At 35.2% G+C, this 60,948-nt stretch overlaps 2 protein-coding genes across 2 annotated transcripts; one reads left to right on the plus strand and one right to left on the minus strand.

The window, feature by feature from the left end:
- Positions 1-41,839: 41,839 nt before the first annotated feature.
- LOC125664657 (palmitoyltransferase ZDHHC6-like) lies at positions 41,840-55,936 on the minus strand. The gene is made up of 10 exons (XM_048897499.2): positions 55,852-55,936; positions 55,248-55,505; positions 54,804-54,895; positions 53,857-54,013; positions 51,949-52,077; positions 51,428-51,481; positions 49,924-50,085; positions 47,783-47,970; positions 46,449-46,495; positions 41,840-45,868 (listed from the first exon to the last, which is right to left on the minus strand). Exons 2-10 carry the CDS (start codon positions 55,473-55,475, stop codon positions 45,753-45,755), a joined length of 1,173 nt encoding a protein of 390 aa, XP_048753456.1. The 5' UTR covers positions 55,476-55,505; positions 55,852-55,936; the 3' UTR covers positions 41,840-45,752.
- Positions 55,937-56,162: 226 nt separating this feature from the next.
- On the plus strand, positions 56,163-59,440 carry LOC125664681 (anaphase-promoting complex subunit 16-like). Its single transcript, XM_048897541.2, has 3 exons — positions 56,163-56,260; positions 56,597-56,677; positions 58,670-59,440. The coding sequence occupies exons 1-3, from the start codon at positions 56,188-56,190 to the stop codon at positions 58,771-58,773; spliced, it is 258 nt and encodes an 85-aa protein (XP_048753498.1). The 5' UTR covers positions 56,163-56,187; the 3' UTR covers positions 58,774-59,440.
- The last annotated feature ends 1,508 nt before the right edge of the window (positions 59,441-60,948 follow it).

The raw sequence follows: 60,948 nt of genomic DNA on the forward strand, positions 1-60,948 counted from the left end.
AGACTTGTAATCTTTAGGTTTATAGTACGTGACAGATTTCTTCTTGCAGATACACGATCAAAGTAATTTACATTTACAAGATAATGTTTACAATCACTGAATCTTTTCCCTTATATTTCTATTGAAATTGGCATTGCTTTCATCAAGGACAACAAGAAGTACTGTGGGCAATGCTCACTAAGAATACCCTCCGCTTACCCCAATCTCCCAAAGGGTGTTGGTAATAGGTATAAACTACCTCTTTTCTGAGTGTAAAAAACAAATGGCATGACAAACCGAACCATATTGCTACTTCGATGTCCAGTGCGCTTGACCTTTGACCTTTTCACCCCAAAATCGATAGGGAACATCTTCATCCCATGGGTAGTCCATATATATGATATGGTGATGGTAGGTGGAAAGGATAATGCTTTAGAGCCCGGAAACCATTGCGTCTACAGACGGGCGGACAGACGGACAAACAGACAGACAGACGGACAACCCGATTCCAGTATACCCCCCACAACTTGTTGCGGGGGGGGGGGGGTATAATGAATGCACGTTTGCAAACTAGTTCGATCCGGTTTTTTATTACCACCTGTCTGTGCAATCATTACAAAATGTGGAGCGTCATTAAGGTCAAAGGGTACATTGGCTGTTCTGTTTAGCGTAACGAATGGGTCAACCATATGATAGTTTATATTTTAAAACAATACATAAAAATATAAACAATAAAATGTCTTTCTTTGTTGTTTCATCAGGTGATGAAAGTAGCCATCATTGCAGAAAAAATTCACATAGCCCGTATACGCGAGTTATGAATTTTTTCTGCAATGCTTACGCGGGTTATGAGCTTTTTCTGCTATGCTAGCTACCTTCTTCACCGGATGAAACAACAAAGAAAGCATTTTATTGTTTAAATCATAGCGATGTGCATTCTTATATGTTCCAATGCTTACTATTTGTTTCAACGTGAAATGACTTTTAAGAAAACATTTGATATAATATCCATGAATGGCACAAGCTTTTACACGTAACAAATATATAAACCTTTTCAATATGAAGCATGTTTATTCCACAAAGTAAATGTTATGCCTTTACATCAGAGAAATTTAGAACTTTATCACTTTGTATAGTTGAATATAGCGTCTTGCTAATTAACACCTCAGATTCATAAGCAACAGAGTGATTTCAGTATGACGTAAGCAACAGAGCGATTTCAGTATGACGTAAGCAACAGAGTGATTTCAGTATGACGTAAGCAACAGAGCGATTTCAGTATGACGTAAGGAATCACTGTCTAGTTTGTTGGGTATGTGTGATAATCGTGATAAATTGCACAACGGCGAATTAGAATGGAAATCCGATATACCTAAATTATCATGTTTTCATTGTAGTTAATCGACCCCACATAGCCAGCAAACCAGACAGAGATTCCATATGTTTATATTTGAAATAAAAATGAAAATATTAAATCGACATAAAAAAAATACTGCCTAACAGAAAATGCAATCCATGTTCCTGTCCACTGAGCTCACACCCATTTGTGGGGAAATTAACACATATATTGGAGCTTTAAAAGGGTATCATAGAGAAAACTGTTGGGAACGTAAATTAGATGTACATGTATTTTCATCAGGGGTATTGAAAGGAGAAAACAAGTCTCGTGAAGAAAATTTCCCTCGTTGTTACTCAATTTTTTGTTTCCATTCAATAGATCTACAACAATTTCTTACACGTAGTCACCTTTATACTCTGCAGCCATTCTGATCTAAATGTGCTCAAATTCTGTGCATGTTAGTCAAACATTATACCAACAGATATTCTATCTTCTTGCATGGATGTTTTTACAAATGCACCAGTTATGAACTTCAGAATAAAGTGAGAACAAGTGAATTATGTCTTACGCCAAGTTTGGAATCTAACTAAACGTCACATATCGATCACAGATAGTGTAGTGTACTTGCTGTGAAGTGGTTTGGGATAGGAGATTTTCCAATTTACTCCCTCATATTTCAAAAGTTTTTAAACGGTCATAATTCATATAGAGCTATCGTAATTGCTTTGATTTGCTGACGTAATTTTAAAAACTCCTGATGATGACATTGTTTTACATTACCTTAATCGAGATCAATTGATATCTAGAAGTTTTTGAAGGAATGACGCCTTGACGTCACAATACCACGTGATTCCAAAACTTATTAAAGAAGACATCAATCACTGGTTGACATAGATGCATGATATAAAAAACAAAACCTGCACGATGCTTTATTTTTAAGTTGTTGTCTTTTCGTTTACGCAAGACTTTACATTTATTACACCTCTATCATTGTTGTGAAAGGTGAAGATAACGAACATTGATCAATCTCATAACTCCTACAGGCAATACAAAATAGAGTGTTATGCAAACACGGACCCCTGGATATACCAGAGGTGGGATCAGGTGCCTAGGAGGAGTAAACATCCCCTGTTGAACAATCACACCCGCCGGTAGCCCTATATCTTGATCAGGTAAACAGAGCTATCCGTAGTCAAAATCAGTGTACCACGAACGGCCTAACAATCGGTTTGAAACATAGAATTCATTGAGCGTTTGCTAACATACATAGTTATTAATATATTTTTTTAAAAACCGCTTCAGAATATACAGAACTTACATTTACCATCAAGAAAAAGGATCAAGTCGACCTGATAGCCTGAAAAGAATTCTTTAAAACCTCAGATATTATCAAGATTTCGTAATACTAGTATATTATGCAGCAAACGTTGTTTTGATGATCTTTCATATCTCATTTAGAAGCATACATGTATACCGCTATCCATTTATATACCTTTCTACCCATTCTAAATATTTTTTGTACATTTCAGTTCATTTAGGTGTTTTACATGTAGTAAGTTTCTATTGCTTTTTGTTTGTTGTGCCCCCTAAATTGTCATTTTATTTTATTTTTGCACTAAAGCGGGTTTTTTCTTCTAAATCTTTACAGCGCTTATATTTGACATGACGCTTAGTGATAATGCTGGGTCTCCCATTGTTTTCTTTTATTCCGTTATGTATTACATAACACATCGTCTTCTTTAAAAATAAATGGTATTCATTTGGGAATTCAATATTCTAAGTTAGTCGGCAAATAACAAGCTCAATGTAGTCAGGAAAGCGTTGATGTCCCTGTAATGAAAAGTTTAAAGTGTTTATAATTGTAAAAAGTATGACATTTCTGGGGTAAGGGGAGCAGTAGTTCCAAAAGTCAAAAATTATGTGCCTGATATCGCAAAAATATTCTTAAATTAACTTTTCAAATGTTCATACATTCTAGAAATACAAAACACCATACATCGCAGTTTGTCTCATTTACTGCATGAAATACGCATATCTCATTTTTAGAAATGTTGAGATTAAAGTATGTACCTGAAAAGTGAAGATAACGAACAGTGATCAATCTCATAAATCCCACAAGGAATACCAAATAAAGAGTTGGGCAAACACAGACCCCTGGACACACCAGAGATGGGATCAGGTACCTAGGAGGAGAAGCATCCCCTGTCGACCGGTCACACCCACCGTGAGCCCTATGTCTTGATCAGGTAAACAGGTTAATCCGTAGTCAAAATCAGTGTGCCAAGAACGGCCTAACAATCGGTATGAAACACGTCAAACAGCATTTGACCCAATGATATGTTATATGGGCAAACTAGATCATTATAACGACCATAGAATTTGCGAAATGCTGCCTTCAAATGAGGCTGTTGAAACCCCTGTAACATCAACCTGTTTCTCAGTAGCCTGCCTTGATTTAAAAACTGATCATACGAAGAACAAAATTTTGCGTATCGAATCAGTTGAGAGATATAGACATCATATGCAGGTGATAATGAAATATTGCTACATGAATATTGGAACTTGATGATGGAGAAGCTGAAATCATCTCGTTTGTCATAAAGCTGAGTTGTTCGTTTGCCGTTAACATACATATTCAATCAAATATCTAAGTACGAAGCATATGTGGAGGACTCCCTGGTGTCTTTTATCTAAAGTTCACAGATATATATCGAATCAACATACGAATGAAAATGGTTACATGTATTGTTAAAATAAAATATCTTAATGTCGAGTTAAAGGCTACAGCAAAAGTTTTTTTCTTTCTCAGGCAGAATCTTTTGAATAAACTCTGCTTCATAAGAATATAACAAACAGGTCAGCTAACAAAGGGACACAATTCGTGCCCATGGGAATTCCAACAGCCTGTTGGAAGATCTGATCACCAAAGACTACGAAGATATTGTCAATGAGGAACTCCAGACTATTGTTTTTATTTGAACTTCAGAGTACTTGTGCGTGGAATCAGAGTGGTGATTAACAAACTAATTTTTTGGATGACTGATCACTGGATACGAATATTTTCTTTCTCCATTTTTGTTGAAGAGGCAACTGTATGATGTCAAAAAAATCTAGTCTTTAATTTATCGTAAGGAATGGTAATGTAAAGTGTTGAAAAATAATACGTTTTGATGTTGTTGATTTGAGAAAGGTTTTGCGACTTCAAATTCACTAAAAGCTCTTTAGAATTGTTTAAAATCCACATTTGATTTACACTACTTCTGACATACATGTATACTGTGGCACAGTACGTTTGAAGTTTCTCCTTCACAGCTGTTAATATTTTCGTGAGGAGCAAAGATAGGGGTTTGGTAGAACATTTACTCAATCCAGCAATGTATCTTTCTTTGTAAGGGGTTTTGTGAAGTTTGGAAATCTACTATAGGTACGGTAATTCATATTCATCCATCCCATTGACTGGGATATTAAATGTGTTTAAAAGTGAAGCATGATTTTGAAGAATTTCATCTTTTGAAAGGGCTCTTGGAGTATAAGTACGATTATCAAATGTGGAATCAATGCCAAGTTCGTTTAAAATATAGTTGTATTAATGAGCCTTACAATAAAAACAATGTTGTTACAAGCTTTGTCAGCTGGAATCAAAACATATTCCTCATGTAACCTATCCAATTCTTTGATCACTTATGGTTTACTAAATACAGAAGGATAGATGGTATGTACTTTTGTTTTGATGTGTCTAATACTTGATTTTAATATTCCTCTTATATTTTTAATCTATTCTGACAAGGTATAAGTTATATTTTGTTCATATTTGGCCCATCGTCTTGCATAATCCTCGACATAATTCATAATAGAAATGACATTTGAAGGACCGAAGTTCTCTGAATTCAGGACCTTTTAAAACTAAGTGATTTGAGGTCCTCATTTTCAACTATATCAATATCACCAGTAATGACGTGTCCAGCTGGATTATAGTTCAAAGAAGACGAAGAACAAGAACACGTAGGGAGATTAAGTATAAGATATGGTCTATATCTAGGGACTGCAAAGTTTGTAATTAAAAAGTTTGGTTGCAATAGTAAAAGTATATTTGTAGGAAATACAGGGTGTAGACTTGAACTTGAAATATGTTGGAATACAAGACTGAACATTTTTATGACGAAGAATGTTGCTGATGTTGACGGTATCTACACAATTGTTAGTAAATTTGAGCTGGGGGCATGATTCGGAAAGAATATCATCCATAACCCGCGGTGGTTTAAAGACCCTGTGATGGACAGCATCCATAATGATAGTGTTCAGTCTATATTCTGGTGTTAATCTTATTCTGTTATAATGTTATTCTGGTGGTAATATAAGATATTTAACATCATGACAATTTGAAAGCATGGGAATATATCGATAAATTGTAGCTGGTGTAGTTGTGTGTAAGTTAACGTGTAATTGTAATGTCAAGAAATCCGACACATAGTTAACAGCAACGATTAGAGGATTTTAAATCAAGTTCATGATTTCCTTCGCGGACCTTTTCACACGAAGAACCCTCTCAACATATAAGCCTAAGTCCCCGACCCAAGATCACAATTAAAGACGACGTCCTCCAATAGACATTACACTCAGGGGATGCTTACTCTTCCTAGGCACCGAATAGCACATCTAGTGTATCCAAGAGTCCGTATTTGTCCTGTTCTCGATTTTGCATAATTCATAGGATTTATGATTGTTAGTTATCTTCACCTTTTCCACTCAAACACAGGGTTCATGGAATTTTTTAAGGGAGCGTGTCAAATGTCTTTAAAATCATATTTATGTATATTGTTTTAGTTTGTTTACTATGAATTTTAACAGAAAATGTCCGTGTACAACAGTTTGACTCAAATTTTGAAAAAGATATCTTAATCATATATCAGGATAACGTTCATTAGTCGATTGTTGTCACGTGATTCTGTTATAAAACCCTTATAACCTAACCAAATTAAAAGTAGAATTATAAACCTAGACGGTAAAGGAATATATTTTAAAGATGGGGATCTATAAATGTTCTATATTTAGTAAATCAAGGTTTATAAACATCTGTTCTATAACTGCTTCAACATTTCCATTAATTATAACATATTTCCAAAGCAGTGAGTTAGTCTTTTTCATGAACATTGATGGATTTTGTCATATTGTTGGTGTTAAACAAACACTTGTAATACCTTGTTGTTGAAACCAATAAATGTTATTTGCTATCATAATCTACTGTTAGAAAGTTATTAAATTATATTATAATAAAAATATATAGTCTCTTTCTTCTCAGTCGATGTACACTCATCAGGTCCATAAAAACATATATTAACCTCATCAAAAGGTTAAAACTGCATAGTATCAAAAAGAAAAAATAACATGGCTCGGCCTTTGTATAATTTTTTTGCGGGTCCGTTGCGAAATATATTTTACATTACTGAGTACACATGTATATAGAAATCATAGTCATGCAACACTAGATGTTTTCTGAAATAGTATACTATTTAGAAGGACACGCTGGCCGAGATCTAGAACGGTTACACATAACGAGTAACACTCAATACGTTTGATAAGAATACTCATTTGTAATGAAATATTACAATCTTATCTGATGAAATGAAATAAGAAATGCTTATTGAAACTAATCAGCCAGAATCAATGCAGATTCAAGCAAAGTTCCAGCTAAATATACGAGCGTATATTCATTTCAACTCAAATGTTTCTGGACGCTTATAATGAACGTCAATATAAGCATTTGAGCATTACAATGGAAAGCCAATTAAACGAAGACCCCCTTGATTACAGGAGGTAATCCGGAGATAGCTACAATGAAAATAGCGTCTTCAGTAGATTGATCAATTCACCCAGTGATTGTTTACACTTAAATACAAGGTCTACTACTGAAATAAACATTACTGATAAAAAAGTATTTGATGAAAGGTGAAGATAACAAACACTGATCAATCTCATAACTCCTATAAGGAATACAAAATTAAGAAAATGGGCAAATACGGATCCCTGGACACACCAGATGTGGGATCAGGTGCCTGGGGGGAGTATTGATTGATTGAATATTGTTTAACGTCCCTCTCGAGAATATTTCACTCACATGGAAACGTCACCAATACCGGTGAAAGGCTGCAAAATTTAGGCCCATGATCGGCGCTTATGGCCTTTGAGTAGGGAGGGATCTTTATCGTGCCACACCTGCTGTGACACGGTGCCTCGGTTTTTGCAGTCTCATCCGAAGGATCGCCCCATTTAGTCGCCTCTTACGACAAGCAAGGGGTACTGAGGACCTGTTCTAACCCGGATCCCCACGAGATCCTGGGAGGAGTAAGCATCCTCTGTCGACCGGTCACACCAGCCGTGAGGCCTATACCGTATCTTGATCAGGTAAACGAAGTAATTCGTAGTCAAACACAGCCTAACAATGGGTATGAAACGTTATACAGCATTTGAGCCAATGACCTTTTCATTAAGTCTACTTATGAAAAGTCTCCAAAAAGCTAATATGTGGAGGATGTTTGAAAGTCTATACATTATACTACTGGTCATTGAAGCAATTACTAGTAATATTAGATATGGTGATTCAAAATGGATAATGTGGAAATTCTGTGGTCGTTATAACGATCTAGTTTGCCAAAACAACCTGTCATTGGGTTAAATGCTGTCTGACGTGTTTCATACCAATCAATTGTTATGCCGTTCTTTGCATATTGATTTTGACCACTGGCTACTCCGTTTACTTGATCAGGATGTGGGACTCATGGCAGGTGTGGTCGGTCAACGGGGGATGATTGCTCCTCCTGGGCACCTGATTCCACCTCTGGTGTATCCAAGGATCCATGTTAGCCCAGCTCTTGATTTTGTATTCCTTGTGGGACTTATGAGAATAATCATTATTCGTTATCTTCGCCTTTTCATAATGCTGACGTACAAGTTGATGTGGTAATATTGTTAAATCTACATGCACATGGCACATTTTGAAGCCCTTGAAATAGACTCAAGTACAATTTTTGTCGAAGGAGATAACAATATGAATATATCTAAATGTAAATTCAATTTCCTATTAGTTCTTAAAAATCAAGGGAATCAGAACCACGCAGTAATTATCATGCAACTCGCTAAGCTCAGTCTGGTAGCAACTGGTTAATGCCGTCCCAACGACCTCCTCAAATTTTCTTGCTTGCTTTGCAGTAGCTTATTGCATCACATAAATAGCAAAGGTCATGCATGGATGCTAAGAAAAATATTTCTTTAGCTTTAAGAAATATCTTTCAAAGTTAAAGAGATCTATCTTTCAGAAAATCTGCAAGAAATCTCCTTTTTAATTTGAGCGATATCGTTTTTATATCGAAAAAAGATACCTTTTTATGATAAAGCTATATTTCTAAAGGTTAAGAGATATATAAGTTAAAGAATTTCTCTGGCTTATAGAGATATCTCAACGCTTGAAGGGAAATATCTTTTCGTTAAAATACCTCTGTAAGTTAAAGTTGTCATACGCATTGCATACATGTACATGAATTACATGTATATGTTTGAATTTGTCCCACTTAGTATACTAAATGAAATATTGTTTAAATCTAATAAGAGTGAAATTCATGTGCAAAGTACTATCTAAGAACAATTTTGCTATCTATGTTTATCTAAGATATGTCTTTGTAAATCTGGTATGGTTGATTATTATTTAAAGTCAAGGAATTATATGTTTGAATTTGAATAGGTTATGTCCACAGCCTGATATCCCACTTAGTATACTAAATGAAATATTGTTTAAATGTATTAAAGAGCAAACACGGACCCCTGGACACACCAGAGGAGGGATCAGGTACCTAGGAGGAATAAGCATCCCCTGTCGACCGGTCACTCCCGCCACGAGCCCTCTATCATGATTGTAAACTGAGTAAACTGTAGTCAAAATCAGTATGTAAAGAATGGTCTACCAATTTTAATTGGTATGAAACACGTCAGACAGTATTGGACATAACGACAGGTTGTATTTTCAAAAAAAATAATTACAACGACCATTGACTTTGCAAAATGCTGACTTCAAATGAGACTATTGAAATCCCTTAAAAATCAACTTATTTATCAGTAGCCTGTCTGGATTTAACAAATCATACTCAGAACATGCTCTCGCGTATCGAATCAGTTGAGAGACATAAACACCATATGCAGGTGATAATGGAATATTGCTACATAAATATGGGAAGTTGACGATGGAGATGCTGAACTCATCCCGTTTGTCATAAAGTTGAGTTGTCAGTTTTCCGTTAACATTTACGTTTTAAAAAATTCCATATATACTGTCGTGTCTTTTATTTCGAGTTCACTGGGGTATATCGAATCGACATATGAATGTATAATTGTATATGTATTAAAATCTGAACTAATGATCTCACGGAGATTACGTAAGATTAAAAAGCGAGGATGTGGATTACTGAAGATATTTCAGAATATATTTAAATATGTTTATATTCAAAAATTTATATTTTCTGCTCTTTAAAAGAAAATTAATCAAGAATATGCAGCACTATACAAACGATTAATATAAGAAAGTAATACTGTATATAAGAAAGCTTTCATATTAATTTGATTATCATAGATTTACTTTTTTGAGATTTTCAAAGATATTTCCTAATATAAATTTCCCCCGTGGTAAATATTTGATTTTGCCCAATCCTGATCTAGGAGGGTCACCATATGAACAAAAATCAACCTGCATGAATACACACTCGTCACATAAAAGATTGATTTGTCTATTGATTAAAAAAAATTGACATTTACAAATTGTTCTAATCATTATGATAAACCATGACAATGTGACGTCCTGTATGTCATTTTATTACAAATTTCTTCGGGCAATGTCAGGTACTGCATGTTGCAATCTAATTAAAATCAGACTTCTTAGATTCGCACCGTAAACTCTTCAGTCTGATTTTAATTAGAATATTCCCGCCCTGGCCCTGCGCATTATGGTTTTAAAAAAGTTTTGACTCTATACTTCGTGAGGACCTTCAGATATTGAATTGAAAATTAATTGAATCCATGTAAAACTTATACGGTACCAATTTTGATGCACCAGATGCGCTTTTCGACAAATAATGTCCATGCAATTCTAGCATTTCTTAGAAGTTTCCTATATATTCTAAGTAAACTCTAAATCTCTGATATGATGCCTCCCATTTTGCACTTTCGCAAGTTTTGGATTTTATATTGCAGAGATTCTTGAGAAGATTTATCAAAATACTCCATCCTTTACTAATCATTCTCCATTGGAAGAGGGCGGTTTCTTTCACACAAAGGACGGTTTGTGTCTAAAAAGAAGGTAGGGAAATTGCCATTATATGACCCCCATATTTAAGGAATCATCTTGGACAAAACTGTACATCATTATTTAATAACCTGTTTATCCCAAAAGAAGGAGCAAGTTTCACATATGACACATTCCAAATACACAGGGATGTTACAAAGATAATGAAAATTCCAAAGTTCCTCATTTTTGGCCCAAACTGTCAAATTTGAATCATATATTACTTCAGCAAACACAGAGTGCACAGTTGACTACCTTACCTGTTTGTACATCTGTATCAGCTGCAACTTTGTTATGAAATTGGGACATAAGCAAACGTAAGCGCCATGTTTACAAAGCAAAATACATGTTAAATTTCAAGAAAAAAAATATGCCATTTTCTTTTGAAACCTTAGATTTCCTGTGACAATTCATGATCGTTATTATATGTTTATTAGGTTCAAAATAAGTTTTTGCTAGATTTCACGGTTTTAATTTTGAAATTTAAACGAAAATAAGTCCCTTATCTTACCCATTCTATCGGCTAAAATCGGTCCAGTGGCTTCTACGAAAAAGTCGACATTTAAAAAAAAAACCCATTACAACAACGACGACGACAGAGCCACGACGTACAATCACCTGAATCACGAGAGGTAAGTTGCTGTAAAGACGTGTGGTGATGGTAAATAGTGCAACGACTTGTCAGAGGATTGGGCTTAACAATTCTATTGTAGTCCAAAATTACATGCATTCAAAAGGTAATAATATGGTACAAAATTGACGGGTTTTTTGTTGTTGTTTCTTAACACATGATGGGGGATTTGTTTTCTCTTTCTCTCGTTTTATTATTATTTTAGGAGCTTTGACTTGTTGAAGAATGATACTGCTGAAAGCTGTTTACTTACAATTTCTCGTCCTTTTTATCTACATAACGTGTCATATTCGTAAATGCAAACTAATATTCTCATAATAGAACTTAATAGATCTGGCTGATTATCGTAAGTGGCTATCAGCGACAGAAATTCTATTTACGCATTCAACTGTCATTTGTGTGTTGATTTTGAGAATTGTGTACACCAATAAGGTTACCATTCATGGGAAATCTAAGAGGCTGTGCTATCACCTCCATTTTGAGCAGCAAATTGACCAAATTACCAACCAAAACTCACCCAGTCAAACGGAAAATAGCGCAAAGCAAATAGATGCTTAGCGCTGGATTCCGAGAAAGACTCAATCACTTGAAAATTGAAATATGGTAATGACGAAAATTAGCTGTTCTGTTTTCAATGAGAGGCAAAGGTGAGGGGAGTCTAGAAAGGACTCCAAAGACACGATTGGAACAAAAGAGTGCCCGGCCTGCAGACAAACTCAGTAACGGCGTTACTACTTCATTGAGCAAATGAGATTATTGTCGCTAAGCGAAGCCAAATTGAAAAATGCCATTTTAGTTGGAAACCTACTTCAAGTTGTAAATTGACCAAATTAGACGTCAAGGGGTGTAAAATAGCGTTTAAAGCTGAAAATTAATTTTCCGATTTCGATGTGATTCTGCATTCGATTTCAAAGATTGCACGAACCGTAATCTGAAAGCGAAGATTGGCGTCCTTTCCACGACACATCCAATATCTCTCTCTCTCTCTCTCTCTCTCAGAAACTAAAAACACTGCGACGATGAATTGTTCATACATGAGTTGTTCATACATGCACCAACTTTTTGTGAGAACATATTAGGTGCGACAGTGAATCATTCAAACAAGGATACATTTATATACCTTTACTTATCCATGCCTATACTAAATTCTAGCTTTATTACTTACATACTACAGGAAAATGACAGAAAAATCGTTAGATACGTTAGAATCGACTCTGTGGTTTTTACATTATATTTTTCGTTATGCTTGACGCAGACGTCTTTTATAAAAATGAACACGGAACTGCCGTTATAATTCATGTAGATAGTTACTGATCCACGATATAGTTGTTCTATGTTATTTTATCAATTTGATATTATATTCCCGCGGTAAAGGTACGTACGTATCACTAATTTGAATGAATTTTGTGTTCACACTAACATGGTTAATACATTTAAATGACAATATATGAATACTTATGCAACGTAAACGACTTCATTTCATTCCAGATAACAGGAATAGGTTGAAATTTTAATTTCATTCTTGATTAATGAAAGGTAAAGAAAACGAACAGTGATCAATCTCATAACTCCTATAAGCAATACAAAATAAAGAGTTGGGCAAACACGGACCCCTGGACACACCAGAGGTGGGGTCAGGTGCCTATGGGGAGTAAGCATCCCCTGTCGACTGGTCACACCCGCCGTGAGCCTTATTTAACTCTCTGACATCATGCGCGCCTTCTTCACACGTGGTCAGAAAGAAAACAATGACGTCGGTAAGTTCATTGACTGTTGATAAAGGGATAAGGACCTATCGGACTAGATTCATTAATTATATCATGTGCAAAACATGAAGGATTAGATAGATATGCACAGATCCAAGAATTGCTGGAAAAATAGCACGTAATATGTTAATAGGACAGTCACGTGGTCAGCACTCGGCTCGTTTCTCAAAGAACACATGCAAAAGACAGGGTGTCTTTGAAGCTATTTTCATTTATATATCTACAGCCACACTTTTTTGCATATATATTTCATAGAGATTTGCCCCCCCCCCCCATTTTATTCATAAAATACCGTAGTATTGATACCTTAATTAAACTCTGACATAAGAATTGAAGCATATAGATACATGTAATGCAGTACTTTGTCTTACAACATCTAGAAAAAAACCCATTTTATTTTTTGTACAGTTCAGAATTGTCTAGATATAATTTACATTGAACAGAAGCTTAGACGTTTGCAGCATTGGAGTTGAGCGAGTCGAATGTTGTTTTCGTGCCCATGAAATGAAGGCAAACACTGCCATGTATAACTTATGATACTGATATGTTGCAGAGGAATGGAAACTGAACTAGAATGTTGTAGAAGAAATGGAGCTCTTTTGACTTGGGCAAAACCTACACTAACCAGCAATTCCAAAAAACTGAAGCACATACAACTATAGTTACCAACAACCTGAAAGTGGGTGATTGTTATTCTATAGAGGCGAAACGCAAAATTAACCAGAAAGTGGCAAACTCGGTGGTGGTGGTGATAGTGGTGGTGGGGATGTTCAGACAGCAAACGAGTGTAATTCTAACAGATATTTCCTCACCAGGAGTCCGGCATAGAGTCCTCAAAGATAGAAATTTAGTAAATAAGAGAGTAGATTCGTACATCAGTGGCCTACTTTAACTTTATATATTTTTATTCAAGTCTGCCATGTAACCAGGTTCTTTTTAAAATCGAATTTTACTTTTGAACAGATTTTTCAATGCCTATTTGATGTTTTCCTTGGGAAAAGGTAGGCCTATCCTATATCTGAATTGTATAGAGATTCAACTCAATAAAAGATACCGAATCTTAATGTAAAGTCAAATGTTAAATAACAAACATAACCTCTTCACGAGGTTCTATCTAAAAAAAAAATCGACCTTGAGTTCGTATTTTGACAAGGTCCCTAATTTTCCTATTCGTTGAAACTCTATCTGTAACAAAAGTTGTTGTTGGGTTTTTTTCAAAACGTATGCTAGTAAACTGAAGAAAATCTTATGATGACACATTTTTCTGTTCAAACATCTGAACCCCTCTATGATGAACATTGTAGATTTATTTACTAGGTACTGTATCTTTTGTACATCCCTATCATTACTAATGGCCGTATGTTGTTCAAATCTTGCGAGAATCTTCGACAAAATTAGATTTGCAACCATAGTGTATGTAAATATTCATATATTGATGTATATCTAATTTCGTATTCAATATAAACACGGAATTTATCCACGTAAAATTTTATCCTGTAGTATACGAGAATACAAGCTAAGCAGATTGTTTTGTAAAGGAAACCGGGTAATTTAATGTATACCTATTTAAATTAGGTCTGCTTAGCGTCATGGGCGGTGTAAATTCTGACGCTTGATGAATCCCACCGGCCCCTGGTCCATTTCTGACGTGCCTCGGAACGGCGATAATTCACTTATAACAACGAGACGCCCCAGTATTAATTCAATAGTAAAACACTATTCCTCATTTAGTCCCCTGCTTTAACCAAATATACACCATAATTTGGCGCTCTGGAAGAGAAATTTGTCACATTTTGCAGGCAAAATTGGTTAATTGGCCGACCAGTGCTTCAAATTTGTCGGTGTAATTTATTAAAGTTGTAGGAAAGTAATTGAAATTGTCTCATTTTGCCATATAATGTATGGGTTTACTGTCCGTAATGAAGTTAGACAGCTTAATTAGTTCTAGAATCTCAGATCACCGAATGTACTTGAATTATTTATATCACAGTCAATCATCTCTTGTGCGTCTTTCCGTCGTTTTTCGGAATGCATTCTAGTTTTTCATAATATGTGTCGACTTTTAATTGATTTATCTTTTTCTGTAGGGAAACTAATTCAATATATATTATAAATCTACGACTAAAAACAAGTGGTGACTGCAGGGCGCCACCTGTAACAAGGGACTGACTCACCATGAAGTGCCTGGATGAAATGAGAATACCTGATCTTTTTATGACATGAGTTCTGTTGACCTTTACATCCAGCCACGTTTATGAAAGTAATACAAATTTCGACCTGGAAGACAAACCGATAAAATCAATACTGTCACAATATAAAATGAGAAGGCATTATTGGCAATAGATCTCAATTTAATGCTTTTTGTGCAGTGAATTCCAAATGTCATCCATCACAAACTTCATAATTGATAAAATCTCGCCATAATATGAAATAATATCTTTAATTTTGTCACTAAACATCGCAGAAAAAGAGCGCATGTCTTTATTCACTCAATTCCAGAACAGTGGATTGATTCAGTAAAAGACGAGGAAATTTGAGTCACCATGCACACCTCTATCATATGTGAAAAGAAATTCATGTTTCGATTGTTTATTGTTTCATGCATGAAAAGAAACATTCGGCATTAAATGATAGAAATGCAATTGTTGAAGGATGCGATTGGCTTGATAACTCATTCCATGCCTATTAGCTCACTAAAGTAGAGATCTATACTTTATCTTAACACACAATGCTAGAATGGGACATAAGACAACGCACAGAACAAAGCTACACATTTCTCCGAAACGGCGGACTGGCCATTCCAGCAACAGTGTACTTAATGTTTTCGTTATGTACAATTACCAAAGCTGAGAGAGAGAGAGAGAGAGAGAGAGAGAGAGAGAGAGAGGGCAGTAAAACGTGTAAAATGAGGACAAATTTCAACCAATGGACAGACGTTGTGAGGACAAGAATTGCACTATGAGGACAAATAAATGTCCTCACAATTATGTCCTCATAAATGTGACCTACAGCATGTGAAAGATGTAGATACAAAATATTAGCTTAGTGAGGACAAGTGGTGTGAGGACATATCCTTACTAATATTCTCTCTCAAAAACCTTTTCTTCATAATTCAAAAGAGAGTATTAGATAAACTTTTATAGATATCCCTATAGCTATACCTAACATAGTACTTTTTTGCCTTTAGAATAATATATGTGTGTATTCTATTCTACACATTGTGAGGACGTCCTCATTTAGTATAGGTTTGGTCGGCTAGAGAGAGAGAGAGAGAGAGAGAGATTTCAATATGGCCATCATACATATAGGCTCTACCAAGGCATTTACATTAATTTCTTCTTACTTTACAGTTCGATTGAAATTCTAGTAGTCTCACAGATTTGTGATTGGCAGACAAATCTTTGAATCCTTTATAAAAACGGCCATGGACCCAAACGTAAGTACATACATGTGCATTGTCGCAGGTTTATACGATGGTCTAATGCCACTTTGATATCGTGAATGACAACAAATCTGTTGAATTTACTATAAGCTGATTAATCATGCCCGAAAAAACATAGGAAAAACTGTATTTGCTTTTTAAATCCTTAAATTCTGGAAAGTATTAATTCTGTGTGCTTGACTATCCTGGCGGAAGAATACAGCCTGCGACACAGAAAAAAAACCCAATCCCGATTATGAGGAATTGCAGATGTAATTCCGGACGTGTTCAAATAAAGGCATTGTGATTGAACGTTTTGTCAACATTTATGCTGATGGGTGGGTGGGGGGGGGGACGGGAAGGGGGGGGGGTGTTCACAAAATTGTTTATTCAAAGTGCTATGTTAAAGAAGGCTGTGTTTGCAGATTACGCCAGGTACCCCATTGTTTCAAACAGACTAAAACGTTAGCAGATAGAGTCGAGTTTTGAACAAAAAGCTTTCGAAAGTCTGAATATCTCACCTGGATCAAATAACTATATTCTGTAGTAAGTGAAATGAATGGAAACCACAGGTGCAAGAGTTGGCGTTCTGAGAAGTTGGTTTTGTTCAAGCCAATCAAACGTCGACAGTAACTATTGGAATTCGAGTAGATGCTTCAATTGATAACAGCAATTCTTCGGGATCGGAATAGCATTCTATCATATACCATGACTTGACTTCTGCAGTAGTTCTGGAGAAGAAGTTCATTTTGTCTCAGCCAATCAAAAGCTTTGGTGGCCACATTGTAATTCGGAATGATCTTATGAGTAAGAACACCTCTATGGGACCTGTAGAGGTACAATTATTCCAAGTACATGTATATGCCTGTTGATTGGACAAAAATATCAGAATAAAATTGTTTACATACGCCGTCGATGACGACGACACAGGCGGCTGAAAGTGATGGACGACACCGAGCCTCAGTTATGCAGATGAGCTAAAAACCTCCAACGTCCCGTATGTTGAATTAAGGGTTTTGTTAAACCTAGTTTTATAAACAAGAGTTTTGGATTTTTTTGTTAACAGCTTGGGAAATCCATAATCTTGTTTTAGCATGGCATTACATAAAGCAGCGTCACTGGTGCTCACTTTAATGACGATATTGACCCGTGATACGCAGCCGTCAATCATGCTGTAAGCCGTATCTGGACTATGTATATTACACAAATTATTGTTTTAAAATCTGATTTTCTCCAGTCTCTGAGGCGATTAGACATTATATAAAATATAAACCGGAAAATAATTTGGTTAGCTCCGCCAATAAAGACAGGAGAAAATGAAATATGACTTGAGTTATTCAGGATTATCAAATTGTGTTCGAGTTTGTTCTTTATCATACCTTCATATTAACTTGCTAATTCAATAAAAACTGAATAATGCCCAGTAATTTTGCATTGCGTTATTTTTCCACATTGCTCTGCGGGATGGTTCTTTTGTTTAAAAATAGTAGATTGTATACTATGTACAAATCGTGAATTGCAAATTGGATAATTTTTTCGTGATAACCTTAGAACACAGCTACAAATGATGCAACTAGCAATACATCTTCTGTTTCAGTTCAAATATCAGATGCCCGCTGGAAAAATATCAGCTGAGTATATTTGATTATATTGTATCTGATGTATAAACTTATTTAACGAACAAATTTTATTAATATCTATGTACAGAGTTCAGAAACACAAACAACTGTTGATATCTTGACCGAGATCAAAGAGTATCGAGAGAAGTGAACGTAAAATGTACTGGATATTAGGAACTTGGTAACAATTATGAGTGTTAAAAGCGACCACAAACGATCCAATTGGAGTCTTTTTAGCTCTTCATTTTCACGTAACGTAAATTCAATATTGCTTAGAATTGGCAATGGGCAGTGAGGATGGTTTGTTCTCGGAAAATCTGGCATTGAATATACTAGTGTATATCGAATCAGTTTTAGCCTTATCTATAAATTCCTTTAATATATAAGATAAATAGATTTATTATATTATCCATGTGAAAAATTGGCGAATGTTGAAGATGTTGCTATTTAAACTTTAAGATAACATTCCCTATTACAATCAGTGGCTCGGTTGATATCCACGAGTGCCTCTTGGTATAGTGAAGAAGAAAAACCGCAAGTCATTTTTTTGGGTGTTCTGATACAAGTACATATGCACTAGCTATATAGGCTACTGTTTGTAATTCCAAAAATTGACCCAGTATAGTAAGCATACGTGTATGACCTGAAAATACGGTCAATTAAGGGCATTTGTTAAAGTATATATTATAGATAAATTTTATGTTAAATTAAAAACTACCAGACTATGTCAATGCTCCTCAAAAATATAGCTTGCAACTAGGTATCTTGTTTTTTTATTGTGGCAAAAATGAACCATGAATTCACATATTTTTGGTTGATCTTATTAGCTTCAGATAAATATCAGATAGGAAGTGCTAACTACTACTCAAAGTTTTGACGTTTATTGTGCTGCTCACAGGGGCTAAGCCCGTTTTGGGCCCGAACTCTATATTTATGGTATTACAGAGTTCGGGCCCAAAACGGGCTTAGCCCCTGTGGTGCTGCTAATACGCAACGGTGTACCAACAGACGGAATAATGTGAGTTAATTAAAGTTATTTCACTCTCATGTGACGTCATGATATTTTGCAAAATCAATTATTAAGATTTATGTATGATAGGAACATAGATTTTGTTGGAGTCTTTTCCGATCCGATAGTTGTTGTAAAAAAAAACAACATCTCGTTACACATGAAATATTCAAAGAAATGAATCTAAGGGCAATAACTCTAGGCTATTTTCATTTATTTCTTTATCAAGTCCATTATGTGATATATTTCCCTTATTTTACATAGATATTTTGTATATATATTTATAAAGAAACATTTTCATGAAATTGTTATGATAGTATTATATCGTAATAACCCGAGTTTTTTGTTGTTGTTGGTTTTTTGAGAAATTTTAATTTTATGACGTTGATATATGGTTCTGTTTATGCATGTCTCGCATTTTAAAAAGTGCGATGATCTATACATCTAATTTGATAATTTATCAATTCTAACTCTAATAAATCGAAACAAATACACTTTTTAAAATACTTTTATCAGATAATAATGCGAGTATGGAGTTACTTAAACGAGCGATTTATCAAAAAATTGTCTGCACGCCGTTGTGTATTACACGTAATAGATTAATATACGTCAAAAAAAGAATATCTAATACTTCTATTCACATCAAATTTAGATGTCTTTTTTTACAGTGACATTGTGATATCCCATTTCCTAGTACTCCCCGTGCTGGTCAGATAACACGTAGGAAAAGCTATGTGAATGGGTCGTGACGCAAACGTTAATGTATACTGCGACATTGTTAGATGTCACTGCAAACAATTGTCAAATGAACCGCAACACATTTCTAGGTGTTTCATGGCGAAAATCATGTTGTAATGTAAATAAGCATGTAATGATCTATTACATCATCAATGCTCGAGTCGAGACCTATAAGCTGGGTGCATTCTTTATCAACTTAAGGAGCAGCCACACCTTACCGGATAGCATAAACGGACGTCGAACGGATAAAAATGATTGCGACATAATGCTGTTCGTTGGTAGCCGTTGATGAAAGTCGTTCCCACCGCTGCTCGGGGCTTCTGTGATCGGCGTATGCACAGGGGCTAAGCCCATTTTGGGCCCGAACTCTGTGATACCATAAATATAGAGGCTTAGCCCCTGTGGGTGTATGAAGCGTATAAAACGCATAATAACCGCATAATTACTGGACATGTACCGGACCATTAACGGACATTACCGGCTGAATAACGGACAAGTACTGGGTTAAACGAACGTAGGACGCATGAGAAACCTGTATAACGTTCTTTCAACATTTGACGAACAGATTTGTACCGATGTCGCATGACAGACTTAATGTCACCCTCGCTGACATCTTTCCATGATATCTCCAGAAGGAAGGTCTACAAATGTTGGGAACGGTAAAGGCAGAGCACGGGGAAAGGCTACGAGACCCCCATCTCCTCCCTTTGACAATGATGGGGAAGAGCAGACTTCCCAAGATTCACAGGTAGAAACCCTGTCTTAATCTGGAGAAATTCCCGAAGGTATTACCGTCTGAATAACGGACAAATACTGGGTTAAACGAACGTGGGACGCATGAGAAACTGATATAACGTTCTTTCAACGTTAGACGAACGGACTTTTACCGGTCCGGTAGACCGCCGTTTCACAACGTTATTCGACAGTTTCATGCGTTTCTTATCCTTAAACATGCGGCTGGCCATGGTGTCCATTACATCTTTGGTTGGCCCGCTGCATGTCCAGTAGTAGTCCGGACGTGACTTATGTCCACTGGACATTAACGGATGCGAACTGGATACTTTATAAGGTTTATAAGATATCTCATCATTTACAGTTTATAAGATATCTCATAATTTACAGTTTATAAGATATCTCATAATTTACAGTTTATAAGATATCTCATAAAATGTATAAGATATCTGATGAGCTATACAAGATATCTCATAAACTTTATAAGATATCTTTTATATTAATAATATCTCATAAAATTTATGAGATATCCTATGAAATTTATGAGATATCTTATAAATTTATAGTAAATTTTGCTCTCAGTAAGTTCGATCGAAAGGGACAGTGTACATGTATTATTATCATTGTGGATTACTGCTGGTAGAATAAGTTATTTTCAATGTTTATCTAGAAGTATTTGTACAGTGTAATACTAAATAGCATTTGGTAACTAAAGACTGTTCAGGTAAACTAATAATTCAATTCTGCCTTCATTTTTCACGCCCCTAAACCATAGTAGCAAAGTATACGCTTGTGACAGAGTGAACATTCGTATGCACTATATTTATTCAGAAATCGTAACGGTAATGTGTAATACAAGCCCTAATTAGCGATCAAAACACATTATCAACATTAGTCTACGTACTTCGTTGGTTATATTCGGCTTTAATATCTTACAACTTTGCTCTACTAGGCCACTGACATTCACAGTCTATGCTTCACATAGTCGTGTAACAGTGAACCTCGGCACATTATTACTGTGAACAAAATCATAAAGTGCAATGATTCAGAGCAATAAATCAATTGGCGAGAGTTCTAATTCCACTTGACACTTTTGTAATTCAATTATCGTTTTTTTTTGTTTGTTGGTAATACCATGCACTGAATTAATGCAATATTCAGGGGGCGGATCCAGATAATTTTCAAGGGAGGGAGGGTTTACCCTCGCCGACATTTAAGTTTGAAATACACGTATTTGAAAGTCCAAGTATGTGAAAATAACATTGGATGTAATTGAAAACAGAAGTTTTGTTTTCTTGAATCACTTTTATGAGTTGACGAGAACGCATGGAATTAATTAGTTTATAAGGACATGGACCTAATAATGACTTTAATTATCAAGATACTTATCACTTAACTATTGAGACACACTAACGAAGTTCATTTGTTCATTGTGGACAAAGTATGTCCAAGGGCAGTAACTTCAGTGAACGTTATTATTATAAAGGTACATGTGCACACTAAAAATCTGTTTAATATCTAAAAGAACAACAGACAAAAAATTCCAGAAAAAAAGTGAAGAATTGACTCTTTATCTACAAGTACAGAAAAACAGTCCAGACCAACTTTAACGGAATGACAGATGGAAAGGGACAACTCTATATGCCCTGATCATTTCATGGAGCATAAAATTGTTCAACCCAATCCCCATCCCTCTCCAGGTCTGCCATATTCCATTACATTATGCTCTAGATAGTCTGACAGCTTACAGTTACATGTAAGAGCTCTAGGTCTCCATATTTAGACCTATATTTAACTCGTCATCGCAAATCACGGTTTTGAGTCCACACACGCTCCTAAACGAGGTGGAGAGAATCGATGAGAAGCACCCGTGGGTAACGGTGCACTATAATTCAACTTAACGGTGTCCATTGCATATATACTGTACATGTATATGTATCAACAAACTGAACAAGAGGCCAACAGGCCTTATCGGTCACCTGAGTACTAGTTAAAAGTATCACTAGTCCCAAGTGCTATAAAATCTAGAAAAAAATCCTGTTCTGAATATCTAAGCTAAATTCTGATATTCAACAACGGTATAAAACAAAATGTGTTTTTAAAACTTCAATGCCCTCAAAAGTGCATGCACTGATGAAAGGCTTTACATAATATAATGTGTATTAACATTAAACGATATGACTAATTCGGACCCATCCTAGAGTCAAAACCCTGGGGTTGCGAAATTCACCATCCTGAAACCAAACCCTTACCCCCCTAGGATCATGAAATTTATAATTTTGGTGTAGGATTACCTACTCCTTCTAAATATCCATTTAGTATCAAAAGTATTAAAGCAGATATCAATTATATATTTTGCACATATTCACTATATATACCAAGTTTGGCCTCACCCTGGAGTCAGAACTTCTACCTCGGGGATCCTGAAAATATACTATATATTGTAACAGTTTTGGTAGAGGCCTTCCTGCTCTACATCACTATGCATTTAGTTTTTCTTAAAGATATGCAGGTGTAAGGAAAAAGATCTTTTAAAATTGGTCAATTTTCGCCTCGCTCCTAACGCCTCGGGGATGCAGGAGTTCTGAAGTTTACAATTTATGTCCCCCAATTATGTTTCATACATGTGTACCTAATTTGAAAGTAATTGAAATGGTAGCTACCAAAGAGAAGTTAAAAATTTCTATTGTTCACACATTTAATAACTGACCATTTTGACCCCACCCTGATATCAAAACCCACACTCCTGCACCAAATGGATATTTAGAAAGAACAGGTAGTCCTTTACCAGCTGGGATCATCAAATTCCCAATTTTGGTAAAGGACTACCTGTTCTTTCTAAATATCCATTTAAATTCAATTTAGTACCAATAGTACTTTTAAAGAAGATGTTATTTAAGTGTTTTACACACGACGGATAACGACGGACGCAGGCCAATTGCAATATATGCATCATATAATCAATCGAAAATATCGTATCATTAAACAAATAGAGTCATCTTCAAAAGAATTAATGGTTATCTTCAATTCAATAATTTATTTCAACATACTCTTTTCTGCTCGAGCACACGGACTGCAATATCTTTTAAAATACATGTATTACCAAATATGGAGACGAATAAAGGTCAAATGATTTTCAGCTAATACATATAGATAACTTATAGGTCAATAATATCTCAATTTTGCTTACTTGAAAGTATCTATATAAAAAAGAATACAGAAAAAATAAATAATAAAATCTATTTCTATGGTTGGTTAACCGGGAGATGAAGGTGGCAAACATTGCGGAATTTCCCCCTGTAAACCCGCTAATGGGAATTACGCATTTTTTCTGTACAGTTTGTGACCTTCATAACCCGTTTAAGAAACCAAAGAAAGCATTTCATTATTTAAATAGTTATCGCAAATATTTGATCAAGAACTCCCAATTCAACTGGAGATAGCTCTAACACAGCTGAAGCACGCTCAAATCAAATTAGAGAGCACATCTCCAAATTCATTAAAGATCCCTTCATTTCCAACTGATCTTCAGATATGTAGAGATTCTGATTGTTACAATTATCTGAATATATCTTCATTTGGCTCTCCACATAAGGAGGTCAAGGTCATGTGTTAGTCAATTATTCTTTCACTAACGTTCGAACTCTGCAAGACATGAAAGGCATCTTATTTGGTCAAGGTCAATACTTGTTGAGTTCAGGTTGTATGTAGAGGTCACACTTGCTATATATTGTCTGATAGGACTGGGTCACTTTCTGGGGCATTGTATACATTTGGTTATATGGTGCACCTAAAAACTACCCTGGAATATAGTGGAAACCACGTGCACCTGAAGTATGGACAATACTACCCCCTTCTGATTTTTATTTTTCGGTGATAATTTCTCCGAAATGTGTAGATACCCTGTCTATCTCATCCCAATTTCGATTTATGTAATCGATTCACGCTTTACATAAGCTTTAGTGATTGACCTTCTACCTGTATGAAATACGTGTACATTGTATTATCGCTGAGAAAATTTAAAAAAAAAAATAAATCAGAAGGGGTCCATACTTCAGGTGCCTGTGGTGGAAATTCCCTCCCTTTAATTTCTTGGTGTTTTGTAAATTACAGTACAATAAGCAAATAAAATATATGAAAAGTATTACAACAATGCAGTACAGTTTGCAATACTCTTCTATCCATAAAACCGGTCGCGGTAGCTCAGTGATAGAGAGTTTCCTTCGCAACCGGGAGGTCCTGAGTTGAAGCCCAGCTCGTGCCATAGCCGCGTCAAACCCAAGACGTTAAAATAGTAATGATTGCTCCTTCACTAAACGCTCGGCAGTTTGAAATAAAATCACGGGTCTTTCGGATATGACCTTAAAAACCGCGGCCCCGTGTCACGGCATGCGTTGGGACGATAAAGAACACACACTACTACGGCCCCGCGCGTTTTGTGGCACTTCACCTACAGCTGGTGACGTCTCAATTTGAGTGAAAAATTCTCGACAAGACGTAAACACATTAAATCAATCAATCAACAGGAGACAATGCCTCCGTTTCAGGTCCTTAAAATTGATTTCATCGCCTGAATTTTACAAGGACTCGTTACTGAAATACACATAGCTAGAACATGTGTCAGATAAAGGTACTTGTTTTAGACAAATGAGTAAATTTTGTGATGAGTGTTAACGTTAAATATGGTTAATTCGCTGTACTTTAACGCAATTTGAAATAATGTTTTCAAAGTATATTTTAAAAAATTAAACTACATAATGTAGATAGATTGACCTACAACAATGTAGACGTCTTTTATGTAGGGATGTTTTGATTTATTGTATATTGTTTTACGTCCCACTCGAGAATGTTTCACTCATATGGAGACGTCACCACTGCCGGTGAAGGGCTGCAAAATTTAGGCCTATGCTCAGCGCTTATGGCCATTGAGCAGGGAGGGATCTTTATCGTGCCACACCTGCTGTGACACGGGACTTCGGTTTTTGCGGTCTCATCCGAAGGACCGCCCCATTTAGTCGCCTCTTACGACAAGCAAGGGGGTACTGAGGACCTATTCTAACCTGGATCCCCCAGAGCAACATCCCAAGAACAATCAGATATGGTGCATCTTTGTGTAAAGTCTTTTATTTTTGCTGACATTTGTAAAATTACATTAAAATCAATACAAGTATTACAATTTACGTTTTGTAGACTGTGAAAGGGGACTTAGTGAAAGGGGACTTAGTGCTCTAAAGAGAATAAAGAACCAGCTGAAAAACAGATCGTCCTCAGCAAACAGATCATAAACTGTCCACTGAAGGACCAGGTCCTGATACGAGTTCCCCTTTGAGGAAACAGCAGCTTTGTGGAAAAATTCAAGACGAAGATTGATTAATGTTTTTAAATATTTGCACCATGTATGTATAAACTATTGAAATGTTTAATCCTTGTGGATTTTGTTGTTGTTTATAATATAATGTGATACATCACATAGGCAGTTCCAGGAATTTGTGAAAGGAGGGGGGGGGGGGGTCCTAGCACTTGATCGTTTATCTATTTTTCATAATCTCCACCCACCCCATTAACACCTTTTGCTTGTGTACATAACATCTTAGAGAGATCTTGACATAGTTTTATACATGAAAATGCTTTGCAATTTACTATTTGTTTCCCAAGATCTAGTCATTGTTATCGCTATATTCAAATCTGATTTTAAATAATAATTTTTAAAAAGCTGATTAAAGGTTACTCCCAATAGGCCAGGGGTCTACAGCTCTACAGTAAATGGTGCAAAATCCTGCATTCTGAGCATTTCCTGGCACTTCTTTTTCATTTTTAAAGTGTCTGCTTCATAAACAAAACTTTTATGGTACATGTACTTTTTAAGAATTCTTAATGATACTTGTACCTGACGAAAATATCGTGAATATACATGTATATCAGTGTGTCGTCTTATTCATCATGGAATTATAAATTATATACATTGGAACCTCGTTAATCCGGACACTGGTGTTGATAAATTTGAATGATGCAATTACATGCAAGTATCCACCTTTCATATCATTTCCACTCAAAGTCTCGTTAAAATTGAATAACTTAAATTTTTTGGTAAAAAAAAACAACAAAACAAAAAAAAAACAAAAAAAAAAAAAAACCCACAAAAAACAAACAAACAAACAAACAAAACAACCCTCCTCTGGATCCGCCATTGCATAATAAAAACAAGGGTCGTGAGGCGTTTCGCGCGCAGTCTTTTCTAAATGTCATGAAATGCTTCGCGCGCAGTCTACAACACAGTCAAATTTGATATGGAGAACCCCGAAGGTCATCAAAAATGGCACGTGACACACTATCTTATCATGGTATACTCACATACCAAATATCAAAGGCCTATTTAAAAAGACAAGAAAGTTATAGACCGGACCCCAAAAAATTCTATTATTTGACCTTTATATAAAAGATCAAATTTAGAGGTCATCAAAAATGCTATGACCCAGACAAATTTTGTATGAGAAGCAGAAGAATTCACACTAAAGCAATGTCCCCCTTCTGGGAAGGGGAGACATAATGAGAAAATATGAACCAGGATTTTTTCCCCAAACGGTCAACATAATATTATCATCTGACAAACTGACAAGTCAATATTTTATCTGACAAGTTGAAATAACTATCTGAAAAGTGATAGTAGAAATATGACACCATACATATGAAAAAAAAAATGTACGTTTAACAATTTTAAAGTTTTCATGAAGCAATTTAGATTTTGATTGATCTCAATATTGACACATAATGTCATACATTCTGTAAAGAATTGCCTTCATCTTCAAAAACTCAAGTGAAATTTTGGTAAAAAAATCAATCTTCATAATCAACAGTCCTTTGCATTATATTTCACCAACACATTCAGTGATCTGAACAAGGGTATCGCAAACTGTATAATATACGGCTGTTGGACCTGTAAGCACATTATACACTCAAAAATATCTGGAAAACTGTTTGACCTACTTTTACCCCTAAAGTAGGTCATGGTGCACCAATCCAGCTGAGTTGCAAACTGAACTTACATTCCTCTGAGAAGAAGTTTGTGACTAAATTATGTATCCAAAATAAAAACAAGGTTTTTCTAGTAAGTGATACTATAACCTTGACCTTTGACCTTGAGAAATAGACATTCTCTGCTTGGAATAAGGTATGTGTATGTGTATCACGTTTGACAGTACTGGCCCCAACGGTGAGGTCTGTATCCTGCCTAAAAGATTTTCCTACTGAGTGATATTATTACCTTAACTTTGACCTTGAAGTTAAAAAGGCATCCTCCACTTCAAGTCTTGGCATGAGAAGTACGTGTTCCAAGTTTGATGGTCCTAGCCCCAATAGTTGGGTCTGTACTATGACCTTAACCTTGAAAAATAATAGGCAACATACCAAATTTCAGCTTTGTAAATCAAAGCATGGTGAAAAAAAGTCCACACAACAAAATTGAAGATGTTCAATCATGAAACCAAGTCTTACAATTTTGGTTAGAATTTTTTAAACCATAACAAAAGTGAAACTTGATCTGTATCTTCTTACTTGGTAACCACATATCAAATTCCAGATTCCTAGGTTAAAGTACAATATTCGCCATTTCGGCACAAAGTCCGATTAATCTCGTACAAATCACTCACCTGTGACGAAACTTAAACTTGATCTGTAAACAAATTAACATACAGCAGTAAAGAACAAATAAAATTCCAACTTCCTAAATCAAAGCATAATAAAAAAAAAAAAAGTTCAGAAAACTGAATTTGGCACAAAGTCCCATAAATCTTATAAAAATCACTCAATTGTGACGAAACTCAATCTTGACCTGTAAACATACAGTAGTAAACCACATGCTAAATTTCAGTTTCCTAAATGAAAGCTTGATGAAAAAAGTTTAGAAAACTATGTTGTGACTGATGGACAGAGCTAGGGAGTGCGAATTGGCAGTCTTCTTTGGCTCTGCTGGTAGGTAACTAACTAAAGAGGCTCACATGCCTTAATTGTCACCCGAGTACCATAGCCCATACATAGACCTATAAGGAGTCTCATATTTGCATTTCAGTCTCGTTCTGGAGTCTTTTGTGCACAGTTTTATGCAATCTCTACCCAGACTTTTCGTTCCTTGCTCTCACTAACGTCTCAAAATAAGCAATGTTATTCCACATGTAAATCCACTTTTTTTTTTTTACGGCTAATAAAATTAGAACTATTTTATAAAATATCGGGAAAATGTAGGACAAGCAACTATTTGTAGATCTTTCCCCATTACTATATATTCTTCATGTACCTATGTATAGGCCTGGTGCAATAGAACTACCCAATATCCACGTTTCAATTCAAATCAATGTTTCTTGTGTCACAACAAGACTTGATATCTGCTCAATATTTATTCATTTACGTATATTTTTGTAACTGAAGTCAAAACCATACTTTATTTGAGCATACGTGCCATTTTACAAAAATCTTGTAAAACCCCTGAGACGTTGACAGAGGTGTAAGTGAGTGTAAGGAACGATAACTCTGGGTAGAGATTGAGTTTTATGATCTTTATAAATATGCATCCCCACTTAATTACAATAGAAGGAAAGATGAAGTTTGAAGCATTTAAACCAACCCTTATTCACCCCCCCCCCCCTATAAAATATACTTGTAATTATGGTATACAGCTGTATCCTCTCCTCTAAATGTGTATTCATCATTATGCACAAATATAATTGTCACAATACATAACATTAAAGGAAATTTCTACTGCGTAAGTAGAGAAAAAGATTTAATGTATTTTCACAAATATACTAGCGAAAAAAAGGAACTATGCATTATAAAATTTAGAATAATTTTTCTATATTAATTGTTTATATCTATAAAATCTAAACAATCGATAAAGGTGATGGTTTTGAACAATATCGGATAGTACCCGACTAAGATGCACGGACTTTTTCATGGTTTGTGAACACATGTTGTTTATTGAAGTGTTCGTACGCACGAGTTTTACTTATGGCAAGCCCTTTTACTATTTATTCGAAAAATAAGATATCTCTTTAGATTAAAGGAATATCTCTTATTTTAAAGAGATATCTCTTTAAAATGAGAGACATCTTTTAATCTTAAGAGATATCTCTTTCACTTAGAGAGATATCTCTTTTACTTTTAGAGATATCTCTTACACTTAAAGAGATATCTCTTTCACTTTAAGAGATATCACTTTTACTTAGAGAGATATCTCTTATACTTTAAGAGATGTCTCTTTCACTTAGAGAGATATCTCTTTCACTTACAGATATATCTCTTTCACTTAAAGAGATATCTCTTTTACTTTGAGAGATATCTCCTTCACTTAAAGAGATATCTCTCTAAGAATCCCTAGAGAGATATCTCTCAGAGTATGAGATATCTCTTTAATCGTTGAAAAAAGACATCTCTCAAAGAGAAAGAGATATCTCTTTCCAACATTTTTATTAATTTAAATACTTAAGTACTTCTCCCTAAAACGGAAGCCCGCCAAACAAAATCTTACCATGATGGCTGGGGTGTTGCTAAAACGCGGAACGGAGGACGGAATGAAAAACGAAAAATATATTATGCAATATAATGTCATGAGGAGATCAACATTTTGCAAAATCAAAAGGCTTATTTTGAACAAGGAATGCAGAAATTACAGAGAGAACAGGAAGTCATCCTCAGAATCCACCTTTTCATATTGATACCTCATACTAATGCATTATGTATTTTTACACGGTGTGTTTTGTGGATGAATGTACCAATAGGCGCTTGCTTAATATTTTTCATAGTAAGTTTTAATAAAAATATCAAGCAAGCGCCTATTGCATGGCACCATCTTTTTCCCCGGCTTTGTCACCCCCCCCCCCCCCATCTTCACCCCCACCCCACCCCCAAATTTTGACAGTATGTTGTTTCACAAATGAAGAAAAAATAAATAAGGTAACATACTGAAAAATACTTGAATTATGATTTATTACTTTATTCTGGCTGGTATGGTAAGAAAAGATTTTATGAGCCCATCCAATGAATAAAAGGTACCCCCCCCCACCCCCACTTCCCCGAAAACAACATTGTAAAAGATAAAATAATTCTTTGAACACTTTTCCCCAATCTAATTAAAATTAGATGTTAGATCCGCTCATATATTCGCTACACAAACATCTAACAACATCCCATAGAGGGTCACGTCAGAGGTCAAATTTGCAACAGCCAATCAAATTTCCCCCTTCATATCGATAGGGTATTATCCCACAATTCCATGTATTGTTCACGCATGGAAGAGAAAAAAATGGCGGCACCCACGATCGTGACTTATTTATCGCGTGTTTTGTTTAAATTTTAAACTATGGCGACATCGGGGGATCTTTTCATGTATACTTCAGCAAAGATGACATTTAAGTAACTGTTCTTGTTCATTTTCAAAGCCTCGAGATCAAATATATTCAAAGCGATTTTAATCGGTTCCATTTCATCATCGGTCGCCGTCTTTGATAAGTAACCAAATGCAGTATATAATGAGGATTTTCATTGGATGCCGATGACATTCCACCTTTGTAGCGATTGGTTAATTTTTTATGCAAATTTGACCTCTGACGTGACCCTCTACGGGATGTTGTTAGATGTTTGTGTAGCGAGTATGTGAGCGGATCTAACCTCTAATTTTAATTAGATTGACTTTTCCCCAAACATAGCCTTTTTAAATCGAATGTGCTTTTAATCGAACTACATATGTTTAAGGTAACTGAATTTGAATTTAGTTCTACACCTGGTACAAAATACATGTATGTATCACATCAAATTTTAAAGCGAACGAGTCCGGTGAAGAAAAAAGTTTTGCCGCATTTGGGATGAATCTATATGAAAGTTCGTACAATTACCGATATCCTGCGGATTAGTGTTGAAACTGAAGAGATACAACAGGAAAGAAAGATTGAAACAAAACCAATGTTAACTAGTTCTAATTGTAACGGGGACCGTTACAGATGTTCCCCAAACCTCCCCCAATTAAAAAGTGATGTTCTTGTGAATCTATAGGAAAAAATCATTTTATTTTAGCCTTTAATTACATGTAGTACGTTCAATATGGTCATTTCAGTACCAAGAAATGAAAGAAAGCGTTGCACGTGCATACACGCGCACGCGTGTATGATTCCGAATTTCTGTTGATGTCGTTCAACAGGCATTTGTATCATATACCCACAGTATGAATTTCATAACGTTTCCACCAAATATAAGGAAGTTATAGCGATTTTAAAATCGTCCAATCAGAAATCAGCACACGTGCATGCATGTGCTGAGCAGTAATTCTAACCACAGCAATTTGTAAGGAGTACCAAGATACATCTAAACCCCTAATATGAATAGAATTTGATGAAAAACAAAAACGTTATCGTCCTTTAAAAATTGAACATTTAAAAAACGTTGCACGCGCATGCGCGTGTGCGTTGGCATTTTTTGTTACACCAACATATAGATACACATATTGTCTACATATGCTGTGAATATCATCTCATTCGCTTCATAAATAAGATAGTTACATACGTTTTAGCATTATCCAATCAAAATGAAGCGCACGTGCATGCGCGTGCAAATTGGTAATTTTGACCATGTAAATCAGTTAAGGGTCTCAATATCTACCTATGATATGAATTTCAAGCCATTTCAATGAACAACAAAAAAGTTAGACTGATTCCAAAGTTAGCGTACAAATTTTGTAATGCGCGTGCACGAGTATGCGTGCGCGTGCTGGCAAAATAACTATTATTTTTCATATGTACAAATGATATACTATCATCCTATTTAGGTTTTATATCGCTTCCTTCAATATTCTGATTTTCCATTTTTTGTACCAAAATTGCAATGCACGTGCGCGCGCGTGCATGCACGTGCAAACAAAATGACTATCACTATGCACATCTACAAACGCTATACTATCATCCTGGAAAGTTTCATATCGATCCCTTTTGTAGTTTCTGAGAACACTACCGGACAAAAAAGTACCGGAGAAAAAGAAGAATAATAATAATAATAATAACTAGTTCTAATTGTAACGGGGACCGTTACAGATGTTCCCCAAACCTCCCCCAATTAAAAAGTGATGTCCTTGTGAATCTATAGGAAAAAATCATTTTATTTTAGCCTTTAATTACATGTAGTACGTTCAATATGATCATTTCAGTACCAAGAAATGAAAGAAAGCGTTGCACATGCATACACGCGCACGCGTGTATGATTCCAAATTTTTGTTGATGTTGTTCAACAGGCATTTGTATCATATACCCACATTATGAATTTCATAACGTTTCCACCAAATATAAGGAAGTTATAGCGATTTTAAAATCGTCCAATCAGAAATCAGCACACGTGTATGCACGTGCTGAGCAGTAATTTTAACCACAGCAATTTGTAAGGAGTACCAAGATACATCTAAACCCCTAATATGAATAGAATTTGATGAAAAACAAAAACGTTATCGTCCTTTAAAAATTGAACATTTAAAAAACGTTGCACGCGCATGCGCGTGTGCGTTGGCATTTTTTGTTACACCAACATATAGATACACATATTGTCTACATATGCTGTGAATATCATCTCATTCGCTTCATAAATAAGATAGTTACAAACGTTTTAGCATTATCCAATCAAAATGAAGCGCACGTGCATGCGCGTGCAAATTGGTAATTTTGACCATGTAAATCAGTTAAGGGTCTCAATATCTACCTAAGATATGAATTTCAAGCCATTTCAATGAACAACAAAAAAGTTAGACTGATTCCAAAGTTAGCGTACAAATTTTGTAATGCGCGTGCACGCGCATGCGTGCGCGTGCTGGCAAAATAACTATTATTTTTCATATGTACAAATGATATACTATCATCCTATTTAGGTTTTATATCGCTTCCTTCAATATTCTGATTTTCCATTTTTTGTACCAAAATTGCAATGCACGTGCGCGCGCGTGCATGCACGTGTAAACAAAATGACTATCACTATGCACATCTACAAACGCTATACTATCATCCTGGAAAGTTTCATATCGATCCCTTTTGTAGTTTCTGAGAACACTACCGGACAAAAAAGTACCCGGAGAAAAAGAATAATAATAATAATAATAATAACTAGTTCTAATTGTAACGGGGACCGTTACATATGTTCCCCAAACCTCCCCCAATTAAAAAGTGATGTCCTTGTGAATCTATAGGAAAAAATCATTTTATTTTAGCCTTTAATTACATGTAGTACGTTCAATATGCTCATTTCAGTACCAAAAAAAATGAAAGAAAGCGTTGCACGCGCATACACGTGCACGCGTGTATGATTCCGAATTTTTGTTGATGTCGTTCAACAGGCATTTGTATCATATACCCACAGTGTGAATTTCATAACGTTTCCACCAAATACAAGGAAGTTATAGCGATTTTAAAATCGTCCAATCAGAATTCAGCACACGTGCATGCACGTGCTGAGCAGTAATTCTAACCACAACAATTTGTAAGGAGTAACAAGACACATCTAAACCATTAATATCAATAGAATTTGATGAAAAACAAAAACGTTATCGTCCTTTAAAAATTGAAAATTTAAAAACGTTGCACGCGCATGCGCGTGGGCATTTTTTTCTTACACCAATATATAGATACACATATTGTCTACATATGCTGTGAATATCATCTCATTCACTTCATAAACAAGATAGTTACAAACGTTTTAGTATTATCCAATCAAAATGAAGCGCACGTGCATGCACGTGCAAATTGGTAATTTTGACCATGCAAATCAGTTAAGAGTCTCAATATCTACCTCTGATATGAATTTCAAGCCATTTCAATGAACAACAAAAAAGTTAGACTGATTCCAAAGTTAGTGTACAAATTTTGTAATGCGCGTGCACGCGCATGCGTGCACGTGCTGACAAAATAACTATTATTTTTCATATGTACAAATCATATACTATCATCCTATTTAGGATTTATATCGCTTCCTTCAATATTCTGATTTTCCATTTTTTATACCAAAATTGGAATGCACGTGCGCGCGCGTGCATGCACGTGCAAACAAAATGACTATCACTATGCACATCTACAAACGCTATACTATCATCCTGGAAAGTTTCATATCGATCCCTTTTGTAGTTTCTGAGAACACTACCGGACAAAAAAGTACCGGAGAAAAAGAATAATAATAATAATAATAATAATAATAATAAGAAACAGAGTAAAAACAATATGTTCCCAAACTTTGTTTGGGGAACATAATAACTAGTTCTAATTGTAACGGGGACCGTTACAGATGTTCCCCAAACCTCCCCCAATTAAAAAGTGATGTCCTTGTGAATCTATAGCAAAAAATCATTTTTTAATTACATGTAGTACGTTCAATATGGTCATTTCAGTACCAAGAAATGAAAGAAAGCGTTGAACGTGCATACACGCGCACGCGTGTATGATTCCGATTTTTTGTTGATGTCGTTCAACAGGCATTTGTATCATATACCCACAGTATGAATTTCATAACGTTTCCACCAAATATAAGGAAGTTATAGCGATTTTAAAATCGTCCAATCAGAAATCAGCACACGTGCATGCACGTGATGAGCAGTAATTCTAACCACAGCAATTTGTAAGGAGTACCAAGATACATCTAAACCCCTAATATGAATAGAATTTGATGAAAAACAAAAACGTTATCGTCCTTTAAAAATTGAACATTTAAAAAACGTTGCACGCGCATGCGCGTGTGCGTTGGCATTTTTTGTTACACCAACATATAGATACACATATTGTCTACATATGCTGTGAATATCATCTCATTTGCTTCATAAATAAGATAGTTACAAACATTTTAGCATTATCCAATCAAAATGAAGCGCACGTGCATGCGCGTGCAAATTGGTAATTTTGACCATGTAAATCAGTTTAGGGTCTCAATATCTACCTATGATATGAATTTCAAGCCATTTCAATGAACAACAAAAAAGTTAGACTGATTCCAAAGTTAGCGTACAAATTTTGTAATGCGCGTGCACGCGCATGCGTGCGCGTGCTGGCAAAATAACTATTATTTTTCATATGTACAAATGATATACTATCATCCTATTTAGGTTTTATATCGCTTCCTTCAATATTCTGATTTTCCATTTTTTGTACCAAAATTGCAATGCACGTGCGCGCGCGTGCATGCACGTGCAAACAAAATGACTATCACTATGCACATCTACAAACGCTATACTATCATCCTGGAAAGTTTCATATCGATCCCTTTTGTAGTTTCTGAGAACACTACCGGACAAAAAAGTACCGGAGAAAAAGAATAATAATAATAATAATAATAATAATAATAAGAAACAGAGTAAAAACAATATGTTCCCAAACTTTGTTTGGGGAACATAATAAGAAGAAGAAACAGAGTAAAAACAATATGTTCCCAAACTTTGTTTGGGGAACATAATAATAATAAGAAACAGAGTAAAAACAATATGTTCCCAAACTTTGTTTGGGGAACATAACTAGGGTGAAGTTTACGACCTGTAGTAAGAGGAATTAACAGATTTATTTCATAATACATGTATATATGAAATAGCAAAAAAGCTAACACAGAATATTTATGTTTGAGTGGAATTAAAAGTCATCTCATTATTAATCCAAATGTTAAGCTATACAAGTGTATTTAGTTTAAAAATTAACTGCCAGAAGTCCTCCCTATTTAAGAGTGCTGCAGTTACTAAGTCTCCTGTTAGTTAAAAAATGATAAATCAGACAAAAGATGTTTAACTTCTTGACTAAATAAGATGATGAATTATTATTGTTTTATACATATCACACTCCTTGTTGTAAGTACACACACGGTATTATGTGTAAATACGTGTGCATGTGCGAATGACGTTTTGCCACGGGGGTGTTGGGGTGTTATAAACCACGTGTGTTCTTTTCATTCTCTACCCATAGGTTAGGTGTCACTGCTCGCTAACACCTGCATTGCCGAAATTTTGAAATTCTTGTAAAATGCCTTGTAAATTCTTGTACTAACGTTAAACTAAATTCGCTTAATCAATGTATGATGCAAGATTTTAAGATAAAGTTGTTTTATCGCTAGTAAACAATTCTCAAATTGTTGATTTTAATCAAAATGAATCAACCCCCCCCCCCCCGCCCCCCGATTTGCACCGTTATCATATCTACATTGATCATTCTAATTCTTAAAATCCGTTCCGTTTTCCGTTCCGCGTTTTAGCAACACCCTGATGGCTGCAATCCCGTGGGAAGATTTTGCTTTTACGCATGTGAAATGTATACAGGTAACAACAAAAAAAAAGCAAAGACAATAAATTGATGAAATATGCAAGCTAGACTAGATTTCGCCTCTCGGCAACTTGACAATGTTACCACCAACAACCTCTTCAACCTTTCCCGCCATCTGTACACTAGAAGTATTTTGCTTGGTTACATCATTTCAATGACAATGCAACAGGGAGAAGTCATTATGATCACCGGGGGGAAAATCTAAAGAGATATCTCTTAAGGTTAAAGAGATATCTCTTTTTGAAAATTTAAAGAGATATCTCTCTAACTTAAAGAGATATCTCTTTTTACATCGATAGAGAGATATCTCTTTCCACTAGAGAGATATCTCTTTCTCTTTGAGAAATATCTCTCTAGCTTTGAGAGATATCTCTCAAAGAGAAAGAGATATCTCCCAAGCGTAAAGAAATATTTCAGTTGTTTAAAGAGATATCTCTTTAAACAAAAGAGATATCTCTTTTGGTTAAAGAGATATCTCCCTAGCGTAAAAAGATATCTCTTTAACTTACAGATATCTCTTTAACCAATAGAGATATCTCTCTTATTTAAAGAGATATCTTATTTTACGAATAAATAGTAAAAGGGCTTGCCATATTTACTGGCCAACACTGAAGTAAGAAGTGTGAAAGGTTTGTTTGGACACTATTCGTTAAGGAAAGCACTTAAGTTTTGACAAAATTTACCCTTCTGTCAAGCCACGACTCATCGAAAACCAACGTAATCGTGCTGTTGGGATGCTTCAAGCTGGAATGGCACAAAATATCATAGCAAGACACTTTGGAGTTCATCGGAACACCATCCAGTCATTATGGAGACGTTTCCAACAATCTGGTAACACTCGGGATCGACCACGTTCTGGGCGTCCTCGTGTGACGTCGCGTCGACAGGACAACCACATTAGACTTGTGCACCTGAGAAATCGTTTCCAGACAGCAAGTTTGACTGCTCGTAGCATTCCTAGACTTCGACCAATCAGTTCAAGAACTGTGCGTAATCGTCTGCGCGAGCACATCAGACCAAGGCGTCCAGCGGTGCGCTCAATACTGCTTCTACGTCATCGTATCGCTAGACTAGCGTGGTGCAGACGACATCTGCGATTCAGACTGGGCCAGTATTCTGTTCACTGATGAATCCAGATTTCATTTGGAGTGACGGCCGTTGTAGAGTGTATTGTCGCGTTGGGGAGCGGTACCAGTACGCTTGTGTTGAGCAATGTCGACAATTCGGTGGAGGTAGCATTATGGTGTGGGGTGGAATAACAGCACGTGGAAGGACCCCTCTACAAATTGTCAATGGAAATCTCACCGGTGTACGCTATCGAGACGAAATTATTCAGCGCCATGTGATACCCTTCATACAGAGACAGCAAAATCACATCACTGCAACAAGATAACGCAAGGCCACATTTTGCACGTGAAGTCAGGGACTTTTTTGTTCAACAGAATGTGATGTCTTGCCTTGGCCATCTGTTTCCCTCGATTTATCGCCGATCGAGCACGTCTGGGATGAAATGGAACGACGTCTACGCCGTTTACCAAGTCAGCCAGTGACATTGGCTGAATTAGGCCAGGCTTTAACCAACATCTGGAACAACATCCCTCAAGCATTTCTGAACACTTTAGTGGCATCAATGAAGCGCCGTTGTCAAGCATGCGTGAATGCAAATGGTGGTCACACGCGTTATTAACTTTGTTAATTTAAAGGTCATAGGAGACGATTTTCAAAAAAAAAAATTGTTTTGCACGAAAATGTGCTCTTCTTTAATTACTTAACATATGTAAAGAAGTCATTCAGAAAAAATCGTAAGGTAACAGGTGCTACAAACCGTCAAATGTTGCCGTGGTGTGAAGTATCAAAATAGTAAGATGACTTATCTCCCTTGCTTGATGACGTCAAAAGAGACCAGCCTGACGCAAATGTGTATTTGTTTATACTAACAACTGCGGGTTTCAGCCGTCAAAATGTTCAATGTGCTTACATTCAACTGTAATGTAGCAAGTCAGGTATTTCTATATACTTTTGTCTAAATGATCCGACGTTCAGAAAGACTGTCTTGGGTGTGAAATCTACACCGAGAACACAGAATTCGAAGTTGTTTGACAATCATTTTGCGCGAATACGGGGGTTGATGAGGATCAGTTTCGTTATTGTATTCACTCTACTTTGGCAAAAACTAATGGGTTTGTGAAATTAAATCTTCGACCAGATGTAGTTCTAACTATTTTCGACTAGGCTACAAACCAACGGCAAGCACGGCGAAGACGAGAAAATCCTGCAAAACGTTGACTGTATATAGTACCTAATGACAGTAGACTACATGTAGTACAGATATTCATAATTTAGTATAAACATGATCTGATTTGTTTAGGAATGAAATTTGACTGTGAAATAGTTATATGAAGCTCTTCTGATCAGAATTTTTCTCTCTGAATACAAAGTAAATAAATTGAAGATGAATAGGTCTAACTTTATATGTTGAAAGTTGCATTATCAGACCCCCCCCCCCTTCTTTTCTTTTTGAAAAAGAATGTTCAAAGCTAATGGTGGAGCATATTGAAATTACAAGTTTTTATATCGGGTGAAATAAACCAATTTTTACGGTCATGCAAGATTTCGGGGGTGATTTTTTTTCTTCAAATGAAGAACTAATTTGCACGTTGGTTTCCTTATTAGGGTAAAAAAATTAAACAAAACATAACGTTAAAGGTCGAGGATTTTGAACGACCGGTCGGTTGAATGAATCAACTTGTAAGAATTAAAGCTCGATAAATTTATTTTGTATAAATGAGAACGTTAGCCATTGATAAATTGGGCAGATTATTATTTTTTCTACGTTTTCTTGTATCCATTTGACTGCCTTCGTCAGATACCCAGTATCCGACGATGTATGACAGCCAAACATAGAGTTTCCGACGGGAGTTTCTGCATACTGTGCAGATTTTCAGGCTATGTACAGCTTATGAACCGATCATCGTCCCACACCCCACGATGACTCAACATATTCCAAAACTGTTTAGAAAGTTTTATTCTGTTTGAATTAGTTTTTCTGGACTGCACACCAGAATTCTTTGGATACCTAAAGTTGTCTGTGTGACTCGTCCATAACGCATGGCCTACAAAAACAATCAGGACATTCGGATTTTTCGACAGTTCCTTCAATAACTGGTCCAGACGAAGAATTTGTTCTTCCTCTGGCTTCCAGTTCCAACCATTATACGAAAGAAAGAGCCCTTATAGCGGCTAATGTTATGGTAAATTATTCTTCATATAGGCCCTAATGTCGCAAATTTCATTGTAAAAGAATGTTAAAGCCATTTATATTTATTAGATTCACCTGTTAAACTAAAATAGCTGTAGGCCTACACGATACTTGTAAAAATCCTATGAAAATAAATTTTAAAAAACGGCACTCACGATGTGTGTAAAGGGAATTTCGATCTGGCTATAAAATATATCCAAGTCAGGGTGGAACTTGGGCACATAAAAAAAAGGGGGATGAGGGGGTGCCCACCTTTTTTTGTCAGTCAACCCCCCCCCCTCCTGGGGAAAAAAACGATGCTGTGTCGCTGTGTCTGGATGGGATTAGAAAGCGCAAGTAATAACTATCTATATTTCTCTTATTGTCATCAGAGAATGTACTCTGGAATTATCATACATTTATCATTAACCAGTCAGTATTGTTTCAACCAATCCGGAATAAAAAGGATCTTGATCGATCTTGTTCGTCCTCCGATGAAAAATCGTAGATGTGGCTGGCATTTGCATTAATTATGAGTTCAAAGTGATATCCTTGTATAATAAACTATGGTTCCCCATTCAAAAACTCCTCCAGTTGCGAATAAATCGTCTATGGATGTGCCTTTGTTTTGATTCGCAAATCTGAGTGTGGTCTCTTATGACGTCACAAATTCAGGAAATCAGGAACGATAACGATTTTCCATTCCGACTACCTTTGCACTTCAATTTCTTCGAGTTAATATCGTTCTTAATCTTAAAAAAGTATTTTTATGAGGAGTCTATGAAACAAAGTTGATAATTATGGAGAGAAAACGTATTGTTAAAAACCGTCTCCTATGACCTTTAAATTGTGAAATACATTGCTCCTGGCCGGGTCAGGGGTTCAGACTTGGGGCAGGGTCACTATGCTATATATATACTAGCGGAAAAAAGAAACTGCATTATTTAATATATGAAAAAATAATAGAAAATAACAAATGAACAAATTTTATTTTTTGTAACACTGTTAGCAAATGTATTCGTTACATTTCATAATCCATGAATGTTAACGTCGAATAACGTCAATTTCAGCACACTTGAAAGACACTGCATAACCAAGCATTCAATTTATTTTCCACTACTGTGGAAGTAAAGAAGAGTTTTCTCTCGTGTATGGCCATATTGGCCCCAATCTAGGGCCTAAACCTTTAACCCAGGTGCCATGATTTTCACAACTTACATAGAGGGCCTCATGGACATCAAAACTATGCATTTAGTTTTGTTCATATATGTGTGAGAGGAGAGAATATTTTAAAAGATTTAAGAAATCTCACTATATGGCAATATTGGCCTCACCCTCGGCATTTTTCTAATATTTAATACATTTTCACTAGAGAGCCATATTGGCCCCACCCTAGAGCCTATATCCCTAATCCAGGGGTCATCATTTTCATAAATTAGGTACATAGTTTCATGGACATCATAATCATACATTTAGTGTTTCCTCACACAAATCTGAGAGTAAAGAAGATTTTATAAGATTTAATACATTTTCAATAGAGAATCATATTGACCCACCCTAGGGCCTACACCCCTAACCCAAGGGCCATGATTTTCAAAATTCGGGTAGAGATCTTCATGGACATCATAACCATGCAATTAGTTTCTCTCACAAACATCCGAGAATAGAGAAGATTAGATTTAATATATCTTAATCACTTTTAAAGTCATATACTAGTGAAAGTGAAAGGACCAAACCAATATTGCTGTGTACATAAAAATATTTATTCTGAAGCTTTTTAAGCATTGCTATTCATACCAATACTTTTACAAAATGCACATCATTATGGCCTCCAGTGATAAATTAAAGAACATCTAAATAAAAAGTATCAGATATAATAATTCATATCATTCAAACCAACTCTTCATGAGTTGAGACTTCAAAGGACTAAAGGACAATTAAAATAAACATAAACACACATGAAAATCATTAATAAACTGATGTATCTTATACATGTAAAATCCACATTTTAGATAAAAAAAATTCACAGATTATCAATTATAACAGAATCAAAAAGACTGTCACAAATAAAAATAAACCAACAAATTATACAAAGAACAAAAAGATGTCACATTTTCTTGAAAGTATGAGGCAATATTTCCTTCTTTCAATATTCAAATATTCATTACTTGCATGTAAGCTATAAACAATTGTTCTATAGACAAATTATGTACAGAGAGAATGTCAAAAACATCACAAATATGACTTGTATAGATAATCTCCCCAATTTCATATTGTGCAAGCTTACGTACACAACAAAACTAAGTAACAACATCAACGTGCAAATGACCGTCTATATTCAATGAAATAACTTCTAAATTTTCATAAATCCATTGATTTCAAAATCAGTCTGAAAGGAATACACACATTGTACAAAGAGGAGGAAAAAAATATGACAGGAGGTTCTCTTCACTTCAAGTTAAACTGCAGCTATAATTAGATTTGATAATGTAGATACCTGATTTTCACTGGTGATTGATAAGTGAGGAAGCTAGGTCTTCCCAAACAACCAGGTATCATTTCTAACCTTATTATTATTACAGTGTTTTCATACTGTCCAAATATCTAAAAAGATTACTTCATGCGAGGGGATACACGTGCTGACAGTCATGACGAAGAAATAACCAGTGTGAATTTTTGTTTTAGGTTTACTCACTGGCTGTCTGCTGAGAAACAACATAAAAATCTAATGTTTTGTTTCATGGATCCTTCACCCCTTACAAAAACATCTACAATATTGTGGACTATATCATTTCCTAAGGGAGGTAACTCTGACTAATCATACCTACAGCCTCATTCAATACCGTCACCCTGTATAGTAAAGTAGATCTTGAATGTTTTCTCTCAGATTAAGAACACTGACTACATTGTAAATAAACAAACTAAATTACTTTAAAATAAAAAGGGTTTTTACTCAAATGGAAAATATTCCTTTATCAGTATGTTATTTTTAAAAAGAAATAATAACTTTTAAACATCTGATAGACAGTCATAATCCAGCAATATATACATGTATATTGTATATATATGTTAACACATTATATCTCATTTCTTATTACTACATTTGTGATTGATTTAGAACTATATCTTGTCTCGGACATAAAAATACGTTTTTTCAAGACTTTCACCGGTTAATGCTCGATTTTGATGTCCCAGTTAAATCATGTAGTCGTGACTTGGTAACCCTAGAGCATATCAATATGTTATAGACAGGACTGTGTGGAGTAGTGTTACATAAGGGGAAACATCAGCAAACGTACATGTACATGTAAGTAGAGTAACAGATAGGTTAGTAATTTTCCAACATAACTACATCATATAAGAATTAATGACATCGAACAAAGAATTTGTTGGAGAATAACCTATGAGGTCTCGAGATTTTCCAATATCTAAAGACTGAGGGGGTTATTTTTATTTCTAATCACTACTATGATATCTATAATGTGTACAAAGTACAATTCTTCTTTAGGAGATGAACTGTGGTGATGTACAGCCTTTGCACATGACACCAAAATACACAATCTCAAACACTCATTAAAAATAAAAATGGATTAAGGTGTTGGGGAGGGGGGGGGGGGGGGGGGGGTGTTGAAATTTTAATACCATCAGACCCTAGTGAAATATCACTTAACATATAACATATACTACAGCAATTTTCTTTCTAATAACTGGTACCGACAAACAATACCATGCCAATACAACTTGAGAGATTTGTATTTTAATCAGATTGTGCCAAATGCTATTGATTTTTCCAAATTTTGAAGCTACATGTAAATATGTCACGTACAAACTTCGAGGCTTGCTTTGTAAGAAACATTGTATGAGTCCATTGATTTCTTGACTTCCTCTTATATAGAAAGCAGAGGTCAATAAAATGGTGCTTGTTTGTAAATTACTAAACAATGGATATTTGATTATTTTTTAAAATCTTGTTTATTCAGTGTTTATTTTAAAGGGACTGATTCACGATTTCCCCCCAAATTTTGTTTTTCACTTTAAATGATCAAAATATACAGTCTAATATGTTTTAGAAGGTTTCATAAAAAAAAATTAAGGTTATTTATTATGACAGAAGCTCATTATAGAGAGTTTATTATTTGTTTTGAAAACAAAGATTGAGGTGTGTTATTGTTTACGAAGTTTTCAAAATAAATGGATATTTATTATATATCACATCTCAAGTATACTTTAGGTAAAATGTGTCACTTAAAAGTTAAAATTTGTGATTTTGTACAAAATGAAGATGCTTTAAATTACAAAATTAACGTTTCACTGGTTTATTTGTTTTATACATATTAAAAAGACTTGAGTCTTTGTTTACATAAATACAGAATTATAGCAAAAATATTGCTCTTATCCTTGCATTCAGAAGGTACAAATTTTGGTTGTCAACATTAAATGAGTTATATTTATAATTTTTGACATCAAAATTGAAATCTATTTTTTTCGAAAAACGTGAACCAGTCCCTTTAAAACAAATACCATTTATTGTCACGAAACAATATTCCCATTTTCTTCTATTTTGACAATATTTTCCCCCCACTGAATGGGTATCGGTATGGTACCATTCTCATACAGTAGAAAAAAAAACCCTGTAGTATATTCTACAAATCACAGTTTTACTATGCCATAACAGCAGTACATAATACAATATGTCTATAACTAATTTAGATCAGTCTATACAGTGTATTGTTATGAAAATATATAAAGTTTAACAGATATTTGTTAAAGCTGTATGGTCTGCAAGTTTGGCGTATCTTTCAAAACATAAATAAAAACTTTTTTATAAATTTGGTACACATGTGAATGACATAATTGAATAATCATTACATTTTTTAATTAATTTATCCCCAAAAATATTCATTTGAAACCTTAATGTACAAACACTACCTTGACTGGAGAGTACAATAGAAGTCTGAAGTCACAATCATTGATGACATCTATACACAGTGTCATATCTTTTGTATGGGCTGTACTTCATTTCTTGATGAATGTTTTAGTTTGTGTGCGAGATGGAAATACATGTACATGATAGCAGGGTTTGTATGTAGATAATCTTACGATCTCAAAAATGTTCAAAGCCAAATCATGTTTTCTGTCTCCAGACTTTTGTATACTTGTACTTTGCATGCATACATCGTTTTTCCATTATCCATTATCATTCCCTCCCAATTCACTGCAAAAAAAGGATATGGTATTTACGGATAACAGGACCTTCCATGTGTGAGTACATGTATCTGTGTTTCTGTGCATGATGCTGAGATTGTAGACACTCTACAAGCCACCATTTCTGCTTGATTGATTTCTAATTGATGCTTCAAAGGTTTGTATGAAAATTATTTTGAGGTTTATCAGCAACCCCCCCCCCAAAAAAAACCCAACAGACCATATAGCTTTACAATGACACTACATTATTGTTGATTTATCAAGTTTGTTGTGCCCACTCAAGTTCCAATGTTGTACAGTCATTCAAGTCAGAATTTGTACCTGGTATAATAGGCTAGTGAGCTGATATTTAACATACTATATTTAAAGTAAAAATAAATACCTGAGACTTCGAAATTGTCAACAAGCTTAATTACATTTTCAAAAAACCACCTATCTCAGCACACTAGTTACTGTGCTTTTTCATGATCAGCTACCATCTCACTCCCACTGTAGTGTCCGTTTGAAACATCTTGTTTAGCACAAACCCTGGGAAACCAACCCCTTTCCCTTTCTTTCGTTTGTCCTACAAAAAATATTATTCACAATTTTTTAATCACAATACATCTACTTCATATCATAATGTTATAAACATTACTGCAATTCAGTCTAGATATTTCTATTAATGGATAGAGCAATCTGATTAAAATGCAGATCTCTAAAATAGCACCCAGAGAGCTTGGTATTTTAATCCAAATGGGATGGGAGTCAATAGTAATATCGTATAAATATTACCCTTTGTGATGTTTAGCATTGTAATTTTACAGTATTTCAGGCCTGGGGGTTATAAAACTGTTACCGTACTCATACTCAAACTCAGAAACATACTCAAAAACCCTTGAGCATGTACTCCATTTGAGTATGAGAATGATTTTATAATAGTTTTATAACCTTCTCTTTTGAGTATGAGTATGATTTAGAGCACATAGTTTGAGTTTGAGTATGAAAATGTGCTCAAAAAAGTTTTATAACCTCCAGGCCTTATTTCACTACAGGAAAACTTTACCATTGATGAGTTTTCTGCAGCCTCAAAGGCCACCATCAGAACATCCTGATAACATTGTTTAACCTTCTATAGCAAAATAAAAATAAATTTCCTCTCTAACCTTTCCATTTTCCTTCTAAGTTGACTTTTGTTCCATATAACCAGTGCCTGAAAAGAAGAGAATAACAAAATACCACAGATGTTATCATACTGAAAAACACACTATGGGTAATACTGCACAGACTCAAACTTACATGTACAGTGTACATGAACCTGTCAATGCATCATATATCTAATGATGTTCATATACAGTAAAATATCTGTATCTCGAATATGGTTTATCTTGAATACCCCGCTTGAGTCAAAGTCGACCATCGGTCCCGGTCATTTTCCCTATATAAATTATTAAAAAAACTTCTGATATTTCGAACACAGTAATCTTGAATACTCCGCTTGTATCGAAGTATTTTCAAGGTCCCATGCCCTAAATTCACCTGGTTTATCTCGAAGTGCAGTCAATTTTCCGCTCTGCTTACCATACCTGGCGTCATTAAGTCAAACATTCACACCCGCGACTACCTCAATTACATATAATTAATGACCGCTAATTCACGCTCGCCTTTTTCAAGTAGACCCGGATCATGATAAATAGTTCAACAGCTTGGGTGATTAGTGAAGCCTTCCAACATTACTGCTAAAGTTCGCCGCCAATTATGAACTAACACGCCCGATTCCAGGGATGGTATTTTGAATGATACATGCTATATCATTAACATGTGGGTTAGATAAACACACAAAATTGTCGAAGTGCGCTTGAAGTTAATGCTCATAATAACGATAATGCATTTAATAATACACGCTTCATCATTAAAACTAGTACAGAAAAAACATAAAAATTTATTTGATAAATATTTAAAAGTTGTTTTTTTTTTAAAATCCGTCTTTTTTGTTTTTTACGTGATAGGTTCTTTCACTACAACGCAATAGCTACAACCCAGTCGAGCCTGGACATCAGTAAACTTAAAATGTAAGTATACAGGTACTATCATCTTAATTTTGAAACACATTATGAATTCAATTGGATATTTATACATATTTAAAAAAAACCCGAAAAGTTTGTCTTTGTGAAATTCACAATATTAAATTAGAAACGGCCAGGGGATTGTTGTTTATAATGCAAATCCCATACTATGCATCAAATATCCTTCTTCAAAAAAATATCCAAGATCGATTTTGGATATCTCGGAAGTTTTTTCGAGGTCCTTCGGACTTCAAGATAGAGATATTTACTGTATATTCAACATATATATATATGTAAATAAATACTGCACAGTCTTAAACGTTCCTGTCAACGCATTATATATCTAATGATGTTCTTATAATTCAACAGATATATATATTATGCACTCGTTAATAAAAGGTGTTCTTTCTTTATTTGATGTCATATTGACTTACTTTTTCCATCGGGTGACCAAGACTCTGTCTCCCACTTTCATACTTATTCTGGGTTCATCAGTGCACGGAAAGTTCACACACACTCTCCAGCCCATTCTGAGGGGTAACCAGGAACCATTGTACACTTTGCCAATCACATACTCCACAGTTCTCTCCCTTTTCAAGGCCTTTTGACAGATTTGTTCAATCTACAAAATGAAAAAATAAATCAATAATATACAGTTATTTCAAATATATCTTAGAGGAAAATATTTTACTAACAGCTCTGTAAATACAATGTACATGTATGTCATTTTAAAAATAGTTTTGTTGTTAATTTCACAAATAAAGGTACATATGTACTAATGATTAAGATTTCTTTATTTCCAACCTAACATGATTAGTGTATCTATAATGGTGTTATATAATAACTATGGCACATGAACCTTTTGATCTCATTCCATTTGAAAGGAATAGGTTGAAATTTAAATTCATTTTTGACTATATCAACTTTCTGACATTTTCAGTCAGCCTTTAACATTTATATAATATTTGCGATGCACACACTCCACACATAATCAAAATTTAAAAAATGGCGTTGACAAGTTCTTACATTGATTCGTCTTTTGTATACGTAGGAAAAAGGACCTATCAAATCAAATTCATTTGCTAGATCATGTGTAGAACACAACAGTAGTGTTAAATCTAAAGCAAACTAGCATGGTGCCGTGCCATGCCCTTTTTGGCTGGCGCCATGCCCTTTTTAATTGGACCATGCCCTGTTTTCTCTATAAAATTTAAAATTTGTTAACATAAACAATTGTTCTTTATTTCACAACGTTGATTGAAAAGTTTAAAATCAAGGCAGCAGGTATTAACTTTTAAAGAGGCTAAATGATTATTCTATTACTATCATAGTATGATATAATGAAAGTGACCCGAAATAGCCGCAACGAAAAGTTTCCTTTTGAACATGATATGTGTGCCTTCTCTAGATCCTAAATTTAACACTACAACTGGGTATAGATTGATATGCACAAATTCGTGGAACCATGGTCAGCACTTAGTTCTTTCAAAAAGAAAGTGTGTCAAAAACATGGGTCATATTTTCAAACTATTTTCATTTACAGTAAAACAAGGTTTTAGCGAACCTCAAAGACCAGTGAAAAGTTTTTTGTTATAACCAAACTTTACTTTATTTTCCTCTCATAGGGGTCTGTCTTGTGGGGATCCAGGTTAGAGTACATGTAAGTCCCCAGTATCCCTTGCTTGTCGTAAGAGGCGACTAAATGGGGCGGTCCTTGGGATGAGACCACAAAAACCGAGGCCCCATGTTACAGCACGTGCCAGCCCCTCATAAAAGGGCCCTACTCGATTTTTTTTTTATTTTCGCAAAAATTACGATTTCAAACAAAGTTGCTTCCCAGTGACATGAGTGAATGATTAAAGTCACAGAATGTAGGTTTTATATCTTCTACCAAGGATTCTTTGAATGTTAACTTGATTAACACTTTGTGTGATGCCTTCTGTCATTAATTTTTTTTTTCTCGGGAAATTAAAATAAAAGAATAAAATCCTCACACCCACCCCATATTTTTTTGTGAACTCGGATGATAATCTACTAATTAAGTTGAATTGGCCTAATGGTGACGTCATCACATGGGTGAAAATTCTCAAGAGGGATGTTAAACAATATACAATCAATCAATCCTCTCATAGTGAAATAAACATCACTTCGTAATAAGAATGAATTCGTTGTAAGCATGTTTTACTGTATACCGCAGTGTTTTGTATGCATATCTATTAGAATTTTACATTTCATTTCATTGATGGAGTATTGTAGATCAATCAAAATGGAACAAGATTTGGGGAAGCATATAGAAAAGACGGTCAAAAACAGAAACAACAAGGTTTGTTGCTGTCCTACATACCATTTTCATTATGGGCAGTAAATATGTTTTAAGTAGTATTGATATCTCTATTATAATTCAACATACGAAAGAGAGAGGATATGTTTGTTCCAAGAACATTTATGCTATCACCAAATTTAAAGAAATCAGTATATCTTAATCATGAAAACACGAACATTTCTCATGCAAGAATGTTTCACAGCATTTTCATTTACACAAACTTCTTCAAGGAATTTCAAGTAAATCACTTACAGTGAGTGTGTACTGATTGCATTCAGGAACTACATTCCATGTTATACCATCTGACTTTGGCTTGCCACTGAAGGTGAAAACTTCACATAGATTTCTCCAGCACCCAAGGTTGTATGGGTAAATAAATTCCCCTTCCTCCTCATCGCGATCCCGGTCCTTTGCCTGTACATCACAACAGAATGATTATTTATACAAAGCACACACAACTATCTAGTTCTCTAATTACTGTAAGTGTACTGATCTCATTTCAGTGGGTTATTTTGCATCAAGTAATAAATTGAATTTTAAACTGATCTTCAATGGATAGATCTCAAGGTCACACTTACTAGGATGTGACTAATAAGCGTAATTGCACCAAGAACACAAAAACTTTTTTTTAAACACTCCAAAAGTAAAATTATATTATTACATTCATTATATTAATCTATAGGAAAAATCTCAATAGAATCTATAGAAAACAAGAGGTACTGTGAGCAATGCTCACTAAGAATACCCCCCGCTTACCCCAATCTCCCAAAGGGTGTTGTTAATAGGTATAAATTACCTCTTTCCTGAGTGTAAAAATATGGTATGCCTTTGTAGAAGAAAATGGAAGATATAGTCTGAACACAAATCCATGGCATAAACCTATAATTTTGACCTTGAGATCAAAGGTCACAGTCATAAAGAGGTCATAAATGTACATGACACATAGTCTCATGGTGATACACCATTGTCTTATGGTATGACTATGTCAAAACCCTATAATCAATTTTGACCTTGAGGTCAAAGTTCAAGGTCATATAGGTCATGAAGGTACCTCACACATCGTCTCATGGTGATACACTCATGTGTCAAATATGGTATGCCTATGTCAAAGAACAAAGAAGTCATGGCCCGGACACGAATCCATTGTAAAAACCTTTAATTTTGACCTTGAGGTTAAGGTCATGAAGGTACATGACACATCATCTCATGGTGATACACTCATGTGTCAAATATGGTATGCCTATGTCAAAGAACAAGAAGTCATGGCCCGGACACGAATCCATTGTAAAAACCTTTAATTTTGACCTTGATGTTAAGGTCATATGGAGGTCATGAAGGTACATGACACATCATCTCATGGTGATACACTCATGTGTCAAATATGGTATGCCTATGTCAAAGAACAAAGAAGTTAAGGCCCGGACACGAATCCATTGTAAGAAACCTTTAATTTTGACCTTGAAGTCAAGGGTCAAGGTCATATAGAGGTCATGAAGGTACTCAACACATCGTCTCATGGTGATCCATCTGTGTGCCAAATATGGTATGCCTAAGTCAAAGAACAAAGAAGTTATGGCCCGGACACGAATCTGCACAGACGGACAGAGTGATTCCTATATAACCCTCAGAACTTCGTTCGGGGGGTATAAAAATCAAAATATTCAACAAATGTATATAAATATTCTTTAATAAATATATATTGAGTGTCAAAGGAAGTCTTTGTACAGAACAGTTGGATTGGTGCATTTTGTATTACCTTTTCTATGATCCACTGCTCTATTCCAGTTTCATTCTTAATAATGCATTTCATCTGAAAACGAAAGCAATTTGTTTTAATGAGACAAAGATGAAGATATTATAGCAGACTTTGTGAGAATAACGAATTGCATCACATGGCACTGTTGAAAATTTCATTTATGACAAAAATGTCAATTGTTGTGTTTCTGCTACCACCCAAGTAAAAAATTAGGTACATGTAGGTCTGTAGGAAATAAATGATATTTTTCTCTCAAAGTTTTAAAGAGTACACCACCACCCCCCCACCCCCCCCCTCTAAAAAAAACCCCATTCTGATCACACCCTGACCTAAACAATGTTTCTTTAAGGATATCTTACACAATATGGAAAATAAATTCTAGGGTAGGGTTTGATTTAGGGTTAGTCGAGTTAGTAAAAACACAACAATTTTTTACTTTTAGGCCTTATGATATAAATTTAGAAGTAATGAGAGAAACAACTAAAAGCAATAATTTTTAAAGTTCTCATTAGATTTCTTACTTGTATAGAAAACAGCATGCCCACAGCAATAGTCACCCCAATGGCGAGGCCAATGGCAAACATTGCACAAATAAATCCAACAAAGTCCAGGTGAACTACAGGCTCATTTGTGTAGTAAAAGTAGTATTGCTGTAAGCATAAAATGATGCTCATTGTTATTTGCTAACAAAATGGAAATTATTGTTATATCATTGTGAGTTAAATTTTTGTTTTAAGATATGGACAGAGTTACTGACTTAAAAAATGTAAATCCTTCACACACAAGAAAAACTGAACAACAAATCACACCCCACATCCCCCAAAACACACACACACAAAATTTACCCTAACATAATAAGTGACTCTACAATAGCTAAATAACATATGCATGTACCAATAGCTACACAACGTATGTGTGTTTGTGTGTGTATGAGTGTAAAGCATGTTTATGTGCAATGATTAAAACAAGAGGCCCATGGGCCACATCGCTTACCTGAGTCACCTTGGCCCATATCTGAAGACTTTCCATATATATTTGCATGTAAAACCTTAGTCCCTATTATGGCCCAAACTACCCTTTGCAAACTTGAAACTACACTATGTCAGAAAGCTTTCATGTAAATGTCAACTTCTTTGGCCCAATGGTTCTTGAGAAGAAGAATTTTAAAGCTTTTTCCTATATTTGTAGGTAAAACTTTGACCCCCCCCCCCCCCCCCCCCCGGGGGCCATGATTTGAACAAACTTGAATCTGCACTATGTCAGAAAGTTTTCTTGTAAAAATCGGCTTTTCTGGCTCAGTGGTTCTTGAGAAGAAGATTTTTATAGATTTTTCTTATATATTTGTATGTAAAACTTTGATCCCCTATTGTGGCCCCATCCAACCCCCGGGGCCCATGATTTGAACAAACTTGAATCTGCATTATGTCAGGAAGCTTTCATGTAAATCTCAGCTTTTCTGGCTTAGTGGTTCTTGAGAAGAAGAATTTTAAAGCTTTTCCCTATATATTTGTGTGCAAAACTTTGATCCCCCCTTGGAGCCCCATCCTATCCCCAGGGGCCATGATTTGAACAAACTTGAATCTGCACTATGTCAGAAAGTTTTCATGTAAAAATCAGCTTTTCTGACTCAGTGGTTCTTGAGAAGAAGATTTTTAAAGATTTTTCCTATATATTTGTATGTAAAACTTTGATCCCCTATTGTGGCCTCATCCAACCCCCGGGGACCATGATTTGAACAAATCTGAATCTGAATTATGTCAGGAAGCTTTCATGTAAATCTCAGCTTTTCTGGCTTAGTGGTTCTTGAGAAGATTTTTAAAGTTTTTCCCTATATATTTGTATGTAAACCTTTGATCCCCCCTTGTGGCCCCATCCTTGCACCGGGGGCCATGATTTGTACAAACTTGAATCTGCAATATGTCAGGAAGCTTTCAGGTAAATTTCAGCTCTTCTGGCCCAGTGGTTCTTGAGAAGAAGATTTTTAAATGACCCCACCCTATTTTTGTGATTATCTCCCCTTTGAAAGGGACATGGCCTTCATTTGAACAAACTTGAAAGCCCTTCACTCAAGGATGCTTTTGGCCATGTTTGGTTGAAATTGGCCCAGTGGTTCTGGAGAAGAAGTCGAAAATGTGAAAAGTTTAACAGACAGACGGACAGACGACGGACAAAAAGCGATCAGAAAAGCTCACTTGAGCTTTCAGCTCAGGTGAGCTAAAAAAAAAGATAAAACTAGTATTTTTTTCTCTTGTTACTTCTTTTAGTCTACTTTTAATGGATACATAATATATGCATGAACCTAGTACAATCTATTTTTATTACTTTACCCATTTGTTTCCATTTGATGTAAGCATTTGCTAATTATCTTTTCTTTCTTCAAGCATTTTCTTTTAGAAACAATGAATGAATTGAATATATTGTAAACTTACCCAATTTAAAGCCCTATATACAGAACAAATCAAAATGATGGCTGCGTGTACACAACCTATTGGAGCAAATAATAGAAAATAGGTGAAGTTGGCATGGTTCAAATGTCCACAACAGGTGTTTATCCATGGGCAGTGGTGGTCCATTTTTATCACACATCTGAAAGGAATTATTCTTGAAAATAATAACATACCATAGTATTTTTCAGTAATTTGAAAATAGTCCTCACGAGTCATTAACAACCTCAGCAATACACGGTGTCACCGAAATATTTTTAAACATAAAAACGGTCCTTAAAATGTCATGCTTAAGATATGGACCACTCTTTAATATCAAAATAGTATTACTGTCAGGTGTACTAGAACATGTAGCTGCAGAACTGTGCCTTTCATGTCAGTAAATTGGTAGGGCTGAAACGATTCACCGAAATATTGATACTGTTTAATATAAGCTGTCGATTCAATGTTCAATTCATTGTCTCGATTTTCGGTTTGATACGTTTATTACAAACTGGTTCAGTAAAATACATCAGGTTCGGCATGTAATGATTATTTTTACCTGCATGAGGGACAAAATAGCATCAAATAACGTTCAGACTGTTGTTTATCTCGAGTCTTACGAAAATAATAAACTTTATCAGTTTAAACTACAGGGCCAATATGCATCTAACCATTTGGCAATTTGGAAGCATTTTGCTTTTAAAATTATGAATGTGAATCTTGGTAATTAAACTTTTCTTCAATGTTATTATTGGTTTCTTCTGTAAATTGTATCGTATTGAAAGTATTGAATCGTGGCATAAGTATTGCAATATGTATCGTATCGTGAAGGGGGCGTATCGTTTCAGCCCTATAAATTGGTGTGGATGACTGGTCACATTTTTTCAGACTAAGTTGTTACAGATCTGCAGTTAATGTACTAGTTATCAGGTTATAAACCTATCTCTAACCTGTTGCATTTTCTGCAATGGTGTGCTCTGGGACTCTTATATCCTTTGCAAAATTCACAATACTGTAAATACACTCTATCATCTTTGTTTGCCTGTAATAAAATCCCAATTGTTTCAGTTACAGCAAATAATTTATCTGATACTTTTATCTTATTGAATTGTTTGATCATTAAATTTTACCTATAATAACATTTAATTAACAAGAATGCTTTACCTGTAGCTATTACATGACATGAAGCAGTGTAATTAACATAAGATTGTATGCCACTAAATACGTAAATATGAACACTGCACATTTCTTAATGGTAATATGCATTATATTCATTATATTTTACAAACTGCATGTGTTGTAATTATCCAAGGACTAGTATTATCTGTCTACTGTTTATTGCTTAGCTGCATTTTGTAAAGACTGTAAATATGATAAATGTTCATTCAACTTACAGGCTCCCAACCTAATGGTACAAATCCTGGTCCTTTAAAGGCTGCGAGGAAGTAATTATACAAAATGAGAAATAACCAGGTAAAATAGATCATCAAGTTTATCCAACTCCCTTTCATCCGAGCAGGCCACCACATCAACGAACACTTAAATCCTACTACTGTGATGATGAAAATGACTGACAGGGCTAGGATTGGGCCCCAGTGCAGAAGCTGTCTTATGCCTGGCATGGCTGTTATGGTTAGATCAGCATTTGATATCTGTAATTAGAACAATACAATATCTGAGATACAATCAAACATAATATTACATGTAACAATCATAGATGTTTCCCACCTTAATCTGCATGTAAATGCATACGCTAATATTAAAAATAATGATGGGTTAAATCTGTATATTCATTTTAAAAGGATGTAGTGAATAATTTACAAATAATCACTGATAATAAGATAAGGAGCGCCTATGATAAAAGATCCGTAAACTAATCCCCTGCACTGAACATATATGCAAAAATCCGTTAAACAATCTATTTCCATAAAATATCTTGCACTACAAAAGACCAATATAGTTTTAAAATTGCGATAAACAAATTTTGAAGATTTTTACCACAGTCTAGCCCTGGAAACACGAAAATCTCAAGTTGTGGTGTTTTTGAAAGCTTTTCCTCCAATAGGTAAAACGTTTAAAAGACAGAGGTTTGAATGAATGCACATAAAGCGTTCTTAAGTTGATTCGATATATTTAAGAAGAACAATTCATTTTGAAAACTGTATCAGAATTCACAACGTTTGAAATTTTGTGTTGAAGAATATGTTGTTAATCATATGTTTTCTTTATGGTAATTAGGTATACAACATACAAATCTTAATTATACAATGTAAATCGACAGAATAGTCCTAAGTACGCAATACCTAAACTATATAGAAAAAAAAAATTTTCAAGATGGCGCAGGACTCGACAGAAATCAGGAAAAAATTGTTTCGATCACCTATGGTAGAAGGTGACAGATTAGCTGGTAATTATATGTAGTTTAAGATGTAATGCTGTGTTTTCCTCGGATGAATTCTTTGTCAGACAATAGGTCACAGGAATCAGTAGTTAGTTTTTTCACTGGACAGGTTCAGTCTAATTCCCAAGCTGTTATAGGTTCTATATATCTACTTGTATACTATCAGTGTTACTGAATTTCATGATCTATAACTGAATTGCACTCTATTTTTCCTTTGTTATTTAAAAATTTAACTTTAATTACATAATTTTCTTGGCTTGGAGCAAGAAATTTATAGAAGGAAACTCTCTTCATGTTGCAGTGGAGTTATGAATGTACGTTTAACTTTTCGTTTACTTTCAGACAACAGTACATCTATGAATCTAATGACAAGGTTACACATTGAGCACAATATGGAACATGTGTACAAAACAGCAAACAGGGGTATTACTTTTATTTTGTCTTTATATTTCATGAGACTCATTTACCTTTAAGACATTTTTCATGTATCCCCACAATCTACCTGTCTACAAAACTTAAGCTAACTTGATACTATGATAATATCATTCTTAGTCTTATATTGACAGTATTCATCTTGAGCATTTTCATGTATTAGTTCAGTTTTGTTGCTCCTTGATTGTAAATAATGGGACATCACACAATCTGACATAATATTTACGAATAGGGAGCTACAGAACTGGAGCTAATACATGTGTGTGCTAATTTCTGATCAATAACAAAATATAAAATATTAAATTATTTTCCCTTTGCAATTCATTGTGAGAGGGGATATAGTAAGAGGTCTGTTCATGTATGTGTGTGTAACACTGAGCTTGTAGACACTCTACAGGCCACATTTTTTGCTCTGTTGATTTCATACTTTACATATAGCTTTGTTATCAAGAGGGAAAAAAAACCTATTGATTTTGGGGTTAAAAGGTCATTGTCACTATAGGACTTCATAGAAAAAGCTTGTAGACATTCAATTGTGAGGGGATATGCCCGGCTATGATTGCTTTAAATAACCCTTGACTTACAATGAAGCTAAATATTAAGCATGCTAAAGTAAGTTCACTTACAGTATTTGATGTACATCTTTCAATTTCAAATGAAATTTTAGAAGATTTGCTGTTTCACTATCACATTTCCTGCTGTAGATATAATATTATTGACAAAAAGTGTATCATTATCGGAGGATTCAAGAATCAAAAGTACTAAAATTTCTTATTAGCAGTTTCAAGCATATGGACTCTGCAGCTCTGAATGTGCAATTCATTACAAACTTGATAAAAAGGAGATATGGGTACTAAATCACGTACATTTATGCAGACACAGGTTTTCTTTGAGACAGCTTGATGTAAGACAGGTTAGACTTGGTCCCTACCTGATATATCATTGGGAGATAGACAGGTAGACTTGGTCCCAACCTGATATATCATTGGGAGATAGACAGGTAGACTTGGTCCCTACCTGATATATCATTGGGAGATAGACAGGTAGACTTGGTCCCTACCTGATATATCATTGGGAGATAGACATGCAGACTTGGTCCCTACCTGATATATCATTGGGAGATAGACAGGTAGACCCAAGTCACCTGTTACACGGTGGTGAATGATCATGTGACTTTGACATGATCAATTGCAAGGAAAATAGTGAGATGTAAGTCAACACAAGGGAAAATTCAAATGAGTAAGTAACACCTTTATCAAAATAGAATTGTCGCATAACTTATGTCAACATTAGAAGAATTTTCTCAGGAACAAATCTTTGCTTACAATGTATATGTAAGAAACAGAGAACCCTGACAGTTTTTTGGTGTTCGGAAAGTGTTTGACTGAAAACAAAATGTTCTCTGCTTCTAAGTCATGTAGAACTACCATTTTAGTATAGATTTGTTCCTGAGAAAATTCTTCAATTGTTGATATAAGTTATGTGGCAATTCGTTATTCATAAATGCGTTACTTACTCATTTGAGTTTGCCTTGTGTTGACTTTCGTCGCTATTTTCCATGTAATTGATCATTTCAAAGTCATGTGATTTGCCACTGTGTGATAGGTTGCATTGATTCGAAAAAATGTAAACAAAAGTAGAAATCCAACTGGTGGCAAAATAGTGTTGCAGCTATGCTCATAGCATAACTTATATCAACAATTGAAGAATTTTCTCAGGAACAAATCTATACTAAAATGGTAGTTCTACATGACTTAGAAGCAGAGAACATTTACCTTTAAAGCTTTAAAAATGGCACATATGATCATGACTTTGAAATTCACAATAAAAAATTCAGTCAGCTGATTGATGAGTCCCTGTTGTAAAATATTAAGAAAAAAGGTACCTCGTTATTTCATTTCATAGAAGTTTACAAAATACATGTACAGACAATGAAAAATTGTGTAAAGTCTGTAGACTAATTGATTTGTTATATGTTTTTAGATATACATGAACAAAGGCTGAAGCAGTTAAGACAGAAACTGAAGACATTAGAGGAAGATGACTGGCGATATCCTCCAGTGGAGAAATTGATTGGTCTACAATGACAGGTTCTTGTACGATTACAGAGTGATGGAGAATACTCAGACTGTCCAGAAATAAAGGAACTGTGGAGCTAGTGGCAAGCCCATTGACCCATGGAACTCTCAAGGGGCATTGCATAGTGGCAATGATGACCTTGGATTTTGATGCAATGAATCATGACCTTTTATTTATTTGTCTGAATGATGTCATTTTCTACTTGTGAAAGGTGCATTAGACTTTCATTTGCATCCTGATTGATTAAGTCCTTGTGGTTTATGCAAATTAAATGAGTTATCTGGGGTATAAGAGTTGTCTTTCTTTTCACAAAGCTATAGTTTTGTAATAACATGCTCCTTCGATTACATTCCATGGTTTGTGTTGTGCGCTCTCACCTCTGCAACATGCATTAGATCCTCGTTATCAGCAGGGCAGTGGTCATATGTTAGAGAGTATGGTGGTTACCCACCTGTACGTGAGAGACTCCGGTTTCCTCCCAAACCAATGGCCGCCACCCACCCCTATGCATGTACATGTATATTCATATCCAATGTATATCATTGCAAATCACAATATATGTATTCACATTTTCCAATGTTTTGTTAGTATATGTAATAAATATGTACTGTTTATCGATGAAACCTCAAACATTTCATATTGATAAACAAAAAAACACTACATCAAAGTACAAAATTCGTTAAGTTTGTGTTTGAACAACAACCAAAAAGAGAGTGACATAGGTTCAAAATTGTATTATATACCCAAATATTATTAGGTCACCGAGTCACTCAGGCCACCCATTGCCTTTGGTCTCCCGGCCTCCATCACTGTGTGTCGTCCATTAACAATTTTACATTTTTAACTTCTTGAAAACTACAAGACCAATTGTTACCATTTTTGGTGTGAAGCATATCTAGCATAACTAAGAGGAATATATATTGTAAAATTTATGATCTAACCACCCCTGGGGCTTCATGGACAGGGACAAATATGCTTTTTAAAAAGAGGTCACATTTTCAAAAATCTTCTTTACTCCCACATATGTGGAAGAGAAACTCTGCATGATTACGATGTCCATGAAGCCCTCTATTGTAATTGTGAAATTCATGGCCCCTGGGTTGGGTTCAGGCCCTAGGGTGGGGCCATATGGTAAAATTGTATTACTTCTCTACTCTCATATATAGTTGAGAAAAACTTAGATGGACGAGTTTGATGTCCATGAAGCTCTCCACCTAAATTGTGAAATTCATTGCTCCTGTCCAGGGGTCTCAGGCCCTAGGGTGAGGTCAATATGGCTATATAGTGAAAATGTATTAAATCTGAGAAAATCTTCTCTACTCCCATACATATTTGATAAAATAAAAGCTAAATGCATGACTATGATGTCCATGAAGCTCTCTACCTAAATTGTGAAATTCATGAGTCCTTGGTCAGGTTCAGGCCCAAGGGTGGGGCCAATATGGCCATATAGTGAAAATGTATTATATCTTAGAAAATCTTTTTCTCTTCTCCCATATATATATATATATATATATATATATGAGAAAAACTAAATGCATGATTATGATATCCATGAAGCTCTTTACCTAAATTGTGAAATTCAGGAGACAGGGCCAATATAGCCACAATGAAATATATAGATATAAAAATAGGGAATGTTAAAATAATTTATATGCTTTAAACTTCGATTTTTCCTTCTGTGATTATTAGCTTCACCTTAACGTATAAGAATTATTCATAGGTGGCCATTGTGTGTGTGTTGGTTTTCAGTGGAATTAGTTTGTTGACCATCGATTGTAGGTTGGAACATATATACCACATGGATATCAGCCTGGATAGCTCAGTGGTTAGAGCACCTGACTGGTAATGCAGGGGTCCTGGATAGATCAGTGGTTAGAGCACCTGACTGGTAATGCAGGGGTCCTGGATAGATCAGTGGTTAGAGCACCTGACTGGTAATGCAGGGGTCCTGGATAGATCAGTGGTTAGAGCACCTGACTGGTAATGCAGGGGTCCTGGATAGATCAGTGGTTAGAGCACCTGACTGGTAATGCAGGGGTCTTGGATTCGATTTCCACTCCAGCCATTAATATTCTTTGTGGTACAGTAGGTTAAAACATGGACATCAACACTGCAGACCCGCAAATCTGTGTGATGCGGCACTCGCCTATCTTAATCATCTTGGATTTAATAACACGGCC

Source organism: Ostrea edulis, chromosome 4 (genome assembly GCF_947568905.1).
Source record: "Ostrea edulis chromosome 4, xbOstEdul1.1, whole genome shotgun sequence".
Taxonomy (NCBI): Eukaryota; Metazoa; Mollusca; class Bivalvia; order Ostreida; family Ostreidae; genus Ostrea; species Ostrea edulis.

Coding starts and splice junctions, on each gene's coding strand:
- LOC125664681 (XM_048897541.2), top strand. CDS start 56,188: ATGGCGCAGGACTCGACAGAAATCAGGAAAAAATTGTTTCGATCACCT. Junction 56,261..56,596: donor AGAAGGTGACAGATTAGCTG/GTAATTATATGT, acceptor GTTTACTTTCAG/ACAACAGTACATCTATGAAT. Junction 56,678..58,669: donor GTACAAAACAGCAAACAGGG/GTATTACTTTTA, acceptor ATATGTTTTTAG/ATATACATGAACAAAGGCTG.
- LOC125664657 (XM_048897499.2), bottom strand. CDS start 55,475: ATGCCAGGCATAAGACAGCTTCTGCACTGGGGCCCAATCCTAGCCCTG. Junction 54,896..55,247: donor TACCATTAGGTTGGGAGCCT/GTAAGTTGAATG, acceptor ATTTTATTACAG/GCAAACAAAGATGATAGAGT. Junction 54,014..54,803: donor CATTGCAGAAAATGCAACAG/GTTAGAGATAGG, acceptor AATTCCTTTCAG/ATGTGTGATAAAAATGGACC.